Source organism: Macrosteles quadrilineatus, unplaced genomic scaffold, assembly GCF_028750875.1.
Source record: "Macrosteles quadrilineatus isolate MER2022 unplaced genomic scaffold, UCM_ALF_1.0 Scaffold_3__2_contigs__length_128488019, whole genome shotgun sequence".
In the NCBI taxonomy this organism is placed as follows: domain Eukaryota; kingdom Metazoa; phylum Arthropoda; class Insecta; order Hemiptera; family Cicadellidae; genus Macrosteles; species Macrosteles quadrilineatus.
This window is the reverse complement of record NW_026542596.1, coordinates 117,761,693-117,833,781: the sequence shown is the minus strand read 5'-3', so window position 1 is coordinate 117,833,781 and position 72,089 is coordinate 117,761,693. Positions and strand designations below refer to the sequence as shown.

The following is a 72,089-nucleotide window of genomic DNA, read 5'->3' as shown; positions in this document are numbered from 1 at the left end:
ACTGCGCTCACTTGCCTTCAGGTTAGCTCGTTCGCTACGCTAACTCGCCTCCAGGTTGAAGTTTGTTCGCTACGCTCACTCATTTGTACCCGCGGGAAGTGAGCTCGTTCGCATGGCTCAATCACGTCCTGGTTGAAGTTCGTTCGCTACGCTCACTCACCTTTTGGTTGCAAATTAGCTGTTGCCATAGTTAAAAAAAATAATAGTGCTGCACCCTGTTGGTAATCCTTGTAAGTTTTTAATGATTTTGCAAATCATAGAATCAACTTTTTAGTTGAAACAGCTGACAAAATTATTTAATTCCCTTTTAATATGAATACTCATAAGGTTAACATGGGGAACTATAGAGCCACTGGGGCGGAGCCCGAAAGGATTTTTGAGATAAGAATATGCCTATATGTTAATCGGGAATGTGAGCTATCATCATGCCAAATTTCAGCAAAATCCGTCCAGTGGTTAATGCGTTCACTTGTCACAAACATACATCCATACATACATCCATACATCCAAACTTTCTCATTTATAATATTAGTAGGATAATTTTAATCTTTGAACTTTCGAACCAATCTTTATGGAACTTGGTATTATTGGAGTATGTTTAATATATGGTAGTATTATCAAATTAGGTCTATTATATTCATCCATATTTATATTATAATGTTTTTCGAACTTACGTGTATTTGAGTAAGTTGATGCCAAAATATTGCGGTCAAGACTATTCAGTAAAAAGATATATCGTTATATCTTTAGCCAATGGGCAAGACATACCTACCCCCATTGTACTGATCAAGATCCACCCCAAGTACTTTTACACATAATTTTTGTTAGAAACACATAACTATTTTCTTACAACACAGTATGACAAATTGTATTTCAAACGGTTGTGTTGGTACAACTTCTGCAGATAATACGACTCCCCTCTCTTTAATTCATATCTTCAAAACAAATCATCACTCTGTATTTTAAAATCTATACTTGTATTTCCGTTTGAAAAATCAACTAAATGTAGTCTTTGTATGGTAATTTGTTAAATTGAATAAACGTTTTGTACAGAATATCAAGTTATCCAATTAAAAACTTAAAATAATCTCGTAGATTTACACGGCAATGGGAGATTCCACGATCTATAAAGGTTCTTTTGTTTGGGTCGTCAAGGATATTTCGTATTTAGTGCTAAAGAAGGTAATTGTTTCTATAATTGGGTATTTCAGTCTAAAATGGATGATGAGCCGTCTTTTGTTTGACCAGTTCAAAAAGCCCCAAGACCTAGACCGCATCAACATGGTGAGTGTAGCTGTCATGATAAATTTTGATTGTTGGTCCGTATTTTTTAACTTAATTCTTGTGATTTGGTTAGATAGTTTTTACGAGTAATTTCAAGTGTTATGCGATTTATTTTGTTTAGCAATAAACACAATAATTGTAAATTCTACCATTATTTGTGTAAGCTGCACCTATTTTAATGTCCGATGAAATTTTGATGAAAACATAGAGTATAAAACACACTAATGACAGTTACTAAAGTAAAATTGAATGATCTTTGTAGTATGGAATATTTATTATTGTGCTGTGTACTGCACGTTTTGCAAGGACTTCAAAGCAAACATGATACGGAATCGAATACGTAATTTTTCGTTTCAACTTAAATTATAACTTATGGTATTGCCGGCAGTTAAATAGATAACGGATTATCTTCGATCGTAAATATAATTGTTTGAACTTCAGATTAAGATACTACAACTACATAATGAAACCCGGTAGTTTTTGATCTTGTAAACCATTTATTAGGTTTTAGCTTATTTGGATTTCCCAATTTAATATTATGAATAAACCATAAGGGATCATTTATTGTAGTTTAGGAGTTGTATATATCTTTTCTTTCGCCCCTAAGAAACATACTAAAGTGTAGTTTCTTGTTTAATTTTCGACGTCCTTACTGAATGTATGTTACAATTTAATTATACCACTATATGGTACTAAATAAACAAGTTATATTATATAAAAATAAATTGTACTTATTTTTAAATACCTATAGTCACTATAGATTGGCAAAATGCGACCAATCCTTTCGAATGTACACCGTATGTATGCATACATTTGTATCACGTAAAATAACAATATGCAAACAACTGTAGACGAGAAAATATTAATTAATCATAGAAACTCAGCATTCCAACCAAAGAAGATGAATAGCAAAAACTATAATGTTATTAGAATAACACAATATAAACTTCGCAAGCAGTCAGGGCGGAGCCCTAGGACTGTTTAAAAATAAAACTTACTATGCCCATCAACCCAGTATTGGCTCTATTTATGAAACAAAAAACAGCTCCAATTGGTCAAGTAGTTTTCACGTTATTGACATACTCCAGACTTTCAAATCTAATGTTCACACTGTGTTAGTTCCTTCCATCCAAGTCATTGACTTGAATTACTTGATCAGTAATGTAGGGCCTACCCAAAGTATTAACCGGCAACTGGGTTTTCATATATTATTTTTAAGGAAAACAAACATACGTACAATACCTTTTTATAAACATTTTGTAAAACAGACAGTCAATAAGACGATACACTTAAAAATAAATCCACCACGAATAACAAACATTGTTTATTAAATTACAAACAGAAACATAACTGTAAAGTGTAAACAATACTACTTTAACAGTTCTCGTGTGTGGTGTATAACAGCTTTGGTTGCTCTTTAGTTTAAATTAGTCTATTGTATATAGTTGCATGTCTTTTTTTGCTATATATTTACATTATTATTAGTAAGTGGAATATTCATATAATAACACCATTGTAACTATAATGCCTGCAGTACACTATCGCCGAATGTAGGCGAACTAAGACGAACGCGATAGTGTACACGGTGTGCTCTGTACATTCGGGGTAGTTCGCATCGCCAACATTCGTGTTCGGGTGCGCTCGATTTTTTGGCGGTCTCTCGTCACGAATCAAAGGAGACGAACTAGGACGAATTAGTGTTTGGTATCGATATCCGATATATCGGAAATATCGATATTTTGGTTCCGATATATCGATATTTTTATATCGATATTAGACTTCCGATATTATTGGGATATCGATATTTTACTTCGATATTATCGTTAGAATTGATTTTAGCAATTTTTCAAAGAATAATGCAAGAATAAAATACAGTTTAATCTTTTCTGAACTTGTTTAGCAGTTATTAAATATTATTAATAACAAATTTATTTGTACACACACACTATTCCATGTATCTAGTTAAATATATTTTTGTAATCTGGTTGCCTCTGCCTGCATTTGAATAGTGAGTTGGCACGGTTGGCAGAAGTGGAGTGCCAAAATGACGTGACGGCAGTGAAAACCAATAAACACCATTAAATTCTGTTTATTTTTTGTACACAAGCCTAAAAAATTATAAATCGATGGTTATATGCACAAACATTGTATGTCCAATTTTTTTCACTTTTGACATTTTTATATATTTGGAAAGCTGTAGTCTTCATCTTTCAGATCACACATATTGTATGTCCATATTACAACAGGAAAAATAAATATAAATTCTCAAAAAAAAAGTCTTCACTTTGGTATGATGTAATTTTATCCTGCACACTTGTAGCATGTCCAATGATTGCAGTACCAGCTGAACAGAGAAAAACTCCTTTAGAGCACAGATATAGTATCTTTGGACGTGCAATGATTGTGCATAAAAATACAAGGCCTACTATCTCTGGTATTTGTTTTTCATCTTGTAGTATGTCCAAAAATCTGATGATCTCAAGTGCACTCTTATAGTATGTCCACATTTTATTTTACAATTAGGTTAGGTTTAGGACATATAACATCAGTGCACAACAGAACATAACACCAAAAAAGAATCAGTGAATTGGCTAAAGGTCTTTCAGTATAAAATCTTTATACTGTTTACTGTTATCTTAATTGAAAACTTTTATTTCTTTGTTAACTCTACACCGTTTTTCTTTGTTAGTTTATTGCTCTCTCTTGTTAATGATTTAAACTTTATTTTTTGTTATTTACTTAAATCAAATTTATTATTGTTATTCATTAATGCTTAGATTTGTTTTTGTTGTGACTGTTTGGATTATTTTCACTTGTTTTGCCAACCAAAACTTGCTAACCAACCAAAAAATAGTACATTGTGCAAGGACGATCACCTGAGGTCATCGTTTTTTATGCCAACATTTAAAATTAACCAAACAATTTTAAGGAAAAGATTTATAATTGAATAAAGCCTAGATAACAGCCAAGAAAGTTTATTTTTTGTTTTCTGAATAGCTTTGTTAAAGTTCGAAAGTGTACAAAGTATAAAATATTTTATATCTGTGAGTCAACTACTTATTTGATTTAAACATCAATTTAAAACATTTTATAGACATGACCATTTTGAACATACTTTAATAAATTCCTTAAAACCCAAGTGATCACAGAACAGTATGTGTATTAAATTTATTTCTTACTTTTTTAGCCAGGGGGTGCCCATGATAACAGTTGTTTAAATTTTTCATTCCTTACTAAAATCATCTAGGGGCAGTTTTTGTTTTGCACACTCGTAGCATGTCCATAGATCTTCGCGTTCAGAAGTGCACACATATAGTATGTCCAACATGGTTTGATTTACAAATTATTTATAAAAATGTGGCTTGAATAAAGATAAAACTATTTATGTAGATGCATTTTTAATTAATGTGGCCAATAAAATGTATTTAATTCAAACATTTAACAGTTTTAGTTTAAGTTTCCCCCAAAATACAAACTTTGTTTTTGCCGTTTCCGAAAGTTTACCAAAATGGACATACAACTATTGTGCTTATAACCATCGAAATGGTAAACAATTTAACGTGTCATATGTGTGCATCTAACTGTTCATGGTGCTACTTTCCTGTTAAAGGGAACATTCATTATTATCGATTATTTCTTTTTGAATATCGATATTTTATTTTTCCATCCGATATATTGATTATAACAAATTAAAACATATCAGCTGACAACTTAGATAAGGATAGGCTAAATAAATATTGTTCAGTATTAACAAAGGTACTTTCCTGCTAAAGGGACATTTTTATATCTAGGCCTATGATTTCTTTTGATGACATATCGATATTTTTTTTACCAAACCATCTGTATATATTCCTTTGTTTTAATATCTTCAAACGCATTTAAAAACAAATTAAGAACTAACCTTGTTTAGGCAAAAATAATAGCCTAACTTATATCTGGATTAGGAAAAGAAACTATTCAACCTAACATAACCAAAGTCAACCAAACTTACTGTAGTGTAGGCTAAGTTACCGTTTCAAAATTCCGTTTGATTACAGAAAATGCATATGGGGAATAGGCTAGCAAACGAAATATTGAAATAATACAGCAAGCTTGGTTGGTTAGGATAGTTTAGAATAGTTTCATTTCAATAATATTTTTTAAAATTGTTTGTAACGGTAATTTCCTGTTAAAGGGATGCATTGCGATAGCATTCCAATTCCATTAATTTTTAACGATATTTTTCCGATATATCGATATTTTTGGTCCGATATTATCGGAATATCGATATTGAGGCTCCGATATTATCGTCGATATGAATATCGATATTTTCTTTCGATATCCCAACACTAGGGCCGACGAATGCCTAGCGCAGACGGGCACGAACATAGCCAGTACAAACTCGCCGTCATTCGTAGTCACGGACGCTCTCTTTATACAGTATTTACTGCAGTGCTTGTGTAGTTAGAGTTACTTTTAGTTTTTGTTATTTAATTAGGCCTATTTACTACTAGATCTTGTATAGATAAATTAAACAAAGTATTTAGTGTTCTAATGAGAAAACACTGTTATTTTTTAACTATACCATAGGGAGCGTGTTCTGTGACCGTGGGATAATTTAATTGTATATATACATATATTAATATAACTTAAGAAAACAAACATTGTAATAAAAATGTAATCATTAATTTTAAAGTATTAAGCCACAGAGAAGTAAGAAAAATAGGATACATTCAAGTGGTGTTTAACACCAAACGGAAATTATAGAATTTCCTCTAAAATTTTCTAGAATAGTCTTCAACGTTAGCGTGTTACAAAAATTTAGGTGCGAATGTTTTCCGCGAATACGCAATATTGGGCTCAGCACAGTTCGGCCGAAGTTAGCCGATAGTGTACTTGGTTAGTTCGGGATGGTTCGGGCTGCACATTCGTCAACATTCGTGGTCGCAATCTGACCCGAACCATAGACTAACCAACACAAGTAGACTTCTCATCCCATTGTAAATTTTGAAGCACGTTTTTCGTGTCTAGTTCATGTACGTGACACAAGGGCGCTAGTGTCGATGAAACTTTGTTTACATTATTTTAGGGTTAATTTCTTGATTTGTGCTTTACTGTTTGGTTATATAACTAGGGGACAAGTTATTGTTTATGATTAGATCGTATTATTTGGTTAAACGAGGTTTTAAATGGCTGTAATAACGGGACACAAATTGTAAACAAAACACGACCTCTACATAAACCGTACATGAACTAACAATAAAATTGTCTTCAGCTGTTCCATAAGGATGATAAATCTAAGGGAGTATGTTTTATCTATGCCCGAACATTCGGCCATCGGCGAAACATTCGGGCAAATGTTCGGCGATAGTGTACTGGTAGCTTAATCATTGGCTTTAAGTAGATTTTCCACTTACTTGTATGCAAAGTCTCCTCTCTTGTACTCTCTCTTGCCATAAGAGGAAGAAGAAGCTTGTCAATTTTTACGATTCGCTCTTCGCTCTTTTCTTCTGCTCTTCTGAGTTCTGCTGTTCTTTTCTTTTCTATTTTCTTGTTCGTGTTGTTAAGGTTAAATTTGTGCTAGGTTAGTGATAGGCTCGAGTTTGAAAATGAGTTTATTAAATGTAGAAATGACGAATTTGTACTTAACCTAATACACTTTACACAGTTTGGTCTAACATATTTGTTGAAGCAAGTATATCCTAACTTGAATAGGCTAGGTAGGATAAATTAACTCTAAGCAGTTTTTAGGCAGGTCTTGCACACTCTCTTTTTAAACCATAGGCTATTTTAAACTTTTAAGTGAACTTTAATTTGATGATAAATTAGTTAAAATTATTTTAGTGTCCTATAGTTTTGACTAACACGAAAGATCACAAGTAACATTATGGGGGAAACAATAACAAGAGGTGAATTAGTAGGCTTGTTTGTCAAAATATCCCTAATTAGTGTTGCCTCATACTTCAGTATGAGATGGATGTTAAATCAAATAGATCCAACCAGAAAGCAAAAGAAGAGTGCTAAATCCAAAGTAAGTAGCCTAGTTATGTTATTTAAGTTAAGTTACCTGATGATTTTCCTGTAATTTTAAAGTTAATGTCATCAGCATAAACACATATTTCCACAAGCAACACACGACAGTGCATTTGGAATCGGTAATTATTCCGTATAGGTGCCTCCAAACAAATTTTTAATTTTGATATCTTACTTAATAGTTTTTTACCTCCTGAATCCAAATATACCATTATTTTTCACAGCTGATGAATATTTCTCAAGATATCGCCGTAATAAGTAATATACAACATTACAAAAAACAAGGTAGGATGGATGGCATTTACAAGTGGAATGAACTATGGGTTAAGTAAACCAACAGCTGATTGTTTTCAATCATAGTCAAGCAAATGGAAGTGACAACTTTAATTAGCTAACTCTGATTCTGCAATATGAAAATCACCTGATTAAGTTACACTTTTCACTTTCTAAGACCAATAAGTTAATAATGTATTATTGTTACCAGTATTTTATCCTTATTAATGATTTATTGATTTATATTTCGCCGTTTAGAAATTACATAGTAAAATGGTGCTATTATAACATAACCTAACCATAGATAAAACATACTCCCTTAGGGGTCTGACTTAGGGGAGGTACGAATGAGGCATTTAGTTCAAAATTCCTCCGTGAACAGCGCTGTAGTAGAAAGCATTTTGGCAATGAAGGTTTACTAATCGCAAAAATAGTTCTGTTCATAAAATAAAATTATAAATGTCTCAAATTCAATTTTATTTTTTTTTAATTATAAAATTAAACTGTCATAACCTAACCGAACTAACCAAACTTGCTGATAAAGAAATAATATAACAAAAGTTTAGTTATCGGAAAAATAATTCTGTTTATTAAATAAAACTAGAATTTGCTCAATTAAAATTTTATAGCCTAATGACTTAATAATAAAACTGTAATAACCGAACCAAACCAACCAAACATGCTGATAATAAAAAAATCTTGGACAAAAAGTTAACGCTACCAGTAGGATTCGAACCCAGGACCTACAGAATATCAGCCCGGCACGCTAACCATTAGACCACCGAGGCCGATGGCTGCTGACCGTTTTGTTACGGTAATGGCGTTCTCTCAGCTAATAAGAAGCCCACAGCTGTCATCGTAGCCTCTTCTATACCTCCCCTGAGTAAATACCCTCCCTTAGTAGATTTATCATCCTTATGGAACAGCTGAAGCCAATTTTATTGTTAGTTCTGTACGGTTTATGTAGAGGTCGTGTTTTGTTTACAATTTGTTTCCCGTTATTACAGCCATTTAAAACCTCGTTTAACCAAATAATACGATCTAATCATAAACAATAACTTGTCCCCTAGTTATATAACCAAACAGTAAAGCACAAATCAAGAAATTAACCCTAAAATAATAGAAACAAAGTTTCGTCGACACTAGCGCCCATGTGTCACGTACATGAACTAGACACGAAAAACGTGCTTCAAAATTTACAATGGGATGAGAAGTCTACTTGTGTTGGTTAGTCTATGACCTAACCTTTTTAGAATGAGAAAGCAAACTCCTTTTGATGTCAGAAAAGGCATGTCAGGGTGATAGGTCGTGCTTTATGTGAATTGGTGACTGCATTAAGTCCTTTGAAGGTAGGTTACAGTAGATTAGGAAGGTAAAGTTTAGGATACCTATAATGTATCGAGTTGTTAGTTTATGTTGCCTGCAGACTGTTTTTGTAAAATTAAAATCCAGAAAAAACACTTCAAATTACTATTTCAAAAATGCAAGCATTTTTGAAAAAGTAATTTGAAGTGTTTTTCTCAGGATTTTAATTTTACAAAAACAGTCTGCAGGCAACATAAACTAACAACTCGATACTTTATAACCTAAACTTTACCTTCCTAATCTAACCTAACTTCAAAACACTTAATGCAGTCACTAATTCACATACAGCAAGACCTACCACCCTGACATGCCTAAATAAGAACTACATGTAATTAGTCCACCAGTCCAACTATATCTCCATAATGTGACGAAATTCCTATTATAGAGAACATTAAGTTATTTGACTACATAATCACTTGAAATGTTATCCATCCTATCTTGTTTATTGTAATGTTAAGTATGTTTTTACGGCAATATCTTGAGAAATATTCATCAGCGGTAAAAAATAATGGTAAATTTGGATTCAGGAGGTAAAAAACTATAAGGTAAGATATCAAAATTAAAAATTTGTTTGGAGGCACCTATACGGAATAAATACCAATTATTTTTATTAGACATGATTGCTTTCTATCCGATAAATATGATTTGAACCACGAAAAAATGTGACCTCTTACTACCATATCTTCTAGTTTGAGTTAGAGTTTTTGTGTTTATACCCTAGATCAAAAGCCTTCGTAAGGTCCATTAATATTCCTATAGGCTAACATTTTCGTGGCTAACAATTGAATTTATTATACTTTCAAAAAAACTTGAAGCAGCCGTAATTGACTTTCAAAAAAACTTGAAGCAGCTGTAATTGTTGATCTGCCTGAGCGAAAACCATGTTGGCCACCAAACAGAAGGTCGTTATTTTCTATAAAAGACACTACCGGTAGCCTAATTTTCATTGCTTTTCAAATAATTTTGAAATAACTGGCAGAAGTGATATTGGTCGATAGTTTTCTACGCACTGAGGGTCCCCCTTTTTGAAAATAGGCACTCCTGAGATACTGGGCAGGACTTTACGGCCAGGCAACTTGAAACTGCAATGGAGAGCAAGATGCAATCAGGAACATTCCAACCCAAGTTTATTTAGCCTAATTAACTTATGTTATCTTCTTAGAGTTGAATCATCACGTACAATTTTATTATTAAAACCGTCGGTAGGCCTAGACTTATTTTTAAACGTTTTAATGTTAAAGTGGTAATTTAAGTTACGTTAGCCTAAGCCAGACTCAAAAGTCATTTTAATTACTAACTTATTTTTAATGTTTTCCGACCTGCTGTGTCGGTTTAGGTCAACTAGGCATAGGATGATAACTTAATGCTATGGTATTCTACAAATAGGGATAGGCTAGAAATAACATGGTTGAAGTTTGTACTCATTGTAACCTAGCCTTATTAACCCTGGCTGTTAATGGTGACTGATTCAATGTGTATACACCAGGCTTAGCTTTTCTATGGAGATTTTTTTTTTGTAAGTGTGTAGGCCTATGTATACATTTAATACAGTTAATATTAAGTTTTTAATGTGTTTAGAATAAATTTCTTGTTTCATTGATAAAATCCAGAAATTGATGCGCTAAATATTTACCCAGCGTGAGCCCTCACGTTATGGTGAAATAGTCGCAGCTGCACTTTTGGATTGAAGATCTAGTGCCTACCTCAATCAGTCTTTTAAAAATCTCTTGTTTGCCTTTTTGAACCAAAAGTCTGCTTACCAAGTTGTCTTCTCTGTCCACAGTTTATTTTTACCTAATCTTAGTTATAAAGCCTGAAGCAGTTAAAAAAGTAAAATATAAGTTAAGAGTGTAGGCCTACTGGTAATCATATCTTCTTTGTCAATATAAAAGTAAAGAAACTGTATTTCTAAACTTGTAAAAATCCTCCATATATGGCTTACTGAAGACACGTTAGATGAAACATTTTAATTTTGTACTTATAGTTAGGCCTGTAGACTTATTAGACTTAACCGAAACTTTGTACAATTTTTATTTTTCCTCGTTTTTCAGGCACAACAGCAGCTTAAAAAGCTGGGAATCCTGAACCCATCAACAGTAAGTATACCTAATTAATTCCCTTTCAGTTATTGTAGCCTATTTTCATTTTGTTGTAGTAGTTAATTCTTTCCTACTTGAAAGTTTCCATCATAAAGCACAGCTGTGGTTAAGTTGATTTGTTGTTTAGGTGTATTTATTACTTGGAACTACTTTATGAAACACACAGTTATACTTTTTATATCTAACTCTGTTATTCTGTTTGCAGCTTTCTGAGTATGAAATAGTTATAGCAAGTCATCTTGTCATCCCAAGTGAAATACAAATATCCTGGGAGGATATTGCGGGTTTGGAAGACGTTATACAGGAGCTCAAAGAGACCGTCATTCTACCTATTCAGCGCAAAGATCTATTCACTTCTTCCCAACTGACAAGGGCACCTAAAGGTAAAGGAATTTGAAAGCCGCTGTACCCTAAAATTATATCTTGGTAATTTCTTGGTTAGCTTCAGTGCCGTATTTAGGATCTTTGTGGACTCCTGCTGCTCACACCAGAAAGCCCTTTAGATTCAGAATCTTCTTTGCAAGGCCGGCGCTTGCGGGGCTTAGAAATATGTGGTATTGTTTCAACTCAAATAACATGCTATGTTTATATCATATACAGTAGAACCTTGATAACAAGTCACCCTTTATAACAAGGGTAATTTTCAAATTCCCTTGAAATTATTTACCCATAATCACATGTTTTTGCAAACCTCGTTAAGAAGTCAACCTTGATAACAAGTCTTATTTTGTAATTCCTATGAGAGTCTTGTTATCAAGGTTCTACTGTATGTAGGCTATATTCTTTGTTATCGAGGATCTAATCAGGGAATAAACCTAAGAGACTAGCTAATAAATAATTCTATTTGGTCATTCAAAATGAATGTAAGGAATATCTGCGGTCAACGCCTTTTTACTTTAGGTTGGGCCAATAATTTTGAACTTACTGTCGGGGAAAAAAGTTTAGACACTCGAGTTTGGAGCTCTACAGAAAAGTAACCAACTAACTTAGAAAAACACGTAGTATATATAAATTTTCGTTGTTTAATTCTACGTATCCCTGTGAAAACAAAATTTTTTTAGCTTGTTTAGGAATTTTTTTATGACAGTCGGAAGGTAAAAACTCTCTGTTTTTAGAGGATCAAAAACCATCTTATGACTTTGGAAATTGGCACAATGTAAACTAAACGGCGGAACTTTATCCGTAGAATGTGTAGTGTGTGCTTAGTTTGAACTTCCTTACGGTAGTTCAAAAACTTCTTTTATTAATCCTGCTCATGGGTAATTCTGATCACGGCCAAGTGACCAATCAATTGCTTAAGATAAATTAAAGCTCATAATCAACTGATGGTATTGTACCCTATTAAAAACAGATGTAAAGTAAAAGATGTTGGCTATCTTACTTACTCGCTTGTAATAGTTTTTGATGGGTTGGCATAATTGAAATCTTGTTTTCTTTGTCTGCTGACTTGCCAATTCCCAGACAGCTTATGAGTAATTTAATAACGATCTATGGCCTGCTCTATATCTGCTCCTGCTAGCCCCTCTTTTGCAGCTGTACTGTCTAATTGTCTATCACTTGATTGTTCACACTTAATCTCTACACATTTTATGAGGGCAAATGTCTTTTCCAGATTTGGTTTTATATAGGTGTAGGTTTTTATGTTCGTAAAATCGAGCAACCTACAAATCTTTGATCCTCGCTGAAATAAAAATAGCAGATATGATCAAACACTTAATTTATTGAATATTTTTGTTTCTTGAAGAATTGTGCAGTCAAAAGATAGATTTTTCAATTTTCATAACCTAAACGTCCAAACTTATTTCTTATCTTTTCTTTATCAGGTTCCTGTGATGTTCACCTATAACACACGTTATCAATAACATGTTTGTTTGTATTCAAAACAATTACTGTGTTGTCAAACAATTACTATGACAAATTAGGTTGTGTTCTGATCTATTGGACATTAGGTTTATAGGACTCAATCATTGTAAATATTCATAAATGGTGCCAATTTAAAAATGTGCAATGTGAAAGGATTTTCCAGTTGATACTCTTGGAATTTAATTTTTGCTAAAACATCAATGATATTTATGTTTATTTTGTTACATTGTTCTCAATCATTCAGAGGATTAGGCTACAACTTACGTTTGTCGGCAGTTTAGCCAACTTTAAAAATCACAACCTAACTTTTGTGTGATCGCAGGTATTCTGCTGCACGGACCACCTGGCTGTGGTAAGACACTGATCGCCAAGGCAACGGCTCGCGAGGCTGGCACACGCTTCATCAACCTGGACGTGTCAATGTTGACGGATAAGTGGTATGGGGAGAGTCAGAAGCTAGCAGGAGCTGTGTTCTCTCTGGCCATCAAGCTGCAACCCTGCATCATCTTTATCGATGAAATCGGTTGGTAACAGTTCGCTCAGCGACGTTCTGGCAATTGAGAGAAATCGGAGGGTTAGGGAGATATGATCAAATGTAGTATACCCTCAGCAATATGGCAGTGCCCATGAATGCCAGATAAAATGTTATGTTCAGGAGCACCACATATTGCCAAGGGTATAAGGACAGTCTTTTCTCATTACAGGATGTCTAAATATATTTAGGTCTCTAAACAGTAAAATCAGTAGAACTAGTGGGAAGTCGTACAATTTCAAAAAAAAAGTAAAAAAAATGATTTTTGATAGTGATTTTATATGTTTTCCGTGGATTTAAAACATGTAATTTTCCAATTTCGATTAACTCTAACTAAAATCTGAATTCAGTTAAAACTGAAACAAGTTTGAATTTCCCTCTAACTCATATATATTAGGCTCCATGTTCTCAACAAAATCAACACACAGGAATAGTAATTTAAACCACTTTAACCATTTGTTCGGATTTTCAACTAGGAATTTTAAAGTTTTACCAATGCCGTCCCTTGCTTTATACTAAACAGTCACAGCACACTTGGATACAAAATATATTACGACCTTTTCCATTAATTCTTTACGACTATATAAGTTGTATGGAACAATACACCATCTAACGTTTCGGTTATGCCTCGGTTCTAATCCAACATAACCATAATTCGACTCAACTTTAAGTCTTGTCACTCAATCCTAAACAGTATTTGATAAGATAACTATAACATTTCAATGTAAAAATTACAGTGGAAGAGTGTAGTGAATTAAGGTAAAAGCTCCTTTCTCAACTTTGATTCTTGATAATTGGATACTTAATACGCCTCATGAAGCTGGCTTCAAATTTTAGCATTATATGACCATACCTTACCAAATCAAACTTTTACCAATGTTTACAACTCACTTTTATTTTCACTGATTGCATTAGTAGTACTGCTTGAAAAAAATACTTAAAATATGAACATGAATTAGGATAAGATACATTGAATGCTCTATTGTGAATTTACAATGTTAGGAAGTTGTCCGATGTTCATTTTTTGGTCAGATTCGTTCCTGAGGGCGCGCAGCTCACACGACCACGAGGCCACGGCTATGATGAAGGCTCAGTTCATGGCTCTGTGGGACGGACTCACCTCAGACCCAGATTGTACTGTCATCATCATGGGAGCCACAAACAGGCCTCAAGACTTGGACAAGGCTATACTGCGCCGTATGCCAGCTACCTTCCACATTGGTCTGCCGGTCAGTGCTTCATTAGATTTCAAGCTTTAACATGTTCCCTACAAATCGGTTTTGTTAGTGGTATGCGGGCCAGATTTTTCTACTTCGGGGCAGGTCAAAATCGGGTTGCTTGGAAAATATTGATAACAAATATACAATACATTGATTAATGTTGTATTGTACATTACCTCTCACAATCACAATGAAACCTCAAACGTCCACTGGAGTCATGACAAAATCTTCTGATATCACAGCAAAATTGTGAACTTTATCCATTGTCTTGGCAAAAACTTAATGTTTTTCAATAGCTTGTAACGTGCCATCATTCTGTAACGGTGTGGTAGTCTGTGGCGAGAAAATAAAATGACCCATTTAGGACAGTAGTGAGCGAGTCGACTGTAAAATTGTCTGGGTAGCTAAAGTAGATAGCATGTATAGCTTTCTTTGAAATCAGAAGGTCTCTGGCACGAGTTAAAGCAATATAAATTCTGAAACCAGATACCCTTTTATATTAATAAAAACTCTGACTATAAATAATAGGCTCAACTTCTGATGCTATATAACAATACAAGACCAGAGTTCCCTTACTTAAAACATCATAAAATACAATGGTGTGAATAAACACAAAATAAACAAGTCAAATGAAATTTCACCTAAGACCATTTGATTTTAAAACCCATTGCAACCTAAAAGAATATTTTTAGAAAAAGAAAATCAACTGTAGCATCAGCTCTAGTCTCCGGGTGCTGTTCAACTGTTAGGCCTTTCTGGCGCCTGGTGCCGGAAACGGCGATAAAGTTCTCGTGCATGGAAACATTTTTGGTGGAATTATTTACTTTTATTTTATTTTTAGGCACCTTTTATTGGATTGTTTGTAAATGTTTTGGATCTATGTGTTTTAATATTAAATGACAGAATAATAAAATTAAAATGTGATTCAGAAATTGAACCAACGGGTGGCCATCTTCTCATTGATAATGGAGGGAGAGCCGACAGCGAGTGACGTAGACATTCAGAAGCTGGCTCGCATGACGGATGGCTTCTCTGGCTCTGATATACGCGAGCTCTGTCGCAATGCTTCTGTCTACCGCGTCAGAGACTACATGCGTACAGGAACTGGTTCCAGGTACTAAATCCAAGTTGTATCCATTTTGGTTAAAACTCTTAAAAATGTTAAAGAGGTTTGCAGTCTCTTTTGACCTTGAATTCACCAATTCAGATAGACCTCTTATTTGTTAATGTAGGGTAATTTGTCAAGGAAAATGGGTGAGCGGATATTAGAATGAACTTGTACAAATAATACGGATAAATTTAAGTGGCTCTAGTTTGGAATCAAAGTTATCGTTGCATTAAATTTATAGTCTGTTGTACTACTGACCATCCAATATTTTTTTGAATTAGGCGTCAAGTGTTCAAGGTTAACGATTTAAAGGTTCAGGAAACTTATCCAGAGTCGCTAAGACACAAAGACCCATTTGAAATAAAGTTTTGTCATACGAAGAATTAAGTTTTATATAAAAAGAATTGCTTGTCATTAGCACACAGTAAAACCTCACTAACTCGACAACCAGTAGCTCGACAGTCAACCGCTGACAGGGTGCACGTCTCACTGGCTTTGTCTTACTAGTACATTCGATTTTTCAAGTAATTTATTTAGGACATTTAGTTTTAATTGTTGAATATTCAACATTTCTTTGAATATAGTTTACTCAATATGTAAAAATACTCACGCAAGTAATAAATATGTGTGTAAAAATTAGTCAGTTTTATATTCATATGTCTACTTGGCCGCAGGAGATAATCAGAATTTTGCCCCGATTACGGAAGAGAACGATGTCTACACGATGGTGGGAGATGCTCATGATTTTGTCGACGACGATGACGTTTCCTTGACCGCGGGAGTTGATGATAAAAATGTTGCCCCGATTGCGGAAGACGATGATGATGTCTACACAACAGCGGGAGATGATCATGATATTATTGGCAGTGTCTATCTTTATTAAAGAATTTCAGCTCATTTAGTTGAATAGTTTTTTAAATCGTCCGAAACAATATTAACCAAAACGGAACCTACTTACATTTTACAGTATTATCAGACAGCAATTGTTTTATTTGCAGAACTATTGATGGAGACGGTGAAGAATTCCATGACGCTCTTCGCCCCATTACAATGGAGGACTTGACCCTCTCATTAGAAAAGATGAAGAAATCCCGAGCTCATTGCGGACCTCCTAGTCTAGTAAACATACCTCTTGACTAAGTCCCTAGTCCTCTCTGCACTTGTAAATTATTATTTTTATTTCTTTGAAACAAAGAAATACTTTTAACATTCTGAAATGTTAATTTTGGGAAGAAGACACTACGACTTGAAGTGTTATCGGTTTTGTTTTTCAGTTCTGTTGTACATAATTTTAGATAGAGGAAGTCTAGACTATAGGGTAGTTGTTGCAATCAATTGATGTTTTTGTGTTTTTGTCTTCCCTCTTTGTCTTGATCCACCATAAGTAAAGGAGAACTCCAACTATCCGAATCTAATTGGGGGGTAACTACCAGAATTTAGAGTTTTGTTTTACAGAAAATAGGACTAGTCGAGCCGAGCTTTACTATTGCTGTTACATCTGAGAAGATTTTGCAATAGAAAAATCCAGCCACGGTGGGCGATTATGATTTTCCGTAAACATGGGAGGCGAGAAAGAAGTCTAAAAGACCGAGCAAGAACAAGATTTTGCCGTAATTGTAGAAAATTACGTCGACGTTTCTGTGATCGCGGGAGACGATGTCCACACGACCGCAATTGAGGTTTTGGATTTTACCATGATCACGGCTTCTGCCTTCTGCAATAACAATTCTATGTTTAAGTATTTAAATTCTTTCTGTAAGCTAAGTTATTCGGATAATCGGCAATTCAGATAATTGGAGTTCTATTGTAGTGTGCCAATGCTGTTGTTTTTGGAAATCAGTGACAACTGTTTAGGGTTTACTACTAAATGAGCACAATTTCATCCCAGTATATTGATTATTTACGTTTACAATGTTCGTAGATTCCGTTTTGAATAAGTTAAGCATGTGGAGTAACCCACTAACTTTTATTAAACACTCGATTCAGATATAAAATCAAGCTAAAAAAATATTTCTGAAGTAAAATTACTGTAGGCTATGTGTAAATTGTAAATCATTTGGTAAAACTATGATTTTAGTTTGAGAAACTGTGATAACAAATGTATGTGTACTGTCTTAAATATGTTTTATACTTTCAATAAATTGTACTTCTGTTTTAATTTGCATGTAAAAATATAACTTTTAAAAGAAAATCCATTGACAATTTAGATCACAAACTAACAAATACATTAAAATTAAAGAGTTGAATAAGAATTTGCACATGGTTTTCCATGCATGAAAACAACCAATTTTCCAGAAAAATAAAATAATAACTATTTAATATTAAATAATTGTAGTACTGAAATCTGAATATGTGTTACTCTTCTCTAATATGACCTTTCCATGATTGAGGGATGGGAGATTGTTATAAGTATAAGACAGTGTTGCTACAAATATGTGGGTGTAATATAGTGTTTAATAGTAATCTCAAAATCAAAGAATCTGTATATAATTACGTTAAGTGAATTTTTGCGTCAAAATTGTGGAGGACTGGGATGTTGTAGAACGACGGGAGAGGGCTCAAATTAAAGGTATTCAAATGACGACAGGAAAAATAGTGAAAATCCCCAAATGTTTATAGAAAATTAGATATACCGGTAACGTAACATGTTCTCCATAAGAATAGCATTAGAAGCCATTTACATCCGATTTTAGTTTACTTCAACACAGCTGATTGTAATTCATCATTTAAGCCAGTACGCAAGAGTTGGGAATTTGCCAATTATTAGCTTTTGTAAACTATAAATAATAATAAAAAAACATTTAAAATGTTTTCAAACAAAATGATAATGTATCCTTTGAATGAAAAACCTTACAATTTATGTTATTAACAATTAACTACTTAAAAATATGGACAAAGAAGCAAATGAATACTTCAGTGTGGTCTAAACTATGAACTCGCTGAACATTTAAATAGGCCTATTATTATACAATTCGAACATGTAAAGTCAATCGCATCTTTAGGAGGAATACCACCACATAGAAACTTATACTTAGAGTAGTTTTTTTTTTATGTCGATAAAAAACATATCTAGCGTTACGTTTAGTCGATGGGATGCCTTTACACTAATTTTGTTAACCTTTACAAAATGGTATAAAATTACTAGAAACTTTCATTGGGTTGGGGTACTAATTTTGCGGTTTTTACCAAGAGCTAATCTTATCCCAACACACATGTCATATTTCACGAAGACAAACACTATTCACAAACCAGTAGGTTGTTTGTTGCCTTTGACCTAGAACCTGTTGTTAAACCTCTAGAATGAATGAAATTATATATTGAAAATAACATCAACAAAAGCAATCAAAGAGACTGTTTTTTATACAAAAGATAATGGAGTACAATGATATCCATCCTGAAACATAGATAATCTTATTCTGCTTTTGTTTGAATATTAAAATAATTTGTTTTAAACTTGAACTTTTTAGGGACTTAAGCCCTACAAGCCCCTAGTTATATAAGAATTATTTGGACAAATCAACTCTAACTTGACATAGCTGTGCTATTCCTCCGCAGTTATTTCACTATAAGTCAAGTGTTAACTATGAGTGTGTAATAATATTGGTAATAATAATAATAATTACATACTGTATAACATTGGTTCATAAAATCTATTTCAGTTATTCCATCAACAAGATAGGAACAAAGTAAATATATCTAGAAATCTTTCATTGTACTTACTTCAGTTACTTCGCTACCAAGTATTAAAAAAAAATCCTACAGCAGGTATTTTTGTAAAACCTATTTAAGATTATGATTTGTTTGTAGCCACTGAGGTAGAAATACAACTTGAAGCAGCACTGACACGAAAACTATAATTGAAAATCTAGACGTAATTTTGTTAGGTTGATACCACCAACTACAGCAGAAATCAGCTCATTGGCTCATGGCTTTACGTATGTACAATCCCACTATCCCCTAGTTCAAATGTACTCAGTAAAATGTATTTTATCCTCTAGTACAAGTGCCGGCCAATGTCTCAGAATTCTCTCATTCAGTGCTACTTCCCGTTGTATCGCGAGCTCAGTGTTGGTAACACGGTTCTTAGACCTGACATGTCCAGAAAAATTTACTTAACCTACAAGTGTTGTTGAAAATGTTAGTCAGGGAATGCTTTAAAAGACGTAGATTTAGAAATGTAAATAGCAAAATCTCGTAAAGTTTTCAGCTTGAGTATTCATTGATGTATTCTGTACACTAGCTAAGTTAATTGTAATGTTAATTAGTATTTGAAATAGAATAATAATTATTCCCTTGACATAACAGTTAAAATATATATAAATATTTTGGCCCCTTTATTGTTAACAAAATGTGTATAAAGATAGTTTACGAAGCAAGTTCAGTTATTGAGTTATTGCTTGACTTGTTATGTTAAAAATGTTGAAATTAAGAAGATTTAGTAGGCGATAGATAACTACTCTTGCAAGTGTTTAGAACGGTTTTTATTTATTAATTACTTGTTTGATTCACCTTACGAATTCAGTCTTTTATTAAAAGATTATCAATGGGTTTTAGCGAATTTCCCTATAGGGAAGTAGCTATTACCGTAGGTCTCATGGTAAGACCTAAGCCCGGGACCGATTTACTTTTTCATTTTGATGTCCCCAGAGGCCAAAAACACCATTCGTTCAAATTTTTATATATCTATATATATATATATATATATATATATATATATATATATATATATATATATATGTGTCCATCCGCACGATAACTTGAGTAATTTTTGTCCGATTTTGATGAAATTTGGTTTGAAGGTGTAAGGCGGGATAAACTTGAATGAGTTCGCGAACCAGCATGATCGGACTATGGGAACGGGGGTTTATGGGGGGTTTTATGGGGTAAAAATGGGTTTTTCCCTTTTTTGACCCTAAAAACACAAAATTTCACAATTTCTTTTTAAACCATTTTGTAGAGCTTAAAAAAACAAATAATTTAGTATATTGAAGCGTTATAATGCGCCTAATTGTTACGGAGAAAATTCAAAAAAATTGTAATTTTAAAATTCTTATGTTATTCTTATGGAGAATAAGTCAACTGTTGTAGTTTGCTTGTTTATGAACATAATTTTGATCAAATTTGGAAAATACATTAATTTCTTACTAAACCACAGTAGGCCTACCTTTTAACATTTTACATAAAAAAAAACATTTTACCCTCCCTGTTGCAGCAAACCTAAGTACTCATTAAACTACAGTAATTCTGTTTAAACAGGGAATAGGCTAAATGTGATATTTTTAAGGAGACATTTTAGTTTAAATCCAATCAGGCAAATGGAAATTCGCTAAGTCTGCAGGTTTGCTGCGGCGGGGGTATTTTTATTTTGTTTTTCTCTATTAAAGTTTGTTACAGATCATTTTTTTGCCTAATTAACCCTTCACCTGATATAATTGATTACAATGTCTGGTTCATGTAAGTTAATAATGTTACCATAGATTAAACATACTCCCTTAGTTGATATGTCATCCTTATGAATCATCTGAGGTAGTCCTTGTGCATTTAACTGTAGTGCTTTATTATTCATACATCAATACTAATATTGCAAAAATCAATATCTGATACAATTAGTTATACAAGAGGTCGTCCAGTGGTCGAAAACTCAACCGAAAATATGTAATGTATCTATTTTCACCCCCCACTGTAAAAAAACAAGCGATAGGAATTACTTTCATTTGTTTTAAATTTCTGTTTATATTTCACCACCAGCATAAGCATGGCTACCCATAAGGCCCATGTTATTTTTTTAATTATTTTTTGTGCTTATTTATATCCTTTTTTAATTTATAAAGGTATTCTGCACATCTACAGGTAAATATCTCTCTAACAGTACACGTAGATTTTCCCTGCATTACACAAGCTGAGAAAAAAAGTTTTAAAGAAACATGCTTGCCTAATAAAATAATATATAGATCAGAATTTTATTTCATCTGATAATGTGTAGGTTCTCTGAACTATACATTTTTAAACATTTAAAGAATGAATAGTAATACTGACTAAATACAGAGAGGACCTAGAAAATAATTATCGTTAATTTATTTTTTACATAATTATATTTCCTGTAAATATGTTGCTGATATTTTGCTAAAAAGTGAAAAAGGTATTGGAAGTGTTTGTATTGTAAAGTGGTATTGGATATTGTGGTTCCAGATGACTCTGTACAGTGATTATTTTAGGGTAGTCTCAGGACATAGCCACCTCTCTAATACAAGGCTCCCGGGAGACCATATATTGAAACAGCTGTTGTACTGTAATAAATAGCGTATGCACAATTTTTATGTTTGCTATTAATAATTCACTAGTGTACCTGTTGCTCGAATTCGAGCAATTGCTAAGTATTACAGGCGTTATTTTATAACGAATAACAGTCATAATTTCTGATGACTTTAGAAGATTCGACTCAAAGATTATGGAAATACTCAAGATGTACATAACAGATCGATATAACCAACATTTCTTGTAAATATCGTATCATTTTTCAAAAGCTGATCTTGTTTTTTAGTGTTTTCTACAAATAGCCTTACTCATAGCCGCATTAGGTTGTCCATAATAACGATTATAAATTCTAAAAAAAATTATTTATATTTCTTCTCCTATGTTTCCAAAGTTTGCAAATCAGCTCTTTCAATGATTACTAAGGAATGCAGCACACAGTGTTTAATTCAGTTATCTTTTTAGTATATAAAATTATCCAGGCTCTCTCGCTTTTTTCCATTGTAATATTTACGCCAACCCAAATTCAAATAGTAAAGATTTCATTTCAACCGTCAGTAAATGTTTGTAGCAAACTGTTAAATTAGCAAACTTATTGACTGTTTACAATTAACATATGTTCTTCCTCTCATTATAGTGGTATGTAGGCATTACATGCCTACATGCATTCATTTTCATGTGGCATTTCACGTCCATTAGGGTCATGACAGAATTTCATGTTTTTTCAGATGCTCTATTAATAAAAAAACTACCAAAGATATTGTGTTACCATGGACAGTTTATGAAACTTCAAATGTCAATTAAATAAAATCTATATATTAATAGGCAAGCATGCTACTTTAAAACCTTTTTTCTCAGCCCGTTTTTGCATCGCAGGGAAAATCTTTGTATATTGTTAGAAAGATATATTCCTGTAGATGTGTAGAATCTCTTTATAAATGAAAATAGGATAAAAAATAAGCACAAAAATAGATTTGAAATTTGAAAAAAAATTACATAGGGCTTATGGACTGCTATGCTGGTGATAAAATAACAACAAAGTACATATAAACAGAATATCAAAACAAAATGGAAGATATTCAAGTCACATGTTTTATTTACAGGATGGGGTGAAAATAGAAAGGTCTGTGCATTAAATATTTTGGTCGAGTTTTCGGCCACTGGACGACATCTAGTAAATAAAAAAAACTGTTATGAAGTGCTTTTCTTGGAAACTTGCGATTTTAAATTTTCACTCACACCTCGCTTGGGGTTAGCAAACAAAATTATGTTGTGTTTGTATGCAATGTTAGATTTTTACCTAACCTGTATTTCTTGGTAACAGAGAGTGGTGTAATTACCTAAGGTATACCACTTTCCCTGGAGGGTGTTAACAGAAACTCACATAAAATCTCTGAATACCTACTGATGGGAACTATCATGATCTTGCCCTTTAACAATTTTCTTCCCAACCTAATAAATACTGTAAAATATAAAAGTATAGCCGTTAAGGTTCTTGATTTGCCAAATCAATTAATTAGACGACACCAACATAAGTAATTGAATTTGGTATACTTACTTAACTTTGAAATGGCGAACATATTATATAATCTAAAGGTATATTGTCTAGTCTCTGCCGAGGCACTCAACTCAAGTGTGTTTTAACCGTTGACTGTTTTGTTTTGTCCTAGGACGCTAGGCACAAGCCTGGGATTTTGTTTTCACATAAATCATGCTCGACCTATGGGTTGCGGCATTATATCACTTAGATAAAATCCATTGGTGACTTGGCGGGGATCGAACCCGGGACCTCGTGGACCCGCGCTCTAACCACTACGCCAGCTCGCTCCCCTAACCGTTGACTATAGGATACTGAAATAGACATACCATCTATCTATCAATGAATTGTTTAAGGTTTGGACCAAAAATAGAAATTTACTACAACCAAGAAAAGGAGCATGCATGTAAAGTTATAAACAGCGGAACCCCGAACTCACCCAGTATAGTTAGTCTAGTCATATTTGAGAAATTACCTAAAAAACTTTTATAAGTGTAAAACTTGGTACGTATACATTGAATTTTACTTCCGGAATAACATACTAACTAGTGTACCTGTGTTGCTCGAATTCGAGCAATTGCAAAAAGCATTACAGGCGACTCGAAGGTTATGGAAATACTCACGATCTACACAACAGTTAGATATAATCAAAATCTTTTGTAAATATCTTATCTTTTTTCAAAAAACTGATCTTGTGTTTTTAGTGTAAAAAACATTATTTCTATTTCTACTACTTGGTTGTGTTCTATGACTTTTTCTGTTTCCATTGTTTGCAAATCGGTTATTTCAATGATTGCTCAAGAAATGCAGCACAGTGTTAATTCAGTTTTATTTTTAGCCTATATCAATTAAATTGTTCAGGATTTCTCGCTCTTTTCCATTGTAATAATTACACCAACCCAAGTTTCGTCTACGCGGATGCAATATGCCATCTCCAAGAAGTGGTAAAAACGGCAGAAACCAACCAATACAATAGATATAAGTTAACTCCATAAGAAATATAATTTCAAAAATTACTGTGATATTGGGATTTTCCACTGATTTGGTAATAGAACATTATATTGCAAAACATGACACGATGTAGAAGAAAATCAATTTTAAAATCAGAAAAATCCATTGCAAATACTGTACTTCATTTTGACAAATTCAATAAATCACAATTTAAATATTAACAGCTGTTGCATTAGAAAGTAGGCAGTGTAAAATTATGCATATGGTCGTAATGTAAACAAATCTGGAGGCAACTTTAAAGGCTTCTGGGGCAGAGCCCCAAGGAAGTTGACCTCGTTCCTCTTTTGATGGCTCATCTACAGACCAAGACCTTTCTTTAGAGACCCCTACCAAGTTTCTACGCCCAGCCGTTCTCTCAAATTACCTGTGACAAAAACGCCGTTTTCCTCCATAAGAATAACACGGGATGGGAATTCAAAGGCCACTGGGGCAGAGCCCCAAGGGAATTCACCATGTTTCTCTTTTGATGGCTTATCTACAGACCAATACCTTTCTTTAGACACCTGTACCGAGTTTCTACGCCCAGCTGTTCTCTCAAAATAGCTGTGACAAAGAATAACAGTTTCAAATTAATAAAATAGATAATATGCGTTAAAATGGCTATATATTGCACTTCTAAGTTTTAATGTACTTAATAGACACGTTATTCTATTTATAATTGGCATTCGGACATGCATGTGCCTTTATACATATTATTGTTATACTTCAAACACCATCGGTAGTGAGGTTGATATTTTTTCTTTGGTCGTCATTGGTTTGGTTTTGGTAGGCACTGGCACTAAGGCAGGCAGGCAGAGGCAATACAGGCATTCAATTCAATATGGCAGACAGAAGCTAGCTGAAGGAGGACAAAGAAAATGGTTATTGTCCTTAAATTGTGGTCTCAAGTATTAAATTTGTGGTCTAGTGACTCCTAATGTGTCTTGGCAGGTAAGTTTATTTGCTCTTTAGAATACTGTCGATTACTTAACGCAAAATATAAAAAGATCAGAGACATAAAGAGTAAACCTTTATTGTACTGTGACTAGCCTAGTATTGTTTCTATTCATTGTGTTTTAAATTCCATACAAATCTATCCAGAGTTTTATTAAATACGCTGTTTAAGTCTTTAAAACTGAGTAAGTTGTGCTATGTGACTTCTTTCAAAAATATGCCCAAGACGGATCAGATACAGTTTTCCAAATCAACCATAGATAGGCCTAGCTTAGATTCCTTAGCCCTACATCTAATTTCTAACAGGTTAAGGCTACCAGAACCTTGAAAATAAGATGATGAACATGTAGTTTTAAGTCCTCAAAGGATAGAAAAAGAGTCATGTGATGTAATTAGCTTGATTTGGGTCTACCTATTGATTTAAACTCTTGAAAAGTTACTTAAGTTAAGCTAGGGACTAAAGAAGATGGCATTGAACTAGGTCTACCTAGATTTTACCGAAAAGCCTTGATAATAGGTCTATATTGCTCAATGTTTAGGAACTCTCTGAGACCTAATTTATTTTTACCATTTTAACAGTCTAAAAGGCTTAAGCTATGGTAAGTGTGGTTATATTCCTAGTCTAACTTGGTTGCATTAGGCCTAAGTTATACGGTTTTTTAGTTTTCGGTTACCCATTAAAATGAATATTTAACCATGGCCTTTGGTAGGCTACCTAGGCCTAATTCAGATGCTACTTAAGTTTAAGGCTAAATTACAACCAACCACAGGGAACACTATAAACTTTAGGTCCCTTGGTTGCCATTAGCTGTTTGGGCTATTAATTAACAGCTGTGTCTAAGGAATATGCCGGCCTTAGTCACTAACAAGACTACAAGATCGCGCCACTCATCATACACTTATCCTTCATTCATATTTGGGTTGGTACACCCGTAGTGGCGTCCCCATCTTAAATAATTGATAGGCCTAATTGATAATTTATAAAAACATTGTATAGGCCCTATTTATAACTTATATTTTAATATAGGATTCTGAACTAGGAACTCATAACTTATCATCAATCATCTCTCTTTGGTCTACAATTTTTAAACGGTTTTTTTCTAGGTTAAAGTTACATCCAAGGCTAACTTACTCTAGGCCTAACTTGGTTTTAAGTTTATGAGCTTAAGTCATACCGTACGTTAAGCCTAACTTACGGTATCTCTGCTATAAATTTTAAAAGCTAGGTTTAGTGTTCATATAACTTTTAACTTAAATTAGCTTAGACTCTTTAGAGGGCCACCTCTGACTTAACTTGAAGTACGATTAAATACGTTAAGTTACTAGGATTAATTAAAATTAATATGACTTGATATTGACATCAGCTAACTGCTTAGCTTATTTTCAGGCATTTTTATTAAGTAATTTTTAAATTCATTATTAGGACCTTCCAACGGTCAAGAACCAATCTACAAGAAATAAGTTAGGCCTACATATAAAGATAACGTATTAAACTTAGGTAGCCTATTCTAACTTAAGTAACTTAGTATAAATACAAATTAGGCCTAGGATTCTTTGAGATAAAGTTAACTTAACTTAAGTTAAACATGCAATACAAATAAATAAATAGCCTACGGGAACCAAATAGGCTTTTTAAGTAAACTAAATTGGGTTTGACTAAATTTAAGTTTTTAAGTTAATGAGCTTTAAAAACTTACTACAAAGGGTCTAATCAGGTACAATGCATATTAAATAAAAAATAGTATAAACTATAAAAAATAAACAAAACTTAATAGATTGGTACATATGGCATTAAAATAAGTAATTAGATAGGCCTAACTTAAGTTATCTGATAGGCCTACCGGTAGTAGACTGTTCCAGGAGAAGGAAATGCCATCTTCTTCCTTGTTCCTTTAAGTAGATTTCAGGGGTGTCCACAGAATGGATTGATAGCGCGAACCGCGCTACACATAGTTCAATTTTGGGGGGGAATTTGAGATTTAATTATGGTTTTTTTTTAGATTCGGCGGGGAAATTAAAAGATACAGCTTTTTGTCAACATATATTTTTATGATCTTTGGACATTAAGAGACAAGCTGTGCTCATAATCAAGCATATAAATATAAAACATAACACAACTCGTCAGGTATAACATGGCTGGTGAGATGCCCTAGCACTGTACTGGCGGTAACCGAGTGGCGAGTGAGCTCTCCATCCACTACTCGAAATTTGCTGATGTGGTAGGGGCTATTATCGCAGGGAGTGCTGAGCGCTAGTGTAGCTTTGTTTACATCCCGATTCCCGCCACCCGTGTTACGTTCACCAACCGGCATACGGGTTGTAGTTGCATTATATATTTTATGAACTAATAATAAGTTAACACGTTTAGTAAGTTTCGTAATATTATTACCCTACAGATTTATTAGAGTATGTAGCCATACTACGATTTTGTCGGTTTTAGTGATCATTTAAATTTAAAGGCATGTTGATGGTGTGGTGATGTTATTGTGAAGTGGGTGTTCGTGGTTCAAATGGGGTTAGGACTACTTCAAAAGTAGGCCTACTGCAATCTTCAGAATTGTGAGTTATTATTAAAAAATGCAGTTCTTGCCATGATTTAAATTGTAAATTTACAGACTAATTGTATGTTTGTAGATAGATAAGTTAGTTTTGAGCAGGCCAATGCCTATTAGTTTTGAATTATTTACTATTTCAATAACATGTTTAGTAGACGAGTAGAGTAGACTTAGAGTAGACATACCACAAAGACTAGACCTACTAAGTTTAAAATACTTAAAGTAGTCTACTAAAATAATCGAATTATTTATACTTTCAGCAAAATATTAGCCTAGTTATATTTTAATATTATTAACTCACAGTTGTAATGATTGACACACGGTAGGCCTAACTTAATTTTGTTTAATTTTGGTCTTTGAAAATGAATGAAGTGGATAATCTTTTAACATGAAACTTTTATAACCTCGCTCTTGAGGAAAAATTAACTTGTAATTAAAAAGCTAGGATCTCACCAACCTAAAGGCTTTACATTTTCTCAAGAAGATGGTCCAAAGATAATTAGAACATTTTGCACTAGTTCCTTGGTTTGAGAAAAAACCTTGGCTTACGGCAAGTGTGAGCAAAGGGAGTCTGTTTTGTTTTTATTGTACCTATATATTGTTTGGGAAGGAGAGTAATAGAGACAAACTCAATTACTAAACTGAAGAAAATAAAGTACCATTTTTTAACCAACCCAACTTCTAATCAGGTGCCTCAAATGATAAAAACGCACCTATTTGATGTCTACAATTTAAAACATATTCCGGGGGGCACTCCCTGACCCCCCCATCCTCCTGGGGGTATTCCATGACCCCCGGAATGATCCAATGACTGGGGGGGGGGGTTAGATTTTGGGGGGACTCGCGCTAATGACTTTGGGGGGGATGGGCACCCCTGGTAGATTTTATACTAAGGGATTTTAGGAAAGCCAACATATCATGATGAAAATTAATATTTTTAGGAATTATTGTTTTTATGCGTTTAATTGTTAAGTCATTTAAATATGCAAGTTAATTAGTTATATTTTCTTACATTGATTTCAATAATAAATCTAAGAAAGATTTTATTTTGAATCGTGAAGTGTAAGATCTAGGCTAAGAGGACAAGAAATTTCAAAACATTTAACCTTGTAAACCGGTACCCATTGGCAAGGCCGATTATTCTAAATGTAGCCTATAACTTATAAAAATGAAAAATTATTTAAGTTGATCATATAATAAGCCTAGGCCTATATCCAACTTAAAAACTCTCTCTATTTAAATGACTTAGTGATAAGGATTTCTCTAAGCATAATTATGTTTTTTTCTTTCTACACTTACAATTTAGTACAAAATAGTTGTGTATACTTTACTGTTACGTCATTGTGCAGATTATGATTCAGACTTTAATTTTGAATTTGCAATAAAACAATATAATGGCATAGGTACTGTACTTTAATTGTCTGTAGATGTATTGATTGTAAGGTATGTGGGTTTTGATAAGCTAATAGCTAATAAAACTTGAGGAAAAGTATTGATCTATAGTTTTTGAAATTGTAAGGTAAATTCAATATTTATACGATATTAAATATATTTGTTAGTAAAAAAATATAGCCTAACACTTAAGATTAAAATTTTATAAAGAATATAGACTGTGTACATATTCTAGTCATACATAAAAATTTTTACACATTTCCCCAACAAAATATTAACAAAAAAGTAAAGGCATTTCAATTGAAAAATATTTTGTCTAGTATAATTTAACCTAGTCTCCTTTCTCTTCCATTTCTGCTTAGTTTACATAGGCTAGTAAAGATATAATTTGTCACAGCGTATTGTTAAGTCAAATCTTGGAATTTGCTAATTTATTTCACACGGCAAACAGATTCAATCATAGGTTAGATCCAGCTAAACTCAACCTTATCTACTTAAACAGTTGAGCTCAACATGACAAAGATGCAGTGTACAATGGAACATAATTAAAGAATTCTGAATTAATAATTAATTATTTTATGCAATTTCTACCAAATCATTTGTTATATTATTGTTTTATTTTATATGACTGTGAACTTCTGTGTTGATTTAGCCAAGTTTCATTATTGATTTAGCCTACAGATTTTTATACTCAGACTTGAATATTTTCATCCAAGAATTAAAACTCAGTGGTTAAGATCGAGCCTTTAATTAAACAAAAGCAAATTTCCTTGGGCACTGATAGATTTTACCGTGTGGAAATTGGTTATTGGCAACAAATTACTAGGTTATAGGTACTGGTACAGAATATCAGGTCTTTGAAGAACATTAAGTTAAATGTTCCCCTAAAGGGTTCATTGGGCTGGACCACCGAGAGGCCAATTTCAACTAGTGAATCAAAGTGACCATTTATGGATTTAAGACCCCAACATTGTTTAGTTGTGGACAGATTGAGAGTTCCGTACGTTCCCCAACTTGTTGCCACTTGCGAGTACCGGAGTTAATAATCATAAAGTGGGCACATTAATAAATGTTCTTTTCACGCAATAGATATACTAGCCTATCTTTAAGAGGGAGGGGAACGAGCTCGATTAGTGATGGGGTTGGATTATCTAGCAACATTTTTAAAGACTACTCTGTTCCTTATAAAGTGATTGTAATTTTTTTTTTATCACGGTGATGATATGCGATGAGTCAAAAAACATTCTTAAGTAGAACTAATGAGTAAAATTTGGATTGTAGGTATTTACTTTCAGAAAACAATTCCACAAACCAGAACTTTAAAAAATTATAACCCAATTTAAAGTGGTGGTGTTAAACATTCTTTACAGATCAACAAATAGCCCAGTAATTTTTTAAATTTACCAGTTTAATGTACTGCAATTAGAAATGAGACTAAGTTACCCATACCGTACTTAAACAGTAAGTGGTCAAAATGCAACTTTTAGGTGTCTCTTGACAATATCCCAAAATTCTGTGGTTGAAACCAGTTACAGAATTTTGTTTCAGGAATTATTTGCCGAGTTAATTTAGTGATGCGTTAAATTGTGAGGGCAGACTTGCTTAGAGAAGGAAAATAGATAGAGTTTGTCCGTTTCTTCGTGAAGCCTGGGTGTGAGGGGCTGTTGTGGCAAGTGGGGAGCCGAGCGCGAACAAAAATGTGTAGTTTCAATAAATATCTAATTTCTTACCTCTTTAAGAGTAATATGAAAATGTTTATTAATCGAGGATAGCATATTTTATAAATTCTCCCTAAATTAAAATTTAGAGTAGGCTTTTTAATACCGTACTTCAAAAATTACTCTTTAATGAGCCAGAGATTTTTTGTGGTCAAAAACTAGTAGGCCTTCAAATAATGCATTTACTTGTATATACAAATCTATGGCTTAATCATGCCTAAAAAATTGTATTTTCACTCCACTGTAAACTTAAAAAAAATTAAGTTTTAAGATAATCGAACTGTCATCCCGAATGTTTTTGAAAAAGAGTGTATCCGCGATGTTGCTCGGACAGGGTGAGAGAGCGCAGACTGATTTTCATTGTACCCCCACCCCTACAAAACCGGTCCAGAGCCACTCTAACCGCCTACCCCTAGGCTATCCCCACCTACCATAGAGTGGTAATCTGCACAATTTTTTTGTCTGCTTCATTAAATTAATATCCAAAAGTATGCTTCTATGAAAAGTAGGCTTCTATGAAAAGTAGGCCTCACTGCTTGAATTTTTAATAGTGATCTGATAGGTCCTTGGGATCTGGGACCAACTAAATATTTTGCTAGAAACTGTCACCCCATGTTAATCTTTTTTTTGTTTTACAGGAAGAAAGAGTGATAACATCCTGAATATCTCACTCCATGTTTTTGTGGAAGATCTCGAAAGGTAAGAACTGGCTTGGGAAAGTGGCCAGTGCTTTCAAAGATACAAAAAAATGGCCAACACCATATCTAATATGAAGATGACTAATCCCTTAAAGACCATGGTGAGCAAGCGGCGGAAACGCTACACGCAAGATGGCTTCAATCTGGATTTATCATGTATCCTTTTATTTCATAATAGTTCTTAGAAGTAGAATAAGATTAGAAAAAGTTGATTGTTAAAGTAAGGAATGAACTTAGAAAGTGTCTACATATCCTTAAAACCCCATTTCTCAGTACACCATTTTAGTTAGGCTAGGAAGGTTGAATTTGTGAGAGAGAAAGGTTAGTGTTTCAAATATTTATGAACCATAGTATACAAATGGCTAATGTGACAAAAAACACTTCCTATGCACTGTAACAATTTATACTGTTAACAAGCCATCCATTTCATAGGCTTCAATTATTGGTAATCTAACAAGCTATAGTTTTTAGCACAATATGTAAAAGTGAAAAGGAAAATTTTTTAAACATTTGATTTTTAGGTTCAATCTTTTCCGTTTCTATTTACTCTTAGATTCTTTAATGATGCTGCTCTAATCTTGATTTCTAACAATTTTCCAGCTTTAAAAAAAATTCTAATTCTATAAACCTATCAGATAAGTCTCCTATTCTTTTCGGCCGCTCACATAGCAATTCATTCTTATTGTTAAATCTTAAATTCATCAGTAAGCCTACTTGCTTCTGTCATGATGTTTCCTGTTAGGTTTTTTTAAAATTTTAAACGAGTGGCTTTTACTGGCCACAGTTAGTTGGAGTTTGTTGGCGTGAAATTGATTGGTTGTGTTGCAATAAACCACTGCTTGTAATTTTGTAATAAAAACTGTGAGTAAAGTTAAAATCTTTAGCTCTTTGACAAATAGCAAACACTTGGTGAGAAGGTGGGCTCTGCATATTCTCTGTACATTTGTTTCTGGAGAAGGAAATCTCTTCTGGCATCAATAATTCCTCAGAAAAATCCAAAATAAATAGGCCTAATTCATAACACATTTCCCTTAAAACAACCACAGTAAATATTGAAAAAGACTTCCATCGTAAAGAGATTCTGTAGCCTTTAAATTAAATAACACATAAACTTTTTAATTAAGTACATGTTTACCATTAGAAAATGTGCATAACAATGATTAATTCTGTCACGTTTCATAATGGGATGTATGATTTGTCCTTAACCACAAGCTCAGATATCCAAGATAACCTGATTGCGATGGGCTTTCCTGCAGAGAAGTTGGAAGGAGTTTACCGCAATCATATTGATGATGTTGTCAAGTTCCTGGAATCCAAACACAAAGACCATTATAAGATTTATAACTTGTAAGTAGACTATTTAGATTTTCCACAAACCATGTGAATATACGAGCGAGTACCTTAATAATACTGAATTTCAAACAGTACATGCACAAGAAGTAAAATATCTATCTGGATCTGCAAATCGTTAATATAATAAAACTCTGTAAATAATAATTTAGGAAAAACTTAAAAAATAATGAAAATAGAAATTTACCCTACACTACAGAGTCTCACCAACTGACCTTACATCAAATTTACTGTTTCTACCACTTATAAAATTATATTTCAGTTTCTGGCTAATAGTGATGGTCATACAAGAAATTTTGAATCTTAAAACATTGATTTGATTGATTGATTGATTTAGTCAGGGCGGATCTTGTCCTGATGCACGTTAGCCGCAGATGGGCTTTTTGTTCCCCCCGCTTGGTGCGTCAGAGCCTGTCAAACCTGAGTTGCTTGATGAACTGCAGCATCCTATCTATGAGCTCCTCCTGAGGAAGGTTTCTGCCCCATATCATTGTACCAAGACTGCTTTCCCTCACTTCATTCAGAGCTGTACAGTCAAGTAGATGATCTGCGGTCTCCTCAGACTGCCCACATTTCCTACATGCATGTCTCCATTATAGATCTTCTTAAAACATATAAAATCAAATCTTTAACCTCAAAACCTATGTACATGCAAAACCTTTTTATAATCCTCTTAAAATTACGGTATCATAATTTCATTGTACTTATTTTTATATGTAGGATGAATCAATTAATGTCAATTATTTCATTCATGTTCGTCCAACCAAAATGTGCTCCGTAATGAACAGCACATAAATTGTTTCAAGTCAACGTTTTCTGTTTCTTAAAAACTTTTACGTCACTAAATTTTTACTGAAGGATTTGGTCATTAACGTTCTTTTGCCGTATATTTTGAAAAATATCAAATGCTTTTACATTTATTCAGCTTTTTCACTTTTTCATGAAACAAAACATTACATCTTAAAAACGATTAAAGATTTTGAAAATAATTTACTGCCTTCAGGTGTTCAGAAAGGTCGTACGACGTGAACAAGTTTCAGCAGCGAGTGGCTAACTACCCTTTTGACGACCACAACCCTCCACGCATCCAAGACATCCGTCCATTCTGCGACGACGTCCACTCTTGGTTGACGGCAGACAGACGCAACGTGGCAGCCGTTCATTGCAAGGCTGGTAAGGGCCGGACAGGAGTGATGGTCTGCTGCTACATGCTGCACAGTCGTCAGTTCCACTCAGCCAACGAGGCCCTCAGCTTCTACGGGCAGAAACGCACCACAGATCGAAAGGTGAGGGGTCTGTCAGCAATTGTAAGTTTAAGTTTATGGTTACAGAGAGGTTGGAGGAAACTAAACAATGCTACTACAGGGTACCGATTTAACCGCGAAAACCTTAAATTCCTCAATGAGCCATTAATTTATTCAATTATGGAAAATCTAGATTTTTACTTTGAAAAATAGTTTATTCATGTGACTTTTGATTCAATAATGATTCCAGAACTCCAATACAACTCATAAACATTGTTTTACTTGTTTACTGTTATGACTTAGGGACACCAGATGAATCAGAATCAGATTACACTCTTCAATTCACAAGATGACTAGAAAAAACGCACAATTTTGTGATCTATCATGGAATAAACTGGATTTTGCAAAGAAACTAATGTTAGAGGGATGACTAAATGTTCCATTTTTACAGGGTGTAACCATTCCCAGCCAGCGGAGGTATGTGGGCTACTACGCTACTCTTGTACAGGAAAACCTAGACTACCACCAGGTGGTGCTGAGCATCAGGAGTGTCTGTCTGGAGCCTGTACCTGCACTCTTCAGTAGCGGCCAAGGTAGTGAGTAGAAACTTGCACTTTGAGAGGTTTACGAGGTAGCCTGGTGACCTGTCGATCCACTCAACTGCAATGACACAGCTTAAATTGATGTTTTTCCCTTAGTATTTACTAGTGCTAGCTGATGTAGCTTTCAAGATTTTAAAGGTTACAACAGGTTTGTGGCATCATTTTTGCCACAGCTGTATAATCTCTTTCATTTTATTATTCATTTCTAATAGCTGTTACTGGAGTGTTAAATGTTTTTTTTATACCTGAAGCTTGGAAAATTAGGACCTATCAATTAATTGAAATGTGGACGCCACCTATTCTTTTGTTGGCGAAACATTCAACACATATCTTATTCTTTTAGTGGTGTTCTATTTTATCTAGATACAACATTTCTATAGGTTGTCCTTTGATTTTTGCATGGAAAAAACTGGAATGGTTTAATTCTACGACGTTCGTTTTCATTCTAAAAAAGACGACAGCTTGACATGAGATTTAATCTCTCGTATCAATTGTTTGAAAAGTTATGTCTCCAGCTTGAGTAATTGAAGGGCAACATCTGTGGCAATGATTTAAAGCAAAGCATTAACAGAACGATGAAGCTGTAAAGATTATTAATTTTAAAAACGTAGGCTATAATAATTTTTTCCCAGCTTTTTTATGTAGTGAGAATTCCACTTTTCCTACTTAGCCCCATTTTTTTCTGGGCCTTGGAAATGTTGCATTTATTTTTAAAACTTGAACTCCATCCATTTCTACAGAAATTTCTCTAATAATTTAAATGCTAGAAATCGATTCCCATTTGAGATTCAAAATGTATAACTTCTGATCTTGTAACTAACCAGTTGAGATAGAGTTAGATGTAAGTGTGTGTTCTTTGTGTTAGACATTCAGCTTGTGATAACGCACAAGCAAGAAGAAGGGACCAACAAATACTCGACTCCGCTGCAAGAAGTGAAGCGAGGAGCTTCGAGCATCGTCATCAATCTGAGTGAAGCCATCGTGGTGCAAGGGGACGTCAAACTAGAGTTCTTCTACAAGCCCAAGATGATGATGAGAAAGGTAACTGGAAATAAACTGGAACTGGTGGTAATAACTGTAAATAATTATAATTTTGACGTTTCAACTACGAGGTCCAATCTTTTATGAGGTTAAAATCTTACTAATAATATTTTTCTATGTTATGTGAGGTTTTCAATGTGCTTAGATAATTATTTCTGTGGAATTAACTTTAAACATATAAAATTAGCTATCTAGTCTACAACAAATCATTACAGTTTTTTGTTTTTTAGATTTTCCTATTAATATAACGATAGGAGTTAACAGACCTTATATAAAGGCTGAAACCTATATCTTGTTTCGTATATAACCCACTGTTGAAATATTATTTGTTTATCGTCAGTCTTTTCCTGCAGGAAAAGATGTTCCATTTTTGGTTCAACACATTCTTTGTGCGGGACCATTCCCTAGTACCTGAGCCGGCAGAGAACGGCAACTCTGATCTGATCCCCGACCGATCCAGTCGATCTCTGAGTTACGAAGAACAACCACTCCCCGATACAAAACATAGGTCAGTTTATTGCAAAATTGTAAATGTAATAAAATAATAAGTGATAGTTTTTTTTGTTTTAACACTACAGTATTGGCGCTTTCTTACTTTTATTTAAGGGAACAGTCCATGTATTTGTCTTGTCTTGTGTCTAACATAGACTTGTTATTTGATAGCACCATTGATGGTGGAATAAATGGCATGTGTGTTCAGAATTGATCTCGCTTGGAATCGAACCAATGATCTTTGGATTTTAAGGCGAGCACTATAACCTCAGCCACCGATACAAAACATTCTGAATCCTAGGAATGAGACTTGAATTGATTATGTTGAGATGACATAAAAATATTAATCTGTACGAATAAAAGTTTTTGTTGGACTTTGAGAGTCAAGGATGTGCAAAAGATGCATAATTTGAGGTGGAAATCACAAAAATCCACTGATTTCATCCACTTAACCTCTTTCACCGTATATTTCAGGTGGGCTTCTCCCACCCAAACTGTGCACACAGGAACTGCCAGAGACAGTAGTCAAACTCAATATACGGTGGTTTCTCTTGGCTGGGGGAAGACAAAGCATTAAACTGCTTGCCCACCAATAACACCTAGTCCTGCAACATATAATTATGGTAAACTCGAAGCTCAAAGTAGCACTCCTTACAGGTCAGGTTAGCTTCTCATGGTTGGGTGTTGTGAATAAGTCGAAGGTTTGGTTTACGCTACATTGAGAAATGCACACACGTAGAGTACAAGGTGTTGATTGCTGCACATTATACTTTAGTTTTGCCCTTGGTTTGTAACCTGTAGCTTGCATGATGTATTGGTTGTTTCAGAGCTGGTTCACTGAGTCTAGATAGTGCAGACACGAGACCACTCATCCTCAGGATAGGAAAGTGGGATCTCGATGATGCCCATAAGGACAAGACCAATAAAATATACAGTCCTGACTTCAGGGTAAGATTTGCAATTGGAACTGAACTAAAAATTCCAAATAATAAAGAAAGCCTAGAGCCCCCCCCATGCACCCTTTGATTTCAGAACACTTCTTTTTTACTTGATGACTAATTTTAGCAAATTTCTCTATAGGGAAGTAGCTATTACCGTAGGTGGCACCGTAAGACCTGGGCCCGGGACCGATTTACTTTATCATTTTGATGTCCCCAGAGGCCAAAAACACCATTCGTTCAAATATATATATATATATTATTTTCTTGCATGTTTAGGGCTACTAATATAATACATCCGGTTTCGAGCATTCAACATGGTGCCGCCAATTGAGACTGCCGCCGACTGTGAAGTGCATGCTGTAATTGCTTGCCAATAGATGCACATACACAGCGCAAATGTCCAAAATGCTTAAACGGAGAATTGTAGAAACGGTATTTACTTAAAAAAACATGCCTCGTACATACACACATAGGCTACATGATATATCTCTCCTTAATCTTTTGCCGTAAGGAATTAATCAGGTCAGGATAATAAGAAAGAATATAACTTAATCTAGTTTCTGTCACAGTTGGTAACTGTCAATGTCAGTTTAACTCCACTTACTAGATATTTTTCCAGTTTAAATGGCAATTTATAAAATTCTGAATTTCAATTAATTTGTTTGGTTCAGGCGCATCACTAAAAGTGGTCTTGACACCTAGTGCTCCTTTAAGCAAATCTAGGGGTAATTTTTGTACAATTTTGCTATCTAAATTTCTGTAATCCTGAAATTTGAGCTTAGGTTTATAATTATGGAATTCACCGTATATTAATTTATAACAATGAAAAAGGTGAATACCAGTTGGTTTGACAGCTGAGAATTATTGTTTGGGCCAACAATTAAGGCCTAAATGAAGAAATTTCGTGAATCAACATTATTGGCACTTTTTGTTTTATGTTTAATCTAAGGTGTTGTGAGATAAATGTGTTTAACACTGAATATTTTTTTTTGGGCTCAGTGGTAGACGCTTTCTGTGTAAACTGTATATACGATGATGTACTAATGTCGGTGTGCATGTGTGGCAGGTAAGCCTGTCCATGGTTAGTGTGCCGGGGGAGACTGACGCAACGTCCTGGCAGCCCCAGCAGCCGCAGGACACGCCTAGTGAAAGCTCCGAGGCAGAATCAAGTGAAGGTTCGTCTCCTGAGGAGGACGAGGAAGGCTGGGAGTCCGGTTAGTATTGAGTCTATATCTTAACTTTGGCTTCTGGGTATTTCTGAGGGGTTGTTAATTTGTTTGGTGGTATAGGGTTGAAGGGAGAACAGACTTACCTTGGTACAGAAAAGCAGGAAGAAACCAGTCGTTTAGCTTCTTAAAACCTTGACAAACGATCTTCAAGATTGAATTAATATGATTTGAAATTCTAGTTTTATTTTAGCAAACATAGAGAAAAAACCTAGACTTGAGACCAATTTACTTTTTCATCTTGATGTCCCCAAAAACATCATCCGTTAAAATTCATGTATGTCCATATGCACGATAACTGGCGTAAAAATCATATGAATATGATGAAATGTGTGGAGTTTGTGGACCAGCATGATCAGACTGTAAGAACGGAGTTTTTTGGGGTGGTAAATTCTAGTTATTTATTTTATTTTCCAACCCATTTTGTAGAGCTTAAAAAAACTAATAATTAGTACACTAAAGTAAATGTAATAGTCTAATGGTTAACAGTTGCATAGATCCTCTCGTACCCGTAACGTCTTGCTCACTATGTTCTCCCAAAGGCTACAAGGATGTTAGTCCAGATTCTGCAATCACAAATCATAACTTGCAAAGTGATAATGCCTACCAAGGCTTAGAGCCCAGTTTAACTTACCAATCCAACTTTAAAGTTGGTAACACAGTCTGTAATAGACGAGAGAAATAATCTGTGTTAAGTAAATGTCCCTCCACTAAAAGTCATAACAAAAATGCAGTTTGTTTACCATGTTCTCAATCAAAAACTAGACCCGCAGAGTTTCTGACTCTGTTGCAAGCCGCAAGTAAATAAGAATAGAACAAGTCGACGATTGTATTTAAATTTTTCAAATGCAGAAACCAAATCTGTATACAGCTTAGAGCTTCGTTAACTGATGTAAGCCTTGTAGGGGCTATTGTTTCATTGTTTATCAGTTATTTAGTATTTCGCTGATTTTTTATTTGTGCTGTCGAAACTTATCTGTGCCTGTAAGTCTGTTCTTCTTAAAGTATAATTATTTTTCCATGTTTTGGTAAAATCTGACTGTAAATGCTTAGTGACATTTTGAATTTAAAGATCATAGATGCAGTGTAGTTGATTTCAGTCTATTGATAGCTATATTGTCTAGTACCTACATTACAACAAACTCATTGGCCTTCTTTCAAAATTCAATAATGAATTTTAAAGATAGTTTTTAATTGGCTATTGATATACTCCGTTTATGCACTTAGTGACCTTTTTATGCAACTCGTGCATTTATAAATTTTTTCTTGGCATGTCATTGGAAGTTCTCGGACAGCCTGAGTTCAATGTACCTCTTGACGTCTTCCTCAACAAATATTGAGAACCAATGCAAACCTACATCTATTATTGGTAGTAATGAATAATTATGTTGAAATGACATAATACAATTTCAAAAAAACCTTTCCGTTTGCAAAAAAATTGCACCACTTTACTACTTATTAGATCTTATTAGAGGTTTCTACAGAGCACTTTGCAACCTTAAAAATATTCAGGAATTAATGTTCATTTTTAATATCCTGCTTATTTCCATCAACTGGCTATGAACAATTTAAATACAATACTCTTTTCAGTTTGGTTTCTTGAGTATCAGAATATGATAGATAAATTATTGATACCGGTACTGTAATAACAACATTTACTCTAATCATAGGGATCATAGGGGGTGTTTAAGATTTCTCATTCAAACTTAACGTTTAAGTAGATTGTTGCATTATAGATTTTACCCAAGAAATACTACGTTAAGGCTAAATAACGTGATGTTTAACATAAATAAAATGTTGAATGTAATAATTTTAAATAACCCATAAGAGGTTTAAAACATTGATGTACAGCTAATAGTACCGTTATAGGTCAATCTCTAGTTTTAAACTGCAAAAATATGTATTTAGGCCTTCACAGTTCAAATTATGGTTATTACTTTTTATCTTCACTTTTTAAATTTTAAATTACAAAGTAAATTTGATACTTTCACAATTAAATTAGTAATAAAGAAATATTTTTAACCCTGAACTGATTTGATAGCAGAACAAGTGTTCTTTTTACAAGGTGTTTTATTTACCTTGTCATCAGGGTGGTATCATTGAAACAATCTCTCGTGCTGTTAGAATCTTGACCATTTACCAAATCACTTTAAACAACCATTAAATGCTTAAAAGTCTATTACTTTACTTTTAAGTTTAAGCATTACAAGAACCAGAGTTTTGACGTGATTGCAAAATATTCATATTTCTTGGTTGAATTCACAAATAAAAACACAAATAATAAGTGAGTCGGTGGCTCAGTCAGTAGCGTCACAGACTTCGGGCCCAAGGCAGCGATGTCATGGGTTCGGATCCTGGTCACTGCTGTAAACATTTTATCAGTTTACAGTTCACCTTTGTACCGTACTGGCTCACCCCTTGCTAATTGCTTAACATTGGCATCCTTTTAAAAATTCACCAGAAATAATAGCTAGTTTATAATATAGTGAGGTATTTTAGCCTTTTGGTGTCGTATGTTTAGGATAACTGACGGTGAGCCATTGTCGAGTCAGTAAGTTGATATTTTATGCTTGAAGCAGCATCTATGAATTTAGTAGCTAGCATCAATACTAAACACGCTCTCTGGCTTGTGTATTATGTACATAGGCTATTTAGTTTTTTTATTATTTATTAATGCAACATACCAAGGGAGTTCATTACTTTTTTGACTCGATGTTCTATTTTAAAGTTTATTTAAAATCAACCAAAAAACGTGTCTCAATTTTTTGATCATTCTATTTTTATCATATCAGGTATATTTAATTGCAGGAAACTGTACGGTAAACATTTTAGATTTCTTTGATATGTAATTCAAATTCATTGGTGCGTCATTCGTAGTTAGATTTGTAAAATTAATTTGGTACTTTCCTGTTAAAGGGAACATTCATTACTATCGATGATTTATTTTTGATATATCTATATTTTTGTTTTACTTCACGATTGGTATTCCTTCTGTTTTAATATCTTCAAACTCATTTAAATCACAAATTAAGAACTAAAACTTGTTTAGGCAAAAATAATAGCCTATATATTGGATTTGGACATGGAACTATTCTAAACTAACCTAACCTAACTAACCAAACTTGCTGTATAGGCTAAGTTACTGTTTCAAAATTACATTTGATAACAGAAAAGGCATATGGGGAATAGGCTATCAAACGGAATTTTGAAATGTTACAGCAAGTTTGGTTGGTTAGGTTGGTTTAGAACAGTTTCATTTCAATATAATATTTTTTTAAATTGTTTGTTAATACTGAACAATATTTATTTACTCTATCCTATATTGTACTTGTCAGCTGATATGTTTCAATTTGTTGCTATCAATATATCGGATGGAAAACAAAAATATTGATATATCGAAAAGAAATCATCGATAATAATGAATGTTCCCTTTAACAGGAAAATACCATTAAGTTATCTGTGATTTTATATAAATATAGTTACTATGAGTTGATATATATCTATTTATGGTGGCAAATAATTTCTCTGAAGTAATTGAGATTTTATATCTAGCCTACAGCATTTTTGCTACTTGGTCATATAACTTTAATTTTGTACTAAAATATAAATTTAATGTTTTATTCTTTTCCCACAAAAAATCATATTTATCAATGAATTTTCATCACAAAAAAACAGACTTAATTATTCTGGTTTCAAATACGTTTTTCGAGAATGTCAAAAACTATTTTTAATTTTGTAATTTAAAGCGTAATGGGATCAATCCTTTCCAAGCGTTGCAATCTGTGAACTTTCTGGTTGCACCTTGTAAATGTTCATGGTTATTTGTATTGACCTCTACAAGTTTTACTTAGTAACATGGTGGTAAACATATTTTAAATGAGGTAAAACGTTTAAATATTGATTCACTTCTCTGATTCAACATACTAAATAAAATAAAGTTATAAAGTCAAGATCATTGTGGACACTCTGCCTTAGGAATACTGTGTTCAATTAAGATACTAACTCAATATTTGCTTCATTCATAAACTCATAACTCGTTTAAAAGTTATATTTATTCGTATTAATAATTTCATGAGAAACAACTTGTCACGTAAAATGTAGAACGTTGCACGTTGAGCTCGTTTTGAATTCTTAGTTTTATTATTCATTAGGTATTTACTCACTAGCTGTATTATTTAAGCATAACAGTATAACCTATAAACATAAGTAGGCTTTATGTACGTGATTTCATTTATATGTTAGAAGGACTTTTAAAACTAACATTCACTCTATGCAGTTACTTTTGTGTGGCAATGTTCCGGTAAGGCGCGTGTTGTAGGGGCAGCTTTGTTGCATCAGAGTTTTTGTCGTTTTGTCAAGTCTATTGGGGAATGAACTACCCTATGTGCAAGTTATACAAGCGTTTTATCTGTTGCGTTAGATCCTGTAAAGTCAGCGTAAACAATGTGACCGGATCAGTAAACTGTCAGTAAATACGCGGCAGATCTGCTACCTCACCCCCACCTCAGATGTGGCCTGCGGTCCAACTCTCTACCTGCTCACTAGTAACTCTTCATCCCAAAATATATTTAAGGTATCAGATTAAAAATTGACTGGGGGATAGCCCAACTCCGCGCAGTGATCAGCTTTTGAATTAGGAATAGTTTTATGGCCCCGGATGGGTCCAGTCCAATTCCTCCTGGTGGCCACTTCTAATCCCTAGGCTACCCAGCAATCTTTAGGTTAGGTCAATTTGGGGTAGGTCAGGTTACATTTATAACAATTTCAAACTACAAATCTCTTTATTCTTGACAGTTACAAACTGCATAACAGTGTCAATAAAACAAACAAAAGTTTCAAAAAGCTAATTAAAACAAATTTGTTCTTACAGACAAAAATCTAAAACTAAAGATCATTGTTTAGTCTCTTCAAATACAAACTCTCTGCAGTCAATGCTGAGAGAGCAAAAGTTGACCCCCGCGTGTGGCAATTTTTTGTCAGGCCGAAATGTTGATCCATTGTTGCGGCGCAATCGCTACGTAACTACACGGCGCTCCCAGCGCCAGAACCTATGGTACCTGCAACACGTCTGACAGTCTATATTTAATTCTTTTTGTCTATGCCTAAAGCCTCTCCACCCTTCTGGTGAAGTTGGTATGTTTCCAACAAATAGTGGAAACTGTTAAAACTGATTTGCACTGCATCCATGTTGAATACTGTAGCAAACAACTGATCTGCAGATCGCGAGCGGATGTTTGGCAGACCGCGGGCACCCTAGGTACCTGTCACAGCGTCGTTTAACAGCTCCACCACCGAGCGTTTCGTCGATGATACAGTGTTTTTTTATGCTTTGTACAACAGCTCTGCTTTGGTCGTCAACGTTTTATCTGCCTCAACAAAGCTGTCCATATAACATTTGCCTAAATCCAACCAAGGGCAAATTATTAATGTAGGGCTCCTAAGGCTAGCCACTCAATCTGATATTTTTCGGTTGTGTGCAGCTGAAAACAGAGTTGGAAGGTATCGTCTGCTTTCCGACACTGACATCAGGCATGAGGAAATCTTTCATTCATGATAAATCTAACATTTACTGAATAAACCTAGTGGTAAGCATTGCAATTTTTGATTTCCGCTTTTGCTAGCCATGCCATTCCGTTACTTTTGGTTTTATTGTTTGGTTTTGACACATATCATCGCTTCCTCACACCAACTTACCCTGCGTTTGCTGTGTGTTGGTCACTAACCAGTTTTTTATGGCATGCAGTTGTTATGTGTTTGGGTTTGAGTTACATTTTGTTTCAACCAGGAACATAACAATACACACATTATCAACAGACAGTGATAATTTTTTATTCACTGATATTTAAGTCATTTGAGATAAATTGGGGAAGAAGTGTGATCTTGAAGTTTTGCAGTTTACTTATGAATTAAAATATCCAAAACAATTGACAGTATTATACTCTGTGAGCGACTCATGTTCAATTTAAACATAAAATTTGCTACAGTTGAATTTTATATATGTATGGAATGTCTACACCAGGTAGGCCCAATTAGGCATGCACCACACATTTTTTTGTAGTTTTCCCCTGGCACATTTACTTATTTTAATTATCTATATCAGTTGACAACTCGTTTTTGAGTAACCAGCATGAGTAACCTTTAGTCAACTTGACTAATTAGTATTTAGTCAAGCCAGTCATGGCCCTTTATGAATATTAGTTGATACTAAAAACATTTTGCCAAATGAAAGGAAATCATTGTCTAGAATAAATGGCTCCTTTTGTGGCAAATTAATTTAAAAGTTTTAAATAAATTGTAATTTACAGAATAATGTCTTATTTGCTTTCTTAGAACTTTTAATTAGAAATAAACAAGAAACGCAAGTTTTAAACATGACACCTGTGCTTGTATTTGCCATTTTTAAAGTTAGTACAAACTATTTACATATTTTGAAAGAATCTATGGTCTTTCGCACACCTAAATCTGATAGTATTCCTTCAAGCAATACACTATATTGTTGTTCCACAAACATCAAACATAACAAGATTGAATCAAAGTTTATTATTACAAAAGAGTATTTAAATACTACGATGGTACAATTTATCAAAAGTCATAGAACGCATTCCAAGAATAGTATTGGCCAACCATTTCTTCAGTTCATGGTGCAGTTTGGCAGTGCAGTCATGTTCGTCATGCAGTCCAGTCATCACTCAATCGTAAGGTTAGGTTGGTTTGTGATCCCAGGTCTTGTGTCACCACACCGTAGAACTTTAACTCCATTTCAAGTGTTGTACAAACGTAGGTCTCGATTTCAGAGTGGGTACATTTTTTCATCATTCACCTAAATAGTGTTGATAGTAAGGTCTTTTAACAAGAAATATTTTATTGCTTTAGTGAATTGGACGGACATTGAGTTGAGATGAAGGTCTTTGGCATTTCTGTCCTTGAGTGAGAAAGGGTATCATCTGCGCACATGATTGGTAAAGTATCTCCGTTATAAATTTAGTCATTAGTCAGTCAAATAAACAAAAGTTCTCTATTTAGTTTTTCCAGGATTTGTCGGTTTCTTAGATTTTTTCAGTTTTCTTTGGTAGATCAAAATTTGAATGTGCCCTGTGAGGTTTGAACTAATTGTTTACCAAGTTAGCTGCAACGTGTTTCTAAGGGAATTTTTTTTTTGAATAGTCAAAGAAAATTTCAGAAATAAATAGTTGCATAATTAACTGTCTATTCGGTTAAATATGAATCCTATGCAGAATGCAATTGATAAATAAGAAGATTTTTTGAATCAACGTTGAATGTTACAAGAGTTGAGGAAATAGAGATACTTTTAACGAGAAATTTACTTAAGCTGGTTGATCCTTTCTTATGTTTAGGAAGACAAAATCTCTGGGATGTGTTTTAAGTTACATCATCGCTGCTTCCAATCGTAATGATCAAGTCACTATATCTATATATTTAATATAATAAATTATTTCTCTTGTTTACTACTTGTTTACTATTAACACTGTCCCAGTGTTTAACCGTCTGGTTTGGTATTTACTTGGCATTACAATTAATGTTTCTTTTGAATGACTGTTTCATTTGAGGAAGGAGAACTCATTTTTGTACAATATTTTAATCACAATATTTCCTTTGTGATAGATAGAGGCTTTGTCTTTTCTAATGATAGGCTCTGTCAAGAATATTGACAGTTCTTTCCTTGGGTCACTTTTGCTGTTAAGCTTATCTTGAAGTTTTCATATTGCACTGTTCTTAATCCTGACAGCATTTGGGAGCGAGCTGGTCTGGTAGTTAGAGCGCGGGACTAGTTAGTCCCTAAGGTTCTGGGTTCGAATCCTGCCAAATCACCAATGGATTTTAACGAAGTGATAATGCAACCTAGGTCTAGCTTGAAGTAATGTGACAAACATCCTTTGGCTTGTGCCTAGCGTCCCAGGGGGGGGGGGAATCTTGACAGTATTATTTTATGTATATTCTATGTAGTTTAGGTTATTGGTGTTAATGGTTTAAATTTCTGAGTTATTTAAGTCTTGGTGTAAAGGTAACCAATCTTTTTCATTTCTGAGCATTTCATTCAAATTGTTTTTTAAGGTTATTCGGTTATTGAGCTTAAAATGTTTGTTTAGTTTCTAATAACTAATTTTTATTTGTTATCCTTAAATCCTTTGCTCAGGGTAAACATAAAGCTAATTTCTCTTTACTACCTATTTTACAGTTTGGGTCAGGGGAATTTCAATAAATGGGTTACCTTTTTAGGTTCTGAATTTCCTTCTATTATTTGTTTTGACATACTTTGGTTAGAGTAAAAAAATAAATAAAAAATATAGACCTTAGATACAAGTTTAATCTCAAACAGGTTGTTTCTAAGTTTGCTGTTTTTATCTAAGGTAGTGTAACTTCCTAGCTGGTTTTAGGTAAGCTACTGTAGCTTCCCGTTATGTGTCGCCAAAGTGCAGGAAGTGGCTTTGTAGGTCTTATAAACCAGATATTTTCAACTTTATTGATCCATGATTTAGTGTAGTTGGTCGTTGACATTTAATAGATTTTTATACAGGCATTTTTACAGTTCTCTGTGATGGTGTATAATTTCTCTGCCGCACAATCTGATGAGATTCTCAAATTCTTCCTTGCCTTTAATAGTTGACACTACTTTCAGCTTCTGTGCGCATATGCTAACACAGATTCTTAATTGTTCATTAAAACTTATTCTCGTATTCTGAGTAAGTGTTGTTACAATCTTATATTCAGTTCTGGTTCATTGTGTTAGCGTGCTTGCATGGAATTCTTGGTCCCAGCCTAATCCTAAGTTAATTATCCTAATTACGTTCATCCAACTCTTGGCAGTTTTCTGGTCCTGGTTTTGGCTTTGGATCCACTAATACCTCAATACCTCTTGTGACGTCGATAGCTAGAATGTCTGGATAGACTGAGGTAAAAAATAAAAACTAAATACACGCACTAACTTACTATCGATTGATTGTTTAAACTCCTAAAATTTAATTTAACCTTTTGGAAATTTGCACAGACATAATCAGAGTAATTATTATTACTCAAATCCATGAATCATCACCAAGGTTTTCATTTGCAAATACTTGGCTTATCTATTTGATGAATAAGCCATTTCTTAATCAAGTGTATTTGGTTGTTTCCTGATTAGTCAAAGAATGAGTCAACATTCTTGTTTTAAGATTAACCTTAAAAATGGATTTGAGTCTTTGGTATTAGGCTACTTTAGGCATTCAAAATATTGTTTGCTGATTATAGAATATTTTTTCTAAACAATGTTAAGTAATAAAAAACAAGAAACTTAATGTAGGTTGTGTAAAATAAAAATGAACATATCAATCAATTATTCTGACACTGATTCAACACTTTAATGAAACACATTTTTACTGTAAATTTCATAGCAATGATTTGACATTGACACATCATAAACAAAAACTTTTTTTTAAATGCTTGTAAATTATTTTTTTCAAGTACAACAAATTTTAAATTATTGTTTTGCACACAAGATCTGTGTTTTTACATCAAATATACAATTACAAGCTACCTTTGTTTGATCTAATGTTTAATTTTATTTTTTTGTAATCCAAGTCAAACAAGAAAGTTGCTTTCTTATGAGTTAAGTCTAACAGTCTCCAGTGTTGTAGATGTAAATGACCACATTGAGCCTATCTTTTGTGTTGGTTACTGATGTCTGGTGCAATGTGTTGCCAGGTTTTGGACACAGATTTGAGCCTGACCTCTACAAAGGCTAGCAGAGCCGTCGGCCTTCTCGCCTCAATACTCTTAGATGTGTACTGGCTTTATAGCTCTAGTTTTTTCGCCCTCTTTTACTTTCTAGTATTTCTCAATTGCCCCTCGATTCTTAGTACAAAGACCACTTTGTTATTAATTTCTATTTTTAATTTTCTTTTCCGCGGTTCGGATATTAAATTGTTTTTAAAATTGGCTCAAACGGGTGATATTTGAAATGAATGTGTTTTAATAAGCGAGATTGAAAGAATGTAAATGTGTAAGTAAACATGTCAAACATTATGTACAGTTAAATTTGTTCACCCTTCCGTCCTTGCGCCCGATCTCGGTTGATAACACAGAGGCTTACTCGATATCGCATGTGTAAATAATAGGTATAAATATATATATATATGTTATGTTTGAAGTTTTCTAACTGTAATTATATTTAATGTTTAAAGTAGTTTGATGTATCGACGTTTCTGTTTCGCTGTAACGGATGTGTCGAGGTTAAGTTTGTGGCAGTTGGGACGGAAGGCGATTCTCCTCTTTTGATCTCATTTAAAAGTAGCTTGAATGTGTAAGGAATGAACGGGGTGCGTAAAGCTCTTCTCAGGGACTTCAAGGATTGTCATGTACAAACTAGAATTACGTGAACGGCCCGATATTGTAACATATTACACACTTAGTTTAGTCGATCGTACCACTGGCTAGGAAATACTAAAATATTCACCTTTTGCAATTATCTTGTACGTTTAACTCTCTTGTCAGTGTCTTTCTTAATTGATACTACAATTTTAATAACATGTGTAAAATGTGTTTGCATTGGAAATTAAATGCATTGACAATTTTCAATACCGAATTAAATTTATTTATTTCTTCCTTGTCTATCTTTCAAGTAGAATTTAGTCTTATGGACAAAAAATGTCTGTTTGAAATTTCAGTTATTTCCTTTTCTTCTCATTCCACAGTCAGTGAAATATTACATGAGCCTAAATTACATAGATGTGTAGATTTTTATGAATTGTGGGATGATCCTGCAAAGATTGCCAGTTCAGTTTCTAAGAACATCCAAGCATTGACTATTGGATACAGAAGTAGACATCTCATCTATATGGACCAGCTGTTGTCAATTTTTTTACTAAAAAAGATTGTAGTTGTGTGAGTCAGTCACAGAATGCTCTAGTGTCTAAAATTCAATTTTCTACCTTATTTTATGTTGCTGACATAGTTGATGGGTCATAACAGTCGGTATAGCTCACAATAAGTCATTCCATCAGTTTGACTTGGTAAAAAAACATCATGTATTCGACAGAAATTAGTAATTTAGATCAGCGCAATCTGTTGGTGGCTCACATCAACTACGACAAATTTGGAAATTTGATTAAAAAACTTGAGAAAACTTTAACATGATGTCTTGCATCACTAGTCATAGATCCAAGTAAACTTAACTTACTTAACATAACCTCAAAAATTAATTGTTGCAAGTTTTAAGACTTTCTCAAGTACAGTAGACTCCCTCTTATTCAGACACCTTTTAACCGGACATCGGTTTAACCGGACTACTCGGCAGAAATGACATCTCTTTAACCGGACAATTTTTATCAGCACATTTGTTTAACCGGACTAGATCAGCAGGAAGTGGGCAGTACTGAAACGACTGTTCTCGTGGGAAAGATGTGAGACCAGTGATCACGTGTCTGAATACAATGCTCTCCTAAATTTAAGTCGAATATCACAGTAAACAGTCCGTTTAAACGAGTTTTTGGGGACGTTGGTTTAACCGGAAAAACCGTTATCTGGACTGGCCTCGGTCCCAAGGAGTCCGGATTAGAGAGAGGCTACTGTATTTGAATCTTAAACTTCTTCTGGGACATCAGTTGAATTATTCTGAAATATTGTTGGCAACCAGAGTTATAATTGATATCTAGACATTTGTTTATAATGGTGTCAAAGTATTCAATAATCTGGTTATTTAAAAGTTGTAACAAATAAAGCTTTTATTTCAGACACAACTAATTTGTTGGCAAACTTTTCAATTATGACATTGCTGACAAATGTAGCAATCACTGGCAACCCAGCAAAAATTGCAATCTTATTTTCCAATACTAAATTGAACTTTTAATGGAATATAACCACAAAAACAAAACTTTCTTGTCAGTTTGACACTTTTCTCGGGCTATTTAATTCAGGTTAAAAAGCAAAGTTGTTTTGTTTAAGCCAAATTAATTTTTTTTTTACTAATATTGAAAAGCTAACATGATAGTATTTTACATCTAATTTTACATCTATATGTCTTAGAATTGTAGATGTATTTCCCAGCCTTAAGCAACTTCAACTGTAAATCAAAACTTAGCTGAAAACTACACTGCCGAGTGCCATCAAAACAAAACTAGATTTATATTTTAGGTAAAAAATGCAATGTGCTCTGTAGATAACAATATTTTATTCCAACTCAACTCAACTGTCATACTAGTGTAAAAATAATCTCATGTAGGCTATTGACTTATTACTTAGAAATGGCATGTCGACTTAATATTAGTGTGATTGGGAAAGGGTTTCGAAATTTATTTGAACATTGTGAAAACATAAATGTTATAGATGCCCACTTTGGTTTTTTGTACTTGAATTTTAACTATTTTTTATCTTGGTCCCTCAAATGTGCTGGTCATGGATAGGTCTACATAAACACGTTAGCCTGCCTGTTTAAAGTAAGTATTATCTGGTATATGTTAGTTTACTTTTGATGTGTGATTTAGAATTTTTTTCACTTGTATTTAGGAGATTAGGACTATTTTAAAAATAAGTACCGGTATGTTTTAAATCATGGTTTTAAAGTAAATAAAATATAAAGAACATGGTTTAAGTTTCCTGGCTTCGTCAAGTGATCCTTGTTTCAAGTTGTACCCTACAGTACATTACTATATATTTTACTGTATGACTCATCTTCCGGCGCCGCCGCACGTGTCACCTATAATAGTACTGGTCGGTTTTTAAAGTATTTATTAGTTTTTGTATTTTTGTCGTGTGTCATGTGTGTTCTGAATGTCGACGGATCTAGCCAAATTGGATAGAAGACCAGACGTTTTTGTCACCTGATGATGGACTCTTAAAGAAGTCCAAAACTAGTAGTGTACTACTAAAAACAAGGATCACTTAATGAAGCCAGGTAACTTAAAGCCATTTTGCTCAAATTTAATGATCCAGAGGCAAATTACAACATTAATATAGAAGGAATAAATTATTATTTGTAGTTAAGCAAATTATATCTGGAAAATTAAATATACTGTTTACTAAAATACAAGCATAACAGCCATTAATTGTCATGATTAACCATAGATTTTCATGTTTTCCAAATAATTTTTTTTATAAAAATCTACCAAGAAGGTCAAATTTGTATTAAGGATTTATTCGGCATGATTAGTTTTGTTGAAATGTCATATGAGATAATTACTTATCTGATGCCAAACTGTACTACTATCACCTGCCATATTTATGGATTGTAATTTTTTCAGGCGAATCGACTTACCTGTAGTAAAGACTGCCAAGAAGATCTGTGATGTTGCGGGATTCAGTTCAAATTTACGTTTCCATTCTTCCTTAAAGTAATTTTAAGTGACATTTTAAATTTTATTTATTATACACTTTCATGGACAGTTTATTATATGTGTACTTTATACAAATTCTGTTACTTCTTTTTAAATGTATTAGATATAGGTAAAACTTGTTGTTTTACGTTTGTGATATGGTATTGTAAAATATAACAACCATGTACAAACATGGACGCTCTAGCTTTATATTTTGCTTTTAATTATTCCCTGGTTTATATTAACCTTTTTGTTTTTACTAAAAATGTATTTATTTTTGGCTATAATCCTAATGGATGCATTGGTTATTTTAAAATTCAAAAAACACAATGCCCAAATGCAAATACAAACTAATGTTAGTTATCAAAAATCTAATTCTCAGCTGTTTTAGAATGCACAAACATGTAAAACTAGCTGTGTGCCCGTTCTACGCACGGGGATCTTATAGTAGTCAGTTGAAATCTTCTTATATTAAGATTAAGAACAGCAATTAGTTTGCACATTTGCAGATATGCTGGCAAAACTATTATATATAAACCTTTGCAAATACAGTATCTGACAGTAAGCCAAAATAAATGCTTCGCAATTAAATGTCACCCGGATCGTGTTGGTCCATATGTCCAATGATTAAACTAAAAAATGTTTTATAGATCCATGAAGCGTAGCCCTAAAGTAGGCCTATAATTGAAAGTTACTTTCCACATCGGTTAACTTAAACGTATTTAAAGTACTACCTCAACCTCACCATTTAACTCTTTATTCCGTTGACATTTTCAGTATCAAAGGTGCTCTTGTCCATTCCGTGAAACACTGAGAAATAAGGACATTAATGCGTTACCAACATACAACAAAACAACACAATACAACAATCCAACAAAGGCCACGAACTATTGATACATAAACAATATAAAGGCGTAAACAATTCATGATGGTTTGCCCAACAAATGTTTTACTCAAATAGGTTATCATTTTCTTAGAACACCGGGTAAGCTAAGATTTGGAATCCAGACAGAAAAAGCAAAACTATACAGAGTTAAGACATCACTTAAATTGAATACGGACGGCTCTAATAAATAAGGTGCAACAACAACGATATCAAATTTGTAAACTACTGGTTCTAAGGAAAAGAACCAGTACCTACGTAAGAACCTACCTAAGAACTATAGTAAATTGGACCAATTAAATACATTAATATCTAGTCCCGAGGTTATTGATCTCTTGCTTTTGGATTTTCTCGTAAAAAGTTATAGCGTAAACTTATCGGTGTCAGTTTGAAAAAAGCAACCTTACCCAAACAACTTTTTGTTATTTAATAGATTACGCATTCTCTAAACAATGATTAGTATATCTATTAACATTAGAAGGAAATGTGACGAAAATCACACAATGTTGGGGTTTTGGTCATTTGTAATTTTATTTTTTAAGTAGGTAGGCCATGTATTCTATGGAAAAGTACCGGTATCAAGGATCGTCGTCAAAAAGGTTGTTATGAATAAATATGTAGGCTTACGTACCCAAGATATGAGCTATGGGCCTATTGGCTGTATGGTCCAGCGATTGCATCACACGGTGAGTAGAAACAGAAAGTGACACATTGGAAAAGCGAGTTTAGCACTTCCTCTGTTAAACCTCAGTTACAATCACCCACTGCAGTTTACACTTACTTTACACAACCGCCATTGAAGCGCCGTCAATGAGTGGAAACCTTTTTTGTAAGCTATTGGCGACAATCATTTCAGTGTCACAGCCCTATACAACACTGATTCAAGGTCTTCTTCTTTCTGGTTGTCAAAACTCAAGAAACATTTTATACTCAAAGAATTTCTGGTTCCGATTTGGACGATGTCTAGTTATTTAATTTCATTTACGGTTACACTATTAGACTATATTATTGCACTTGCGATTAATTAAATCCGTTATGTAAGAAAAACGTTTTTAATCTCACTTGGTTGGGATTTGCTTTCAAAACGTGATTCGAAATAGTTGCGGTATTTGTAAACAACATTTGTAAACATGTCATTGACAGCTAGAAAAAATAATCTTGATCCGAACAGCTGTTCGTTATTTCATAGACGATTATGTGATAAAAATTGAACGGAAATTTGACAAAAATCGCACAAAACTGCATTTTTGAACGTACGTAATTTTATTTACAAAGTAGTGAGGCTATATTTAAATCACTAAAGACACTCTCGCCAATCCAGTGAATACATTAAAATGACTTGGATCTTGATATGTACTCTGGTTTTCACGGAGAAGATTGCGTAAAATGCCATCTTGAGTGTTACAGACAAAGGGACAGACAGACAGACAGACAGACAGACAGAAATTGAGATAAGACTCGTTTCTGCTTCTTTAATGTATAAAACGTAAAAATAACCTAAACGTATATAATTCTGAGCAATGTACAGACAAAACTCTAATTTTATTTATATAGATTAGAATGAAATACATTTAAATGTTTATTTTTTTAAACTCATTTTAATAGTTTTTGCTTTGGTTAAAGTCAATATAAAATAATTTTTAGGCTTTCATAATTGTATGCAGCACTTGGCAACCTCTGGGTTCACAAATTGTCGTGTTGGTGAGGTTTTACTGTTCCTCCATCAACTTCATTTAACACGTTCGCTGCTGACCGCTAGATGCCGGGACGGCGTCAGGAGCTGAACTTAACGCTCGCCACAGCGTAACATTGCCACCAATACACTGAATTACAGTAAAAACAACAGTAGTTATACTGGATGGCAATGTTCTGCAATAAAACTGGCTTTGGACATAGTACTAACTAAGTGATTCTGATAGATAGCAGCACTAACCAGGTTGCAGTTGGTAAAGTAGTGTCGCTATCTAGCAGGAAAGAGGAGGGACAAAGCCCTGTTCTATAGGACCCTGGTGGTGATTTTGGGAAACTATATTTTTTATTGTCAGAAAAGTATGTCGCCACGAGCTGCAAAGAAATATAGGGCGCTCGCGACGAACTGGCTGATCCGTGGAAACGTTAAACAACAATGACCGGTGTCGTTCCGGAATGTTCCTAGCTCCTGGCGCTGTGGCCCGGCTAACGTTCCGGAATGTCCGTAGCAGCAAACGTGTTAAAGGGCTGTTTCTTTTGATCAGTATCTTGTTAAGAATAATCTATTGAAAAAGGAGTTGACTTTAATTCACACCAGTAACAATCCAGTTGTTTTATCTAAGCTTTCTCACACTAACTAGAACTTGTTATCGGATGCGCCCATAATTTTAAGTCAAACTGGAGTATTAAGCTTAATTTAATTTACCCATGGGATCAACGGAGGTAAATTTTATTTTAACGGAATTTTAAGCCTGATAACGTTTCTCACACTGCAAACAGCAGGTCTTATAAACAAATTTACTCACAAAACATCCCCAACTTCTTTACCTGTATTGCACTATCTTTAATTGGAGTGGTTTTGGGACAAAAAAAGTTGTAACAATGATAGAAATAATCCCTTAGTAGAAATTTAATCATTATGGATCAGCTGAAGGCAGTTTAGTTTAAGTCCCATCTGACCCCAATAGGTTTGTGTTTTGTTTACAATACGGTTTTTTGTTATTTAACCAAATACAAACATGTAATTACAAACGATAGCTTGTCTCCTGGTTGTATAACCAACAAGTACATTAACCCTAAATAATGGAAACAAAATAACGGTACTAGCGCCTAGTGTCACCAACGTCCATCATGAACTGATGAACATGGATATCAGAATTACTCAAGGTAAATAATTTAACACCGAAAGTATATAAAGAATTTTACTCACTAAAAATCAATCCAACTACCTAGACCCACCTCGACCTCTACCTCTAGAGAACCCTCCTCGCCCCCGGTTGCCTGGGGCTTTGCCCTTAGCAGGGGGAGATTTAGGCCTTAGTGCTTCAATGCGCTCGGTACACCCAGTGGTAATAGACGAGGGGTTGAAGTAGCTCGCATACAGATCAGCGTTGAAGTTGCTATTGGTCAACTCTGGTCCTAAAGTCAACCAACCCGGCCTGATGGTACTGTCTCGTCCAAACACGTGCAGTCTGTTACAAATACATAGACTTGTAAGTATTGTAGTTAGCTTTTTTTCAAATTAAAATCAATTTTAACCAATTGATGGCCAATATTTTATGGGAGCAAAAGCCTGAAGTTTAAATTTAATGAAGAAAATATTTGATGTTAGTGTTAAAACAAAACCTTATACAATCTTAGTCAGAGTATCTGCCTTGTTTAAAATTAAACTAAGACAACTGTATTTGATGACAAGTGATTGAACATAAAATCATGTTAGAGAGACCAATTAAGTTAACTATCCAAAAATGTTGTTATTCATCTCAATCCAGATCAGGGGGTTCATAAAAATTTAAATGAAATCTTTCTTGAGTTAGTTCTATAAAGATGGATGTCCTAATTTCAAATCCACTTGTTCCCTTCCACTTAACTGGAAAATTATGTAAATTTCACATAGGCAACCATGATGTAAAATATATATTATAATCACTTAACAGCGTCAAAGTAATTATAGGAGCATTATCTAGTATTAAGGTTTTGTAGTGTTGCGTTTTCTGACCTTTTTTTGTACATTTTATGAGTGTTGTAATTTGTAATCTTTTTCTCTGGTTTAAATTAGCTGATCACTATCCCATTGCAAAAATATCAATAAACAATCACTTCACTTGAATTTTCTTTGAAATATAAGCTAGCTGATATGAATTAATTTCAGTCTCATTTGCAAAATAGAGTTCTATACAGTAGTCCCGCTGTTCTGAAAATTCCCCTATTCAAAATAATTTGTTTGTACAAAGCTAACATGAGTTCGAGAAAGTTTCCCGTGGTCACAAAGATATCGTTAATATTAGGGATGGACGAGATTGGATTTTTAGTTCGAGACGAGACGAGACGAGATTTTTTATTTCTCATAAAATTTCGAGACGAGATCGAGACGAGATTTCTCTTCTCATGCACAACGGGAAATGCACGTTCGAAATTTTTACCTGATTTTGTAACATTGTTAGATGACTGTTTAAATACTAAAATAATGATAATAGGCAAGAATATTTACAATCTTTCATTAAATAACATCAGCATAACATTTTTTTATTAATCACGCCTAACTTATTAAAAATGCCTACGATTAGGAAACATGGTGATATCAGTTAGGATAGAGTTCAACTTATCCTAAAATAAAATAAATCATAAAATAAAAGCAATATTAATTTTTATAAAATAGTTACTTGTTTTGACTTTTTTTATAGTAATAAAACATTCCTCACACTGCTTACACTTAACAAAACTTCTCAAATGTTATTAAATTAATATTATTAAAATAATGAAAGTAATATTTACATTAAAAGAATTAATTAAATAAGAACGCCTTCGAAAAGGAAACGCAACTACAACACGCTCCTGTATTGCGGGTATTGCATTGACTTTCTGCAGGCGTTTTTAATTTTTTTTTTTTTTTTTTTTTTTTTTTTTTTTTATTCTCGTCTCGATTAAAATCTCGGCCAAAAAGTAATCTCGTCTCGTGTAACGAGATTGAAAATTTCCCGAAAATTTCCCGAAATTTCGAGACTTGACCATCCCTAGTTAATATCTTCTGTGGTCACAGAAACATCATCATTGGCACCTGCAATGGCAGAAAAACCATCACCAGCAGTCATGTCAAAATGGAAAACAATTTCTGCAGTCACGGCAAAACTGTGAACATCATCAGCAATCATGATGAAGATAAATTATTACAGAAACTCGCTTATTCTGAATTCCCGCTAGTACGAACAGGATTCGGTCCCAATTAGTTCACAATAATAGGACTTTACTGTATATAGTGATGTGGGCCGGGTAAATACCCAGTGGGTAGGTAAATATAAATCAGGCCCGGGTAAATACCCAAAAACTGGGTATTTATAATATTTATTAAAGTTAGAGAAGATTGAGATGTTTTTTTGCAATTATTACCCTGGAAGAATAGTAAAATGATGATAAAATGTGTTAAACAAAATTTCATATGGTCACTTCTAGCATTTTACTTCTGGTTATAATCGCCATAAATACCCAGGTCTCAGCACAAAGCATAATCGGCATAAATACCCTGGTCGCATGGTTGCACTGGTCCTAACTACTTATTAGTGATGGGCGATACGGACGCGTATCGCGATACAGCGATACGATACGTATCGGAAAAAAATATTGAAAAACGATACTATCGTATCGTTTCCCCCTCCCCTACCACAAGAAACGACAAATTTATACTGTAATATAGGTACCTGGGGACCGAGCTTTGCTTGGGGAAAATCATTAGTTTACTCTGAAAACAGTCTATGGCAGATACATTAATCCATTCCCAATTCCCACACTCCACACTGCTCGCCTTTACTACTTCCTTCACAACTCCCTACGTCTTGGACCTGTTTCCCTATCCTTCCCATAGCATTTTAGGATTGCAGATACATTAATGTAATTGCCACAGACAGTTCCCACATTCTGCACTGCTAGGCTAGATAGGATAGAACCTTTGACTATTATTAGTCAATGATAGAACGCTAGTGGAAATGGACTGGAGCTGGACTGTGGACGGGACTGGTACATTATCATATCAAGTAAAAACCAAAAATACCACTGAGCTAAAATTATAACTGGAGGTAGCACTGCCATGGCAAAAGTCTGTCAAAAGCGTGTCGCTGATTTTGTTAGGTTGGTATAGCAGTGAGTTTTTTTATCCAATAACATGGCTTCTATAACTAGGTTGGTATAGCAGTGAGTTTTTTTATCCAATAACATGGCTTCTATAACTAGGTTGGTATAGCAGTGAGTTTTCTTATCCAATAACATGGCTTCTTATAACTCACACCTCACGCAAACATGGCGGCTGGCGACACGCATCTTTGACATTCAGTGCTACCTCCAGTTAGAATTATAGCTCAGTGAAAAATACAGATGTCACAAACTCCTATTTCAAATTTCAAACTACACATCCACAGAGTACAGATTTTGCAGTTTGCTCGGCCTCCACAGAAAAATCTTAAAAATATCGTTTTGATATGAATCGTATCGCTCTATGTGCCGATATAAATACAAATATCGTTTTAGGCGATACGATACGTATCGTTTTTCAAATATCGTATCGAAATATCGCATCGTCCCTCGCGTATCGCGATATTCCGATACGATATGATACGTATCGCACATCACTACTACTTATGATTTTTCTACTTATGAATTTCTATGATAGATAGATGAATTTATTTTATTGAAAGTGAAGAAAAATAATTTGCAAAGTAATAATTATTATTTAGAAAGACAGGAAAATTTAACCTAGTAGTGGCCTATGTGTAAACAACTTAAGAAAATAAGGGTACACTTCCATATCTGTTGGCACAAACAACCGAATGAGTAATATTGATTATTTGACTGTTAAATTCGATATATCGATCAATATTTTCATTCCGTTGTTTGTGCCAACAGATATGGAAGTGTACCCGAAATAATTAAAACTCAATCTGTAGGATGGCAGGATTTAATAATATTTTTGTTCTAGATATTTTGTTAGTATCAATGGTATCAACATAAAAAAAAAATAATTTCATAAACTTGTGATACAAAACATTCGAATCTATAGCACAATAAATCTTTTGAAATGATATTGAGTTAGACCAAAAAAGAAGAGATACATTCTTTTTGTAGGTTTGTCCAAATATATTATTGTTTCCAACTAAGCGGTAACACAGAAAAGTTTAATTACTTTTAGTATTCTGCCATTCTGCCTATGTCAATCAAGCATTAGGTCTGTCTAGCCTTCCAAGCCATGTAATACAATAAAAATTTTTACTATCATAATTTAATAACATTTGGATATTTATAAATTAAAATAATTTTGTTTATGCTAACTTATTTAATTGAAAAAAATTCATGAAAAAATTTAATTTATTGAAAAATTATGAAATGATAAAAATTGAAATAGCCACAACCTTTTTTAATATACTATTTTTAGTAAGTTAAATTTAACTGATGTTACTCGATTTAAGACACGAAACCCCATGCCTTTTGGAAACTTTAGGCTATGTATTATTTTTTTAAAGTGCTTCAGTAAATCATTAAATAAAAGGTACTAGCATAGCTTCAAGTTGGCTGTAAAAGGTGTTATAGACTATCCTAATTTATCATGTAATATGATAACAATAACATATTTAGGGGTAAATATAAATGAATTTCAATCGATTTCATAAATACCCAAAATACCCGGGCATTTATGGATTTTGGGTATTTACCCGGGTAATTACCCAGGGTATTTACCCCGAGTTTTAAATACCCGGGTATTTTACATCACTAATAAGACTTCAAGACAGGTGATTAATTAACACAGATGGTTATAATGACACACAGGTTTATAGCCGCAGGTCATCCTTCCACCACCAATTTTAGTTACCAACCTTCTGCGGCCGAGACAAAAGTGTTCAATGATGTGGAAGATTTCAACAGGTTTCTCCAATGATCCATACTCTGGCTCTTCACTGATAATCAGATCAATGTCTACATTTGCATGTATGAAATCTCCATCTGTAGAACGCCGGACTGTTCCTTTTATACCCATCAGACAATGTTCCTACAAGACATAATCCTGTAAATGTGTTGACATTTGTATGTTACTCGACAAAATCCCAAGCAAAGAAAGAAAACTATCAATCATTAAATATATTGGATAATTGAACAGAATGATGCTGACCTAAAATTTTGTAGATGGCAAATCACGTTTGTTTAAAGTTAAACCAAAGGATTGAAAATCATTTGAGATATGAAACTTAAAAGATTTTAAGTTATTGAGGTGCAATTAGTGAAGTTCGTTAAAAGTATTAGCTAGGCTAATGGTTTTTATCTTTTACCTCAAGACTTCAAGAGGATTATTGATCTTGAAACTTACTTTAGTTCTTTGAAATACTGCTTTTGACTCAATGTTTTTGGAATGGCCAGGATTTTTAGCATTGGTGCGTATCCAGCAGATGTCTTCACACCTACGAAAGCCCCACTTGCGTAGACAGAAGCGGCCCATATCTAGACCCTCCGAGGACCCACACCACAAAAACACGAAACTGCGATTGGCCGACACTTCTCCAATGTCAAGTTGCATAATCTGAAACGGAATCAGAAATTGTTTGTAATATATACTCAGGCAACACATCATTTTCTCAGCTGCAGTCAATTTTGTTCTAATTGATAAGTTTATTTTTAGGACCTTTTCCGTTTTTTCACTACCACTACACAAGTTGTATGTAATAGATCTTAGGTTTAAGATATAGCCTGAAACCAAATACAGTATTCACACCTTAATAGGGAATGGGTTGCTGCAATAAGTTTTTCATGAATTTTACATAAACTACTCTTGGCCTAGAAAATGATTGTTGTATTAAACATACTTTGTGGGAACTTGAAACATTTTCCTTAGGGAATGTAAAGCTTGTCCAAGCAAATTCAAAGCAAAACTACCTGCTCCCAGCTCCAGAACTGTGTGTTAGTGACTCCCATAGTTCTCTGGTATTCTTCCAATGGGGGCTCAACAAGAATGACGTCAAACTTGTTGTTAAGCTCCTTGAAGTTGAAAGTTTGCAGTTCACATTTCAGAAACATTGGCGGAGTGGCAGTTGTGGCTATAAGGTCATCCTGGGGAAAAACAGTTTGTTAATATTGTCAATATTGTCCTGCTGAAAAGACAATATTGTCAGTAAACATGGTTATATCTGTATAAGATGTTGACTGCTTGTTTTCTATCTTGTTAGTTAACCTTTCTAAACAAGAGAAAAGGGCTTTTTAACAAGAGAACAAGAGCTTTTGAAAAGTAGGCTACCCAAATTGTGCTACCCCTGAAAATGTGCGTACCAGGCCTATGGTAGGCTACTACTCTAAGGTTTTGCTGGTTTAAGGCCCGGTTTCTCCAAGAAGCGTTTAACTTAAACGGGTTTAATGTTATACTGAGGATCAAGCCATCAATCAATTTCTCTATACAGTTTGGAACCATAGAAAAGGAATTTTGGCTGCCTTGATGTAGTATTTACACATTTATTCCATCTGTTTAACCCTTTCAGTGCCATGCAACGATATATCGTTGTGAGTCTTTTTCCCGAAAAGTGCTATGGAATGTTATATTGTTGTTTGCGTTTCATCCGAAAAACACTAAGCAACGATATATATCGTGCCGACGCGACTTTCGATCATGTAAGTTTAAATGAGCATATCAGTTGACTCGGTTGTAGCTTTGAAACAGCGATGGTTTCTTTCGATTCCTCATACAATCGAGGCCCGATAGGCCCTATATCGTTTCTTAGGCCTATCACTTTTGAGATGAAAAATTGTATTTTTAGCCTGATTTTTTTCTTGCACACTAGACTTCGCCCCGTGGCAAGCCTAGCACTTTTCGGACGAAATAAGTAAATAACTCTATAGAACTTTTCGGAAAATTACAAAAAAAATATTCTAGCACCCAAAGCGTTAATGCATATTTGGAGGTTATGTTTAATTCTCTTAGAAATAAGGAGAGACATAGACAGACCTGCTAGTTATGTTAACTTGAAAGACTCTGTCCCCCTAATAATAAATTGTACTTTTGTAAACCAAAAGTTGGGCAGAATAACCCTATCATTTATAATGATAGTTCAATATAATTTATAATTTAATCGAATAAACCATATTGGATACGGAGGAGTCCCAATAATCCGAACTTTCAGAAGTCCGCTTAATCCAAAAAAAAGGTTTTTTTTGTTTTTTGTCAGCTGTCGCCAGTTTTTGTTGTGTGACGACAGTTAGTTGTACCTTAGTCAATGGTTGTTCCTAGTCGAAGTATTCTGTATAGCGTCCGAGCAAAATAGACTTGTTGTTGTAGTCCAATAGCCAACTTAAACGTTGTGTATTTCATGATTAGGCTATGTGTATTTTAGTAAACATTTCGCTTAAGTTATCCAAAATATTACGAATAATCCAAAAAGGGTCTGGTCCCAACCATTTTGGACAATCGGGATTATAACTTCCTGTACAAGCATGATTTAGTAAAACTTCTTGATTCCGAACTTAACGATGGTGGGAGGGAGGGGGGGGGGGTTGGCACCGAGGGGATTTTTTTGGGTCTTTTTAAAATGAAGTCAAATAAAACATTAACCCTCTGAGTGTTATTTGTCGCTGCAGCGACTCACAAACACTGTTTACGGCGAAGGCTCTATGACTGACAAAAATCGGATTGAACTGGATCGAGTTAGGTATCGTTTTATTTCACAGATTCAGAGCTTTCTCCGGAGGTCTGTCTCTAAGCGCTACTCATTTTAGTTCCGAAAATATTGTAGCAGACAGCTGACGTGCGTATTTGTAAACAGCAGCGGTTAACCTCGGACCGATTACTGATGTGTTTTATTACGTTTATCATTGTTTTAGTGTTAAAAATCAAAAGTAGTGATATACGTGGTGCATTATAAGAAGATTTAATTGATTTTGAAGGGCTGGTTGATGATCCTGAAGAAGTAGGTAGTGATATTGATGTAAATTATCAGCCAGATTCCTAGCTATGGTTAGGCTATGCATTCTTAGCTAAACGCTATGTACTGAAATCTGTTTTTTGCCCATAACTTATTTATTTGCAAATCTACTTTCTTATATTATTATATATTTGTAATCCTCATAAAATCTAGAACAAAGTGGCTATTTTCAAATATTTATAGGCCTATAATTTATACAATTTCATTAAGCGCGAACTTTTTTTTTTTGAAAATTTCCTAAAAATATTTTTTTTACCTAAATTTTTTTTTTTTAAACAAATGTTCCTTATGTTCTATGTATAATATTGAGGCCCATGATTTTCCAAACAGATGGTATATAGAACAGTATAATTAACATTGTTTTCAAGCTTCTCAGATCCGTTTTAATAAAACCTTGCAAATGAGCAAAAAATAGGCAGACATTAAGGCCAAAATAAGGGACACTCGGAGAGTTTTAAAAACACAGCAAGCAGACCGATGTTGGTAATGTGAAAGTTGAGTCTAGGCTCAGCCTTCCGTAAATTTCTGCATTAACCTATCAACATCTGCCCATTCGTGTTTAATGTTTTATTTTATGGGCCGTATGTGTATGAACGCTAGGCTGTGTTTGTGGAAATGTATGTGAAAAAACTTTTAATCCTGACGAACTTCATGTGAAGTAATCATCGTTGTACGTACCTGATGATAACCTCTTAGCGGTTTGAAACTAGTTGTTGGAGACAACAATTGGATTGCCAGAATCAGGTATTTAAACCACTACCGACTTAATATTAAGTTAGTTATTTCTTATAGACATAGAACTTACCTTCAGCTTGATAAGCTCTCTCAGCTTAGGATATTCTTCAAACCTGTCTGCCAGGCCAACGTCTCGTATGAAGTTCTGAGGTCTTTGACCTGTATCTACAAAGTGCTGACAATAATCATTGTGAGGATTTGATGATTGTGTTCCCTGCAAAACAAAATGATCTCGTTTAAAGAGTTTGTTGATACCTATATGACTTATGTTTAAATTTGCTTTACAAAGACCTTACTTACCAGAAGCAAGATTTTTGAGAGAATGGTTCAAAGAATATTTTCTTTAAACCTTTGAATACAAAGGTGGATATAAGTTAGCTTCCACTAAGTTAACATTAACATAACAAAACCTTCACTTTACAGTTTATGTAACCATAACTCAACAAAAATGGCTGAAAACCGTACCGAAGGCACCTAGTGACCATATCTTGCATTAGCATACCTTCAAAAATGTTGAAGAGTCCTTGTAAACAAACTCATCAGAGGTTTCTTCCTTTTTTGACTTCTCTTGGGTTGTTTCAGGTTGAGGAGTTTCTTTCTTAACGACCTTTTGAGGGGTTGGTTCAATGGCTGTCCCTAGAGCTTGCCTTAGCTCGGCCACATTTGATACACCCAACTGGAAATTGAGAGTTTGTAAACTTCATTGTAAGTTAAATGCTTTAAAATTCCATTTAAAACCGATACATTCTGGGCTTAGAGCCCAGGTAGGCCTATGCGCTAATTGTCTTGTTCACTATGAATGCAGGGATGATAAGTGAACCAAAAGAATAACGGCTGTAATCTTAAGATTTTTAATAATAAGCTAAGTTAAATTAGGCTATACTCTGAGGTGAAAGAGAACATGGCAAACACAACCAAATAAGATCCAACTTAAACTGTGTGTTGTGGCTGCACTTTATTTTACGTCCTACACTCATTCAAATGAAAACATCGATATATGGATTAGGGTAGAGTGGGGGAATTGGGACCCATGTTTTTATTTTTTTCAATTAGGAATGTTTATTGTTAGAAAAAATCAAAATATGAGCATGCACAAGGTTTCCAACTGTAACTTAATTTGTCTTCTTATCACATGTTTTTCATTTTTTTAAATAAATTTTACTATGAAAAAAAAAAATTGGAACCCAAGTACCTACCCCGTGGTACCTATGCTTATACCTATGCTATTAGTGGGACCTATGCTTATAAACCCATAAGCACCTACCGGTAATATTAATTTGTGAGGGTAATAGGGTTCTAAAAATGAAAACATAATAGGCTAAACAAAATGCAACATACTTTTTTGGAAAAAAAATTTTTTTTAGGACATTAGTTTAAACAAACTATTTTTTCCAAAACATTTTTTCTTAATAAAATAGGAAAAATCAACCAGAGCAGATAACAGCCAGGAAATATAGATTTAAACTGTTAAAGACATGTATAGTTAAATAAAAAAAAAACTACAAGTATATTTTATGTCGAACTTTTTTTCTGGTCATATGCAAACTTTCTGGAATTTTGCTTTTTCAGCCGAAAGAATTTCTAATGAATTGTAGTTATCAGTCCAAATACCTATAAGTTGAAATAGGCCAATTATGTGCTTAGCTCACTCTTGGGTCCCATTTCCCCACACCGGGGTAATTGGGACCCATTTAACCCTCCAAGTGTCCATAGTTTAGGCCTTAATGTCCACCTATTTTTGGCGCATTTGCAAGGTTTTATTAAAACGGATCTGAGAAGCTTAAAACAATGTTAATTCTAATGTTCTATATAACATTTTGTTTGGAAAATCATGGGCTTCAATATTATATATAAAACATAAGGAACATTTTTTCAAAAAAAAAATTTTTAGGTAAAAAAAATATAATTTCAAAAATTTTCAAAAAAAAAATAAGTTTGCGCTCAATGAAATTGTATAAATTATAGGCCTATAAATATTTGAAAATAGCCACTTTGTTCTAAATTTTATGAGGATTACAAATATATAATAATATAAGGAAGTAGATTTGCAAATAAATAAGTTATGGGCAAAAAACTGATTTCAGTACATAGCGTTTAGCTAAGAATGCATAGCCTAACCATAGCTAGGAATCTGGCTGATAATTTACATCAATATCACTACCTACTTCTTCAGGATCATCAACCTGCACTTCAAAACCACTTAAATCTTCTTATAATGCACCACGTATATCACTACTTTTGATTTTTAACACTAAAACAATGATAAACGTAATAAAACACATCAGTCATCGGTCCGGGGGAACCTAGCTGTTTACAAATACACGCACGTCAGCTGTCTGCTACAATATTTTCGGAACTAAAATGAATAGCGCTTAGAGACAGACCTCTGGAGAAAGCTTAGAATATTACGGAAAGAACGATACCTAACTCGATCCAGTTCAATCCGATTCAGTCAGTCATAGAGCCTTCGCCGTAAACGATGTCTGCGTGTCGAAAAATCGACAAGTAACACTACACAAAGTGTGCTGCTTGTCAAATTTTCGTCAAGTAACACTGGGAGGGTTAAAAAAAAATGTATAAAATTAATTTTTTATTTTTTTTTATGTTAAAGCCCTAACAAACTACCTATTGCTTAAACCTTTAATAAGTCAAAAAATACATTTTGGTATGATTATTAATTCATAGGCTATAATCTATAGGTACTTATTTAATACGCAAGCAGGATTTTTGTGACAATTACTCCTCCGAAACTACTGAACCGATTGACATGTTTTTGGTGTCATTGGAAAGAGCGTAACGTGAAGTTGTGCAGGAAACTTTCTTTTTAGGGAAATAATTAGAGAGTGATGCCATGGGGACCTTTAAAGTTTCGTATTTCTCCATAAGATTAACACGGGAAACAAAAATTGTTTTGAAACTCCAGCTGTTGTCAGAAATTAAATATTCATAATTAATTGGTCTCCATGGAAGCATGATAAAATTCACAATGTTTACATTTGACATTTAAATGTAAACAACCAGAACTGTCAGATGCCTATTTCACAATTTCAGACAGCTGATAAAAAAAATAAAACAACTATGTGGTAGGTTTATTTAATCTTAAACTTTATGAGAGATTATTTATTATAAATCTATTTCAACGATTATGAAACAGATTTTTCCCGTTGCGAAGCAAAAATTAATAGTTAGAAGAAGAACATATGTTAATTGTAAACAGTCAATGTGTATGTTGTATTACAAATGTGTATTGTTTTGGATGGTGGTTTGTGTTTAATGATATAAGTTATTAGTTATTAAATTTTTATTTTAAGGATTTGGCATATGGGTAAGCCTATGATAAATAACACCATTTCAGAGTTCTGCCAGGTTTTGCCTAACTCTGTCCTGTAGAGTTTAAAGTAGCCTACACCTTATTGTCTACAAATTGGCTAAATAGCTTAGGTACGGTACTTTATAAAAGCTACCAGCCTTTTTACGTTGACTTAAATTGTAAGCTTACCTTTTCCCGTCCATGGGCAGTTTGATTGTTAAAAATTCACCCTTTAAACTGGAATAGGACTGTGAATTGTGAGTATTTCCATTGGTTAATAATCTTTTAGTTGACTCTTTTAAAATCATTGGAAATTATGACTGTTATTAGTTTTTGAACAAGTAATTTGTTTATAAATAACTCCTGTACTTCTTTCCAATTGCTCGATTTCGAGCAACATGTACACTACCGGTAGTATATAAAAAATAACTCAAAATACTACCACGCTAAAGTTTTGCCACAATATGTTTAACATTCGGAAAAAAACACGGCTTAATTTTTTTTATACATCAAACACAAGATTACAATTATCCAATAATTTGTGATGAAACCCCTTTAGAATGCCTAAACTTTGACGTATTTACAATTTTGTTTAAAAAATAAATATAATATACAAAATTTAAAAAAAATAGCTCCCAATCTTACCCCCGGGTCCCAATTTCCCCACTCTACCCTATTTGATAGCCTATGTCGATTTGGGCATTTCATTCGGTTAGTTAGATTAGGTATCACTATAACTAATCAAACTTGATTTATCGAAATGAAAAAATCGCTAGGCCTATATCGATTGATTTATTCATTCAAATGAGTGTAGGACGTAAATTTAAGTGTAGCCTGTGTTGTTTATAAAATAATAAATTTGCTTCATGTTTCATAGGCCAGAAACATTTCACTAAGTTATCTTTTTCTCATAGGCTACTGACCGCATTAAAGCAGCATTAGGCCTATGATAGCTATAGCCTACCTACAGTTTCTAAAATTTATTTTATCTAGGCCTACGGTACCTAACATAACAAAACCTTCACTTTACAATTTATGTAACCATAACTCAACCAAAATGGCTGAAAAACGCACCGAAGGCACCTAACTTAGTGACCATATACTTAGGCCCCTACCCAGAGTTAGAAAAAAACTTCAACGCTTGATGACCATCCGGCAATTTGAAATTGAATGTGTAAAAAAACAATTTACAATGCCAAGCTACATGATAGGCCTAAACATAGGCCTATGCTACAGTACACATCTTATACTGTAGTCTTACCGTTTGAGCCAATAACTTCTTCCTTTTCTGAGATCTCTCTTTCAATTCCCGCAATTTTTCACTCATTGCGTAGTTTACGTTACAGAATGTTATACAAGGAAGCCTGTTAGCATGTTAGGCCTAAATTAAAATATGAACTAGGGCCTAACTGGGCCCTAACTTAGAGAATGGGAGTTTCCAGGTTCCAATCTCTCTGGTGAAAATACTTTTACTGTAAATTAATTAACATAATGCACATTGGCATAACCATGAAAAAAAATATTAGGTCTATATTGTTTAATGCATTCTAATAACCACAAACCACAATATTAATAAATATTAACTAAAACAAAACATCAACAGTAAAGTAACCTCACTCAAACCCAAAAACTAAAAACGTCAATAACGAAACAAAACAAAACAACCCAATCTTGGAATCTTGCAATCTTTTCTCCTTTTTCCTTGACTGCTTTTGCAGGCTGCACTTATAGTCATGAAACCGTGAAGCATCAAACTTAAGACACGGACTCTAGTACCATTGTTTATAGTCAATGTATAATGAATGGGTTGCATCTTTATATAACATATAAATATATTTTTATAATATATTAATATATCTGGACTGCTCATTGATAATAGTGCTCGCCTGGTAATCAAAGGTCACCTTTTCAATCCTTTTGGCCTTTCAATATTAATTATTGTCCTGACTAATGAAAGATGTTTCATTAGTGACACCTAGTGTAGCAGCTCTGTTACTGACTAAGACCTGACGAGCTTCGGCAACACACTTTATTCTACTCTTATCAATCACTCATATTTGGGTTAAAAAATACGCACCTTAGGCACGGCACCTTTAACTCCAGGTCGCGGTCTGGTAGAATTGGCAACGTCGCAAGGAGTGATGTTTAGCGCCAGACGTCCCATAAGATAACATGGCAGACAGGTGACACCATCTCATTAATTCGCGTATTATTGGTTTAAATTTAAATTTATGAATAAAAATTTATAGAAAAATTGAAAATAAAATATAATAGAATTTAAACCAAAACAATAAAATTTGAAAATAAATTTTTACATTTTTAATGTCAATATTTTCATAGCCCAATAACCATAAGCTTTCATATCCTAAAAAATATGCAAATACTACAAACAACTACAAACAAAACAACTGGAACAACAACACTACTTGCAACTTTGCCACTTCAAAGGCCGCGGCCTGGAGTTAAAGATGGTCATGACCTAGGTGGTGTCCCCACCTTACCTAGAAATATAATTTTAATAATATGATAGTAAAACATCCTCCAAGCCAAAAAGAACAAATTTATCGGGTCGTGGTTAGCAATGAACGGCTAGAAACGGATAGCGAACCATGCGTCATTCAGTCTTAAGGTCGATTCACACATATCAGTCCAGTAACAGTTCAGTCTCAGTTGCATCCGCAATTTCTCAGTCAAAATCAAAATCAAAATCAAATCATTTATTGCCGTAAAACATACAAAACATACGTATGGCATCGTCATATTTTACAATAAATTTCTATTTACAAAACTGGACACCTTAAATAAGTGATAAATTCGTCAACATCATGCACACTTAATTCTATCAAAAGAGATTTCAAATGCACTTTGAATTTCTTATCATCTAAGCATTTTACATTATGTGGCAGCAAATTAAAGATTTTCTTACCTAATTCAAAAGTAGATTTAATGGTAGTCTGATAATTACATTGGTGAATTCTGATAAAATGGCTCTGTCTGGTAAAGTATGAATGTACTGAATTGTTGGCAGGAATATTATTAAGATTTCCTTTAATGTACAACAAAGAATCCAGTAAGTATAATGAAGGTACAGTTAACACACCAAGTTTTCTAAACAAAGGTTTACAGTGAGTTTTTCTTTTTACTTTACAAATGATTCTTAAAGCTTTCTTCTGCAAAATCAGTAATTTTTTAACGCTGCTGTCACATCCCCACACTACAATTCCATACAATAGGTGACTCTGAATGTGAGCAAAGTATATTGACATCAGAACATCAAAATCAACAATCAACCTGAGACGTCTAATCATAAAAATACCTTTACACACTTTTTTGCACACACTGACAACATGATTATTCCATTTAATGTTAGGTTGCAGAACTATACCTAGAAATTTAACCTCTTCACCCAGATAGCACACTTTATCCCAGGGACATCCCATAGTAGTCCCATATGTCCTGAGAATGTCTCGGGATATGTGCGCTATCCTCAGGATATCCCGCAAAATCCCGGGACGAGTACGAAATCCACAGGATATCCTACAATATACCGTAATGTCCCGGGATTTGTAAGTTAACCTCAGGATATCCTGTAAAGTCCCGAGATATGTACGAATGCCATAGGATATCCCAGAATGTCCCATGACATCCCGGGACATGTAAAAAATCCACTGGATATCCTGTAATGTCCCGGTAACAAACTGAAGAAAAAAATACTACCACTGATGAAATGTACAGTATATCTAAATTTAAATGTTCAACAAGGCCAATATATAATAATTAGTTTTTTTCACTAGTGCTTTCAGAAACTTGGTTTCCATCTTCAGGCTGTGTTTACACTAGTACAGAAAGTAAATATTTACTTAATAAATTAATGTTAAACAAAGTTAAAACAAATGATTTAAAGGATATTGGAAAAATAAAAAATAATATGAGAAAAATTAATCTTTTGAATTTTGGATATGTTACAGTGTTGTTCTTGATGTAATTATTTTCAGTAATTCCGAATTTATAATTGGGCCGTCTTCATTATTTAACAAATAATTTTGGTCTGTTTTTTTTTCTAAAAATAAGATTCCCACGCATTAAGATGTTGAGGTTTTATAATTTATTTTAAAAGTTTAAGGTTTCCCAGATTGAAAATATGTCTTGTTAATACTATGGCTAGCAAGGGTTGACTTTACTTTACTGACATATTACTACCACTGAGTTCAGGAAAACTAGAGTTCTATCATAGTTGTGTGAAATGTGAATTTAATTCTAACTTTAAATTAATAAAACAACAAAAAACTAATTTTAATCATATAACAATCAATTATTACAGTGCTAATCTAATGGTGATTAAATAATCTATATTCAAATACCAGTATCCTCTCCAACTACCAGAAAAACAATTCAACTACTTGAGGCCTAAACAGATTAACAGAATCATATATAGCCTATACTGTAGTATCAAAAATATTTTAAGTATTGCGACCATT

General features: G+C 33.8%; 3 protein-coding genes across 10 annotated transcripts; 2 read left to right on the top strand and 1 right to left on the bottom strand.

Moving 5' to 3' along the window:
• The first annotated feature begins 6,822 nt into the window (after positions 1-6,822).
• On the top strand, positions 6,823-20,416 carry LOC128989873 (outer mitochondrial transmembrane helix translocase-like). The gene is made up of 7 exons (XM_054411967.1): positions 6,823-7,294; positions 10,986-11,030; positions 11,239-11,416; positions 13,219-13,419; positions 14,461-14,657; positions 15,578-15,762; positions 16,755-20,416. The coding sequence occupies exons 1-7, from the start codon at positions 7,151-7,153 to the stop codon at positions 16,894-16,896; spliced, it is 1,092 nt and encodes a 363-aa protein (XP_054267942.1). The 5' UTR covers positions 6,823-7,150; the 3' UTR covers positions 16,897-20,416.
• A 4,937-nt stretch (positions 20,417-25,353) lies between these two features.
• On the top strand, positions 25,354-52,262 carry LOC128990101 (phosphatidylinositol 3,4,5-trisphosphate 3-phosphatase and dual-specificity protein phosphatase PTEN-like). Of its 8 annotated transcripts, none has more exons than XR_008490490.1 (11): positions 25,354-25,486; positions 31,793-32,008; positions 33,070-33,199; positions 34,206-34,488; positions 34,898-35,042; positions 35,914-36,089; positions 36,443-36,597; positions 37,409-37,529; positions 38,589-38,736; positions 45,622-45,707; positions 48,448-49,320. XR_008490490.1 is itself a non-coding variant. In XM_054412344.1 (11 exons), the coding sequence occupies exons 2-10, from the start codon at positions 31,903-31,905 to the stop codon at positions 51,173-51,175; spliced, it is 1,296 nt and encodes a 431-aa protein (XP_054268319.1). In that variant the 5' UTR covers positions 25,354-25,486; positions 31,793-31,902; the 3' UTR covers position 51,176; positions 51,981-52,262. The 8 variants fall into 8 exon arrangements, 7 of the variants coding, with proteins under 7 accessions (XP_054268319.1, XP_054268316.1, XP_054268315.1 ...); XM_054412344.1 differs by lacking the exons at positions 45,622-45,707; positions 48,448-49,320 and adding exons at positions 51,144-51,176; positions 51,981-52,262; XM_054412341.1 differs by lacking the exon at positions 45,622-45,707 and adding an exon at positions 44,229-44,333 and having other exon boundaries at positions 34,898-35,039.
• Positions 52,263-55,835: 3,573 nt separating this feature from the next.
• LOC128989835 (N6-adenosine-methyltransferase non-catalytic subunit-like) lies at positions 55,836-69,246 on the bottom strand. Its single transcript, XM_054411906.1, has 7 exons — positions 68,873-69,246; positions 64,804-64,977; positions 64,372-64,515; positions 61,534-61,707; positions 60,971-61,180; positions 60,483-60,655; positions 55,836-56,096 (listed from the first exon to the last, which is right to left on the bottom strand). Exons 1-7 carry the CDS (start codon positions 68,936-68,938, stop codon positions 55,850-55,852), a joined length of 1,188 nt encoding a protein of 395 aa, XP_054267881.1. The 5' UTR covers positions 68,939-69,246; the 3' UTR covers positions 55,836-55,849.
• Positions 69,247-72,089: the final 2,843 nt, after the last annotated feature.

Bases quoted from the DNA above. Each gene is read 5' to 3' on its own strand.
- LOC128989873 (XM_054411967.1), top strand. From the start codon at position 7,151: ATGGGGGAAACAATAACAAGAGGTGAATTAGTAGGCTTGTTTGTCAAA. The intron at 13,420-14,460 runs GTTGGTAACAGT...TTTTTTGGTCAG, and splicing joins CATCTTTATCGATGAAATCG to ATTCGTTCCTGAGGGCGCGC. The intron at 15,763-16,754 runs GTACTAAATCCA...TTTTATTTGCAG, and splicing joins CGTACAGGAACTGGTTCCAG to AACTATTGATGGAGACGGTG.
- LOC128989835 (XM_054411906.1), bottom strand. From the start codon at position 68,938: ATGAGTGAAAAATTGCGGGAATTGAAAGAGAGATCTCAGAAAAGGAAG. The intron at 64,978-68,872 runs GTAAGACTACAG...CTCAATTTCCAG, and splicing joins AGAAGTTATTGGCTCAAACG to TTGGGTGTATCAAATGTGGC. The intron at 56,097-60,482 runs GTTGGTAACTAA...TATTTGTAACAG, and splicing joins TTTTGTCTCGGCCGCAGAAG to ACTGCACGTGTTTGGACGAG.
- LOC128990101 (XM_054412340.1), top strand. From the start codon at position 31,903: ATGGCCAACACCATATCTAATATGAAGATGACTAATCCCTTAAAGACC. The intron at 33,200-34,205 runs GTAAGTAGACTA...TACTGCCTTCAG, and splicing joins CATTATAAGATTTATAACTT to GTGTTCAGAAAGGTCGTACG. The intron at 35,043-35,913 runs GTGAGTAGAAAC...TCTTTGTGTTAG, and splicing joins CTTCAGTAGCGGCCAAGGTA to ACATTCAGCTTGTGATAACG.